Source organism: Arachis hypogaea, chromosome 9, assembly GCF_003086295.3.
Source record: "Arachis hypogaea cultivar Tifrunner chromosome 9, arahy.Tifrunner.gnm2.J5K5, whole genome shotgun sequence".
In the NCBI taxonomy this organism is placed as follows: domain Eukaryota; kingdom Viridiplantae; phylum Streptophyta; class Magnoliopsida; order Fabales; family Fabaceae; genus Arachis; species Arachis hypogaea.
Window position 1 is genome coordinate 21828047 of NC_092044.1, and position 72089 is coordinate 21900135.

The window sequence follows — 72089 nt, forward strand, 5'->3', positions numbered from 1 at the left end:
CTTGGTGAAACTTACAATAAGGCTTACCTTTTAAATCTTTTATCCAAAGCAGTGTCTTTCCTTCTGGCAAAACTAATTGTTTATCTTTAAGCAATACATCGAATATCTGTTCCGATTTTAAAATATCGAAACTATATTTTTTTACTCTTATATTTCACATCATTAGATTTCTCAATATTTGCAATTTTCTTAAGCAAAGAGCAAACATATGGTGGACCTTTCTTTAATTCAGCCAAATCAACTTCAGAAAACTCAAGATCGAACTCTTCACTTCAAGACCCCATTTTGACATACGAAAAAAAATTTTCTTTTCGAGCAATAAGTTTACTTTTGTACTTTTTCTCATTTTTAAAGTTTTTTTTCTCTTTGAAGAATTTCTACTTGCCAAACTATTTTAGCCAAATAAGATAAATCAGATATATGTATATTAAACAACTTTCAACGCATAGAAAAACCTAAACCTGTAGTTGCTATATTCACTACCTCACTTTCACGAAGTGAAACATAGCATCTACTTCTAGCATTCTTAAAACGGATCATAAAATCATCAATTGATTTTGCATCATTACGCTTTAAAGCCACTAGTCTGTAATTGTCACGTTCAATTCACCTCTATAAAATTGAGAATGAAAAGTACTTTCTAACTGTGCCTAAGTCACAAACGAATTGGGTCTTAAATTCGAAAATCAAGTAAAAGCATTTTTTGTCAACAAAGAAGGAAATAATTTCATTTTCAAATTCTCATCATTTTCCAAGTTACCTAATTCGACCATATATCGAGCAATATGCTCAGTAATCAATTCGCCTACTTCTCCTACAAACTTTGTTACTATCTTAAGGTTTTTTACACCTATCGGCACTTCTACCATCTGTACTATAGCAAGAAAAGTAGAAACAAAATATGGTTGATTCATAAATCCCACGTTGATTCCGACCTTATTAAGAATATCTTCCACTATTCTTGTAACTTGATAACATTCTCCACGTTGATTAACACACATCCTATCAAACCCTTCTGCATTCTGACAACATCGAACTACATGATTCATATCTCCACCAAGATTCATATTATCATCTCTATTCCTGAGATTATTCTCCAAATCTTCTAGATCTATTTCTTCATTTCGACGACCATCCTCATCATAATCAACCATTCGATCAATTCGTTCCACTTGTCTAGCTAAACGATCGAATTTTGTTTCATGGTCAACCATCTTGGGATTCAAAATAGTAGTCATCTATTGAGTCAATAAGTTGACCAAATCATGATGACTTTCTTTGACATATTGTCGAACTGCTACTATCGAACCCAGATTATTTGATGTTGACCCTATTTGATAATCACGAGAAAAATCAGAATGGTGTATTCGTGGTTGATGTTGACCACTTCTTGTGCATTTCCAAATCTAATTGGAGGCACATAACCATTCATGGGTGGAGTGTAATCAAGAGGAAGACCAAAAGGAGGCCAACCAGCGATTAGAGGCAGTTGTGTTTATATTTAAGAGGTTCGTGGCCGTGGATTACGCCCATTATTTGCCATGGGTGGATCATTTACCACCACATTTTTTTCAGGCCCAACTCCTGGGTTTTGAATGCTATTTTCTATATGTGATGCTAATTCTGCAGAAGTTTGAGCAACTACCACAGGATTCTGATCATTCGTAGATGATCCAACATTAGCATTAGAGATTTCATCTGCCATACGTACAATTTTCACTTCAAAATTGTATAAACTAAATCATTACCAAAATTTTGACAATCTTTCAAAACTGTCCCACCGGACATACCATTTTATTATGCAAATTTTTAACAAAATCTGAGTTGGTTTGATATCTAATAATTTAGGAGCGAGACCTATTCCTTTTTATGAGTATCATTTTTGAATTATGCACCAAAAGTTTTATTTTAGACTGATAAAAGAGACAAGAACTTGAAATAAAAAGGGAATAAAAAGAGGTATAGAAAAGAGCAAAAACTAAATGAAAACAGAAAATAAATAACTTGCAAATTGATTAAATGCCTTTGACATGATCAAAGGACTTTAAATACGAATACAATGCATAAACATAAAGGAAATAAAGAAAAGAAAGGCTTTGCAGAAAAGTAAAGTTGCAAGGAAAAATAAAAGAAAAGTAAAATAGTGGAAAGAATCCGACAGAAAAAGTAAACTCTGAGTAAGATCAGAAAATTTATGGGGATGTAAAATTGTAAGAGTATTTTTTTAAAAAATGAATTCCAACTTTTATTAATAATTGGCAAATGTAAATCCAACCAACTACTCAGAGAAAGAGAAAATCACAACATATATTCATTAATGAGAGAACATAGGCCAACTTTCATCACACAATTTTATAGCTCCTTTAGAATTGCTCTACTTTTTTTGTGGCCTTCTTGCCTTGTTTTGTTAGTTCTTTTTTATTTTTTTGAAGAAATAGTGTTTGAGCGGTTTTAAAAGATGACATTTTTATGAACAAAACTCATGAAATTGAGTAATTTAGGATTTGATGTGAATTGAAATGAAGTAGAGGTGATGGTATAAGTTATAAAAGACAGATATTTTAGACACAACTCACTTAGATTAGCAAAAAAGAAAATAAGAAAATGGAGGAAGAAAGAAAAAATTATATTCACAAACTATTTGTAATTCTTCACAATAATTGAAAAATATTTTGAAAAAAAAACTTTTACAGTATTAATAGATTCTCATTTATTATCTGACATCTCCAAGCATGATCTTTTGAATTTTAATTCTAATTTTTTTACTGTAGACAAATATCTGTTTAAAAGATTATATTTTTATGGTTGTTTACAAAATTTTTTAATCTGACAAGTTAAAAACTAAGGATGTGTTTGGGGTTTACGTTAGGGAATAGAAAAGCCTGTTTGAGCGTCTTGAATCCCTGACCAGAAGTTTTTTCACCTCTGAACGTACATGAAATTAAAAATTCTAACTTCTGCATTCACGTTGGGAAGGTTAGTTACCGTTGGAGGAATTAGGTAAGAAATTTATTCTATATCTACTAATTCTACCCTTCATTTCTTCTTTAAAAAAGATGCACATAACTACATAATTTCACAGTAGTTCTCTATATGTTCTTCGTTACAGATTTTTTTTCCATCAAACTCTTTCAGATTTGTTTCCATCACTGCCAAGGTAAAGATTTTAATTTTTTTTATTATTTTTAGTTCTTTCTTTCATATTTTGATTTTTATGTTTTTTATTGTATTTTTTATTTATATGATAAATATTTTTCATATTATTTTTTAATGTTCTAGTGTTCTGATGTTATTTTTTAGTTTTCTATTGTTATATTTTTATTATATTTTTTTATTTATATGACAATTATTATTGATATAAATTTTTATTTTTATTAATTTTTATGATATTTTTATTATTTTTTGTTTATATAAATGATTTTTTCTATCCTTTATTGTACTATATTTATGTTGTGTATAAAACTTTTTATTTTTTTATCTTTTAATAGTGTTCTTATGTACTAATTTTGTATAAAATATTATTTTTTATGTATTTTATTAGTGTTTTATCTTTTAATTTAATGTTTTATTAGTGTTTTTGTGTATTAAAATATATTTTGTCAAATTTTATATGTTACTTTAATTTAGTAAGTAAATATTAATTTTATTATAAAATAAATTAATAAGATCTATTCAAATATCTAAAGTAAAATAATAGAAAAATATAAAAAATTATTTTAATTGATGTCTCTTTTAGTAATTTTTTTTATCTAAAAGTGATTTTGAGTAGTATAATCTAAACAATATTTATTTTATTATAATTCATTTTGATATAAAGATGGTTAAACATAAATCACGTAATACACAAACTTACTTTTTTTTTTATCAAAATCAAGTTTTCAAAATCAATATTATGCAAACTCCTATTTGCAAATTGTAATCCAAATACACACTAATTTATTGCGTATTTGAGTTTTATTTAATGATATGTCGTTGGCCAATAAATTATGAGTGAATACCACATCCGGCCCCTGACAATTACTTTGAAAGGACAACGAGACCCCCAAGAAAAAAACACCAAATCCGGCCCCTGATATTTTTTTTGGGACTGATTAGTCCTTGTGCAAAAAAAAATAACTTGAATTTTTTTGGCATAGGGGTCTCGTTGTCCTTTCGAGGTAATTGTGAGGGGTCGGATTGAGTTTTTTTTTTTTGTTAAAAATCTCGTTGTCTTTCGAGGTAATTATCAAGGACTATTTTGGGTTTTATTCATAAATTATTGCCTAAAATTCAAATCTCTAACCTTTATTTAAATTGAAGAATAAGCTGACTCGATCAACCAAGTTGATTAATTGAAAGGTGATATTAAAAGGTTTAATTACTCTGTTGGTTTCTATAGTTTTATCAAATTTTTAATTAGGTCTCTATACTTTTTTTCCTTTCAATTGAGTTCTTACACTATTTTAATTTTGTAATTAAGTCCTTCCTAGTGTAAAAAATATTAAAGTTAACTGAGTATTTTTTCGTAAATTGAAGATATTTATAATTAAAAATTTAATTAAACTTTTGACTGCATGTGTTTTAATAAAAATATTATATTAATTTTAACATTTTTAATATTAAAAACGCGTAATTATAAAATTAAAAGTAGTATAAAAACCTAATTAAAAATTTAATAAAAATATAGAGGCTAATAGAATAATTAAACTATAATAAAATGCAAAGAAATTGTCTACTTTTTCACTTTCAAGTTAGATTGCTCTCTCTTGTAAATTTATTTGATGTTGAAGCTTCAAAATTCAAATCGGTAGATTGCTGAGAGTTGTTGATACTTGTGATATACCCCACAAAAGTACAAGTGAACGCAAAGGCCCACTAATCACGCACGATGCACGTGTCAAGAAATGATGCTTCAAGACCAAAATTTGTATTTGCCGCGCTCAGCGATTGTGGTCAACAAACCCAATGAAACATAGCTGTTGCCTCGGAATTTGTCATGTTTCCGAACCAGAGGTTAGGTAACTCCGAATCACTTTTTTGTTTTTAAATCGAATTAGACTAACTTATTTTATATTTTATATTTACACATGCAAATACACAAATAATTTTAAATGATTTTAGGATCTCTGTAAAATATTTGACATTAACATATAATAATACTTTTTTAAGCACGAGATAAGTGTTCAATATTAAACATATATTAAAAGAATCATATACGGTGAATTGGTGAAGATCGTTTTTAAATAAATGGTAAGGATTGTTCGTTTTATAATAAAAAACATAAAAAGATATTATATGTAATGTATATTTTAAAAAAAATTAGTTCCAATTTATATTTTTACTATACTTTTTACCAAAAACAATTTCATATTAAAAATATTACAATGTAACTTAATGAATGTACAAAAAGTATACTTATTAATTTTATTTTTTTATATTCATTGTTTTCACTTGTTTTTAATTTTTATTTATTATTTTTTATTAATTTAATAATATTATCATTAAAAGTTAATTAATATTAATCATATTTTTAAATAAATATTTATTTTTATATAAGCCATTTTCTATATTTTCATTATATCGTTCAATTAAAATAATGTCTCAGTGTTGTACTCTTATTTATTATTGCTTGATTAATTAAATGATTAATAGCTTTCCTACCTATTTTATATATAATAAAAATAATAACATCTGCACTAGTCAAAATTCTAATGCAAACTCCGTTGTGTATTATTCTATCTTTCTATATAAAATAACTATTTATTATAAAAACCCAATATCATACATAATAATTGTCTATTTTAAAAAATTAAACAAAAATAAATTAACACCTTTTTATTAATAAGATCGTTAAATATAGAAAAGAGAGAATAAATATAAAAATATAATAATTAATATATCTAATTGTGTGTTTTTAAGATAATTAACACTTTTTTACTGTAAAATTAAGATATATATTTGTATTTAGTTTTTAATTTATGTATATGTAAAAATTAGATAAATATTTTGAATCAAAATAAAAATAACATTTAATTTAATACTATCATCTCATTTATAAAATATTATTTATTCATTAAATATTAATTTAATTAAACAAAAGTGTATTTAAATACATAAATATTTAAGTAAAAACTCACATAAAATTGTCTTTATGTAAAATTGATAATTTAAAATTGTTAAATAATTTGATATATTTGACTAAATTATTATCTTAATGAAAATAACTGTACATAAATTTCTATCTAATTTTTAATGAATAAAATGGATAATTAATATAAAAAAGTTAGAGTAATAAAAACAATAAAGAAAAATAAAAATGGCCAACACAAAGGAGAAATTCCGAAGCTATGCAGTTCCGAAGCTAAGTTGATGCTTAACCAAGACAAGTCGCGTAAACCCAGCCAAGTAATAGCCAATACTTTACTCACTCACAGATAAGACAACAAAACCATTGTTTTTTCTTTTTTCTTTTAAACAAAAATTTAGTCCCTAATACTAAAAAACAATTGCTGAAATTGCGGCATCTGCGTTCTAGATTCCATTTACTCACACTTCCCATTCCATCTCTTTCCATCTCATAACTTTTCTTCTTCCTTTGGGTTTCACACAAAAACACCGAGCCAAAGCTTCAGTTTCAGTTTCAGCTTTGGCTGAAGGCTCCACCACTGGTACGTATCATCCTAACTCCTCTTCTTTAAATCTCTCTCTTAAGTTGACGATAGTTAATTGAATTTACTTATTTTTTATTCGAATTAATTTTGAAACTGCGAAAGACCAGAATCCATTAATTTCGATCATGTCCCTCATTTGACCCTCATTATTATCATTATTTATTATTATTTAATTGGACAATGACAGATAAGACCCGTCGGAGGGTCACGGCAATTCTTTCTCTGTTTCTCTCTCCTCTCAATTATCGTGGAGGTTGATGCCTACACCAATTCATGCCGTAAATTAAAAAATATGACCAATTTTTGTTGGAGTCTAATTTTTTTTTTTGACATAAACGAATATCTAGTATCTAGTTGTAGAAAAGAGAACTTTGAAATTCGAATACAGTAGCAACCTTTTCGTGAATCGGAAAATTAAGTTGAAGCCCTTTTTCTTTTTTAATCTTCGTTACCAGTATCTAATTGGTATATTCTATTTTATTTTATTACTACACCAATTCGAATTTGGTTCCAGTACTTTCTAACCCACTTTGTGTTTTCTATTGTTATTATCATTTTATTTTAATAAATTTGCTATTTCCATTTTGTTTTGTTGATTATATATTAATTGTACCAACTACCATGTTCATTTCACATGGCAGAGCGAATTAGGCATAGTAAATGTTTTCATACCATGGACCAGTAAAGTAAACTAAACTACTGATCTTTGGTCCATAAGATCTTATTTTTGTTCATAAACAATACAAAACACGATTTCATTACATCATATATGTAACATGTTATTGTTATTATTATTATTGTTATAGCAGAGACGTGCATAGTTGAAGAACCTCAAAAAAAATTGGTCATGTCAGCATCTCAGAAACCATCATCATCTTGTTCAGTGACGAGTACTGTAGCATTAGCAAGAGATATTGATCCACTATTGAAGGATTTGAACGAAAAGAAGCAGAGTTTCAAGCGCAACGTGGTGTCTTTGGCTGCAGAGTTGAAGGATGTTCGGAACCGACTTGCTTCACAGGAACAATCTTATGCCAAAGAAACCTTAACAAGAAAGGTACAAGGTTATGAACTTAAGATTCTTTTATTTTCAATTTTTGAGTTGCTACCTTCTGTGTCCTTTTTCTTACAATTTAAAAAAAAACCCAAAAAATTGGGTTTACTTTTTGGCCATACTTGGAGAAAATTTTTCAAATTTTGATATCAATCATTTCTACTTTTTGAGTTGTGGGGTCATGTTTTTTTTTAATGGAATTTTTCTTTAATCATGCAGGAAGCAGAGTCTAAAGCCAAGAGCATGGAGTTTGAAATTGGAAGATTGCAAAAGAAATTGGAAGAAAGGAACGAGCAGCTTCAGGCTTCAGCCTCTTCTGCTGAAAAGGTATCAATCAGCCTCTTCTTTTTAACTTTTTATGTTCAGACTATTATGATATACAAGATTGAAATCATTCTGACTATGTAAAGATTAATTTGCCGACAAAATTATTCATTAAAGAGTAATAATTCTCTTGTGATACCCAAAAGATCATAATGTTTTATTCTAATTTTGAGTAAATGCCCATTTTAGCTTTAAAAACAGAATTTAATTTTGATGCATTGACAGTGTAAAATGCTTAGACAGTTGTCTAATCACATCCATTCTTTTAGATGACCATTCACGCGAGGTAGTTATTTTTGTTGACGTGAAACGTGATGTTACGCAGTTGGATGTACTTGTAAAACTGTTTTACACTAACTATATATCAAAATTAAATTCTAAAAACATTTGTTTGCTAACAAAATTGATTCTAGTTTTGATTGGATTTGTTAAAACAGAACCACTGGTTTCTATAGCATGGATAATAGTTCTCAATTTTTAAAGGACCATTTTTTCTGCAAACTACACTTTGAACGGTTGAAGTGGTAGTTATGGAGCATATTACAATTGTATGCCTCTAGTAATTAAATTTAACATACATCTATTAATAGCCAAATAAAGCGAAGAAGTAGTTCCACAAAATGAGAAATTAGAACTTGTCCCTATATGTTTGTACCATACTTCCACGTAAATGCTTCCAGAGTTATAGTTTCTAAGTCCCCTAACCCTTACAACGGAAGTCACTTATTCCCTTTTTTTTAGTTCATCAAGAAAATTGTTTGTTAAAACCAATGCAAATTCAGCCATCAAATCAACCATTATGTATTTCTGTATAGATATATGTGTTGTTTAATTTATTTTTGTGTATTTTTGTATTCTAATGTATATTACATACAGATATCTGATTTGGGTGATTGATTTTTGATGTACACGTAACATGATTGTTTTATGCTTTAGTTATTCCGTTTGAGACCCTGTTGAGTCTTTTCTGGATACTATGATAATTTAATAATATTTCCATTTCCATAATTCCACTACGTTGGGTGTTGGGAGATTGATGAATTATTGAAAAAAAAAAGTGTCCAGAGCTTTGCTTTGAGTGGTGTAGTGATGTTACCTAATATACTATTTTATCTCCCTATGGTGATATATTAAAGTGAGATATAATGCATCTAGTTATTTACGGTGTGCTAGAAACTTTGCATGAAATTAAGGAAACTGTAATGTGGAATGAAATTATGTTTGTATAGTTTGCATAATAACTTCCCTGATCTGAGCAAAGCAATAATGTCACCATTTTTTTTATGGAAACTCGAACCTGTGACCTCTTAGGTGAGTACGGAAAGACAATGCCATTTGAGCTATAATTCATTGGCAATAATGTTAACAAATTTTATTGTAGAAGTTAAATGGTTTTGTATTAGTGGCGTATAGGAGTATTAGTAGTTTATAGAAGGAGGAGACACATAAATGATTATATTTCTAATACATTTTTCCATGCACGAGTCTCTTTTGGGTTTGCCTCAATTTTGCATAGTTTTTTTTTTTCTTTCTTGTAGTTTACTTAATACAAAAATTCTTTTCTTTTGGATCAACAAAGATCGAACTTTAGACCCTTAGTCATAGAAAAGAAAAATGAATATTTTGTTTCAACATACTAATTATCTGGGAAGTTACATGAGCTAGTATCATTTATGAATCACCGTTTTATATTTTTTGATCCAGTATCTGAAGGATTTGGATGATCTTAGAACACAGCTTGTAGTGACAAGAGCAACTGCGGATGCGAGTGCCGCATCGGCTCAATCGGCACAGCTCCAATGTCTAGAACTTCTAAAGGAACTTGATGAGAAAAACACTTCGCTAAGAGAGCACGAGGATCGAGTAACTAGGCTTGGCGAGCAACTTGACAACCTACAGAAGGATCTTCAGGCAAGGGAATCTTCACAGAAGCAATTGAAGGATGAAGTCATGAGAATTGAGCGCGATATTATGGAGGCTCTTGTGAAAGCGGGAGAGGACAAGGACTGTGAACTGCGGAAATTATTGGATGAAGTTTCTCCTAAGAATGTCGAAAAGATGAATAAGCTTCTGGTTGTTAAGGATGAGGAAATAGCAAGACTTAAGGATGACATTAAGATTATGTCTGCTCATTGGAAAATCAAGACTAAGGAATTAGAGTCACAGGTAAAGGAAGTTTATTTAATTGCTCTTTCCTTTCTCTTTTGTCTTTCAACTATCAGCTGTCGGCACATCTTTGGATTAAACTCTTTTGAGGTACAATTGATTCAAAGATGCATCGACAGCTGACAGATAAAACATAAGAGGGAACGGAGAAGTCTCATTTTCATTTATTTAGTGCTTGCATTTTGAGGTCCTTGGTTAATGTATTTAAAGGCATTATTGATATGTTTGAAAACAGTTGGAGAAACAGAGGCGCGTTGATCAGGAGCTGAAGAAGAGGGTCTTGAAGCTGGAGTTTTGTCTGCAGGAAGCTCGTTCTCAGACACGAAAACTTCAAAGGGTAAACCTAAGCTGTCTCTGTCACAACTCACAGAGTGTCAAATATTTTTCGTGAATTTCATGGATACCTCTAGAGTTTTTTCATTAATTGCCAATCTAGCATACTGCGTTTTACTCTCTTAACTTAGACGCATGATGATGTTTATGTCATCAGTTTATTATGGCTTGATTTGGTAAAATCTTAGTTTATCAAAATTAGTTTTTGAGAGATAACTTTTTGAAAGTTGTAATGTAAATGACTTTCAATAAGTGCAAGTAACAACAATTGTATTTGGTAAAATAGCTTTTAAAATTTATAAAAATTATAATAGATATAAATATAAGAATAAATTTAGATATTTATTAATATACGAGATTATATTAGATTTTTTTAATTTTAATAAGTACAAATTAACTTTAAAAAATTCTTCTTTAGGTGTTTTAAAAAGGACCCTTAATTTTTAGAAGTTACAAGCACAAATACATAATCTTTTTTATTTATCAAACACAATGAAATGCATCAAAAAATTTTATCAAACCGAGCTTGAATGTCATACTCAAAATCACATACTCCCACTATTTCATTTTATCTATTATTATGAAAATTTTAAGAAACTTTAGATATTGAATATATATTTTCAAAAAACTTTGGAAATTAAATTGACTCAATCTTTTGCACGCAAATTAAAAAGACTTCTATTTTTAAAATTGTGATTTTAGAAATTTTTTACATTTTTTTGTGAATAATAAAAGAATTTTTAAAGAAAATAATTTAAAAAGAAATTACCTTAATTTTTTGGATCTATCTTATAAATAATTATTCAAAAGTTTCTCAAAAAACTTCGATCAAATGCACAAACCTTTTTTCATATTCATAAGGCCTGTGCCATTTATAAAGAAAAGTGTTTTTTAATTATTTCTTTGAGATTTTAAACAAGTTAGATATTTACACAAATGTAACGGTGAGAGTATTTCATTGTACAGATGGGAGAAAGGAGGGACAAAGCAATTAAAGAACTGAGAGATCAATTAGCAGCAAAACAACAGAGAGCACCCGAGGATGCAGAAAAGCATCATCACCAACAGAATTTCTGGGACACATCTGGATTCAAATTAGTAGTCTCTATGTCCATGCTGGTCTTGGTAGTATTTTCAAAGCGGTGAACCGTTTCTGTGCCCCCTCTCCCCTTTTGTCCCATCTCTCTTGTATATATTAGGAATCTAGAACCTTTAGTTGATTTGAGTATTGTAGAGAATAGTTAAGACTAGTTGTAGAATCCGTACAAATGCTGTTTTAGAGATAATCTAGCTTTAGCTTCTGTATTTTATAAAACCCCATTATATTATATGTTTAAGCTTAGCCAATTTATCTCGTAAAATTTTGCTTACTAGAATTATGGACTAAGCTAATGGTTGTTCCGTAAATATTTCTTTTGGATTAGTTACTAGTTACTACATTCATTTTGTTTACTAAAATTGTATTTTCTACTCCAAAGATATCTGCTGGTTCAGAAATTTATCCCGTGGATTTTTCTTTGGTTTATTTATATCTTTATTCTCTTATATCTGAGTAATATTTAATAATTTTATTTTCCAGCTTTATTCTGTACACTTTATGCATCCTAAGTATAATGGAGTCACATAAGGAGGCAATGCCAATACGGAGTTGAATTTTCTACTTGGTTACTATTGGCCAATAGAGTTAATTTTAAAGATAAATTAAATATAATAGGTATTATTGAACACTGATAATATGTATGTGATATATAATAAGAATGTTAAACTGTATACTATTTGTTTATTGTTTGAGTTTTTTTAGTAGATGTGGTGTGCTTGGATTCTTGAGGTCGATAGTAGTTAGACCATTTCAGACATTATAAAGCAATATTTTAAAAGTTGAATGTGTTAATGAAAAATAAAAATTATTAATGAAAAATAAAAATTGTAAAAGGTGCTCGTGATTTAAAATATTTGGTTGGAATGAATAAAAATCTTTTAAAATAAATCATTAAAGTAGGTGTAGGAGAAATTATTACAAGATTTATTAAAATTTAAAAGTTACAAAGAGTAGAATAATGGTGGTTCTTCTAATTGTTGATGGCAATGTAAAAAAAATTTAAGATGTATCTTTAATTTTTTTTTAATTTCTTTTTGAAGATTTTATAGACCTTGTTGAGAAAGGACAATTAGAATTAAGACACTCTTTTTAAATTGAAGCACGTTACTGAATTAATAAGAGATTTTTTTATTTAGTCTCTTACAATTGCAGAAAAATAAAGAAGAAAGAGTAGAGAAAATAATACTAACATGTATTCTGTTTTAACTTTAAAGTGCAATGAAATCTATGTTCAGTCTCTACCGTAATAATGGTAGAATTTTACTATATCGATTTCAAGATTACAATCACAGTGCCAAAACTAAGACAGACAAACGAATCCGAATCGATTCAACACCAAGATAAACTAAGCAACAACTCCGTTCTTCACAAACAAACGCCAAGACCAAACCAAATCGCCAAGACCAAACAAAAATCCAAGACAAACTTGATCTAAAATTGTTTTAGGCTTTTCTTCCTAACTCATGTCTTTTCACTCATAGGATTTTTCAATATAATCTCTCACTGAATCATAAACATTTTTTTTGTATGCTATGAAGACTCAAAACAAAATCTAAATATATCAAATTGAGACCATATGAAGATAAATGATACTCTCACATGTAGTGTATAATTTCTAAATTTTCTCTTTGAATTTCTCTGAAGGCTTATCTCTTTTTTATAGCCGAATCTAAAACTTCACTAACTCACTAACCGCTGCTATCAAACTATTATCATAATTCTAATAATATTTTTCTTTTTTATTTAGCCATATCTATCAATTTTTTTCATATTCTCTTCACATCTTACTTTGATGGTTGATTTTTTTTAAAAATAATCAAATCAACATTAACACCATTAATAGTCCTAAAATTTTATAGCACATTCAATCAAATCACAAATTAAAATTTTTTCATACCTTGACCCAAAGTAAAGCTAAACCCAATAAGGATAAAAAGGCCTATCCTAAAAAATGACCTCCACCGTTTACCTGACCTCTTAAAGAAGTCAGACACGATACAAGAGACCAGTTCTACTTGTCCTGGATAAGTAACTGCCTCCTCAAATTTCTCCTACTATCTCTATCTCACCTTAAAGATAGATCTCAACAAATTCTCAAGATAAAGAAAAAGGTCGTCCACCTAAAAAGGTGGAACTACTCCAAAAAAGTTGGTTATTGATTCTACTATGATACATTAACACCCCTCAAGTATATTCAAGTTCTAATCTACTAAAACCTGCTAAAAGCCCTTGCTAACTTAAGTATCGGTGTCTCTTGCAGGTATCACCCTCCACCTCCTCACGAAGAACTCGGATGGCGGCACCTCAACACAAAAAAAATCGAACACTGTCTTAAAAGGAGTCTGGACCTCACGTTCAAATCTAGATCATCGTTTCAGGTAACCCTCAGAATAAAATCTATCTTCAATCAATCAACCAAATCAATCAACCAAATGTTTGTTATCACGGTAAATAATAAAATCTTTTTCAAAGTCAACACTTTTGTTTTTCCATATGGTGTGTCCACTTTGTTATGTTAAACTTTATTTGTTTTTTTTTTTAAAAAAAATTGTTAAACAAAAAAAATTTAGCGCGACAACGATCACAATGCATTATGATGGTTGTAGTATGTACAGTCCTAACAATCACAATTGCAACCAAATCTGCAAGTACAACCGATTTAAACCCTTTCACATAATTGCATTTCTTGTACTCGTGTGCAATGATTTCTAGCAATCCATGGTAACTCAACTACTCAAGGGAGACACCCACCTCCACCCTTTCTTTCTTTTGAGAGTATAAGATTGATGACTATGCTTTTAGCTTTGTATTTGTTACTGCCTCACATGTCAAAGTGAAACCAATAAATACACTACTTTTACTGTCACCTAATGATAAATCAAAATGGATTCTCTGCATAATATAATGAATTGAACTATTTTAGCGAACAACAACCCCAGCAAATCAATTTCCAAATCAAGTCTAATCGATTTACATACACTAAAGTTCATGCTCCATCATAAGAGTCCATAAATTAAACTACCAAAGCTCTCAAAATATATGTACAATACCACCATAGAAGAAATGCAATCCTCTTCTAACTATGGTACTCTACAAACTCTCATTCTGCACCTATATAATATAAGATACCTGTACAAAGTACAAACTCAATAGTACTATGATCCGCATGGTAAACTTGTTTGTTTCATTCTTTCTCTTAAAATTAAGGGAGCAAAATGAGTGTTGCAGTGACAAATGATATCAAAAGCTGAACCATGTATCCAACAATGGGTAATAGTGAGGAGGACGATGATGACGTGGTGGTGGTGCTTGCTTCAGGAGGAGTAGTTTGGGACCCAAAACCTGGCATTATACCTGATGTTGATGTTGTTGGGCTGCTTGAGTTCAACACTGAAGGTGGGGTACCATAGCTGCAAAAGAAATTTCATGTCATATAAAAACCACAATCGGCAATCTTCATGTCATGTATAGAGTAAACACCAAAATTCTTCCTCGACAAATTTTAAATCGGACATTTTTTTGTTCCTAACAAATTTTTATTTTTGAAAATTCTCAAAAATTAATTAATTTAATTTCATTAAAGAAAAATAAATTTTTATAGTAATATATTTTAGATCTAATTATTTTATAATAAAATTTTTAAGAATTTATTTCTCCAACATAAATATCAAAAGGTGGACTAAAAACGACAAAAGAGTCAATTTATCCGAGAAAAATCTAGAGAACTTTGAGCGAATAAAAATTTGTTAGAGGCCAAAATATTATATATAGAATTTTCTTAGAACTAATTTAAATATTTACCCTCCTATATTTTGTCATTGAAGTTCACTTACCCGGATGTGCCGGATCCTGTAGTAGATGACGACGAAGACGGTGTTGTTGGTGGCGCTGTAAGAGTTGAAGGTGTAGGTGGTGATTTTGGAGTTGATGGTGGATAAGTTGTGGTGCTTGGTGGAGTTGTTGTCATTGGTGGTGTAGTTGTTGTTGTTGTTGGGGGTGATTGCATAGGTGTTGTTGGTGATTGTGAATTTAATGATGACGACGATGATGGGAAAATGCAAGACCCGGAGCCTAATCACAATATGCAGAAGAACTCATTAACAAAAACGCTCACAAATGTTGTAAATCGTCATATAAAACATTAACAAGAGAAAAGAAAACAAAAGGTCTCACTATATGTATCTTGACTCTTGAGTATAGAAATTCAAATTGATCACAGTTCAAAAATTATAGATCCGTTTTTGGTTAACTAACAAATGCTTAAAGGGTAAAATACTATTATGATTTAACATTTAGAGTTTAACATTTAGATTTTAGTATAAAATATTTTCATTGACAAATGAAATAATAAATTTTATTAGACACATACTTGTATTAAAATTATCCTAAAAAAATAATGTTACTGACCAAATTAGTAATGCATAAACAAAAATTTTCCTGAGGTACCCAAAAAGATTTGATCTGTTAGACAAATCTACCCCAGAATTAGTAATTTTATCAGCCACATAATTTTCACGTGTAATTCATTTCAGGGATTTGAATCTTAATCCTTTTACATTGCACGCGTTATGGTTTCTTCTGGGTTAATTCTCCTTTGTTCCTTATAATTACTCACCTAAATCATTTTAATTTTCTCTAGTTTGTTACCTAAGATTTAAAATTTTCACTGGTACTTTTAGCACTTGAATCATGATAGGAATAAAAAAATCTAAAAGAAAACATACATAAGCTACTAAACTACTAAGATCTTACTTGGATTGGTGTTAACTAAGGTAGCAGTTCCTCCAAAGTCACAGCTTGTTGATCCAGGATGCTTCTGATAGTAACTATTGAAAGCAAAAGAAGCATGATTCTGCAGAGTAACTGGACTATAACAACTTCCACCTTGCTGTATTTGAGAACAATCAGCACCCCCATTCCACAAGCATAGTCCAATGCTGCTTGAAGCGCTGTTTCCGCCGCCCCATTCTTCGCCACACACCAGCTCTGTCCACCACCCTGTGTGGCCGGAGGCGGCAGGGCAGGTGCAGTGGGAGGCGGCTGCGCAAAAGATGTTCCAGGATTGGTTACCGGTGCTGGCGGTGGATTATTTGTTGTTAAAGGAACCGGTGTTGAAGAAGGAATTGTTACTGGCATTGTGGATGGATTGGTTGTTGTTGGTGAAATTGTGACAGGGTTCGTTGAAGGAACTGTGATTATGGTTGGTGTATCTGGTGGTGTGATTACTGAGTTTGTTGTTTCATCTAGAGCTCTTCTTTGGTTCGATTCCGGAAACGGATCCTCCTCCTCTGTCGTGTCTACTTCTTGTGCATACAATGCAACTATTCTTTCCATCATCTTGTTGCTTCTTGATTCCATGTGCTTTGACATTGATAGTTTCGCCGAAATTGGGATTACTTTACTTTTGATTGATAGAATCAGAGGAACGTCTTCCCAACCAAGAGTAGAAGCAGCAGTTGCGGCACGTTCTAGAATAAACTTAACATCCAAATATTTGTTCATGTTGTCCTCTATCATCACATAAGATTTTGTTTCCTTTATAAATGAAAGGATGTTACTTAGATCTCTCTCATGCGATGCGCTCTTCAAATTTTCTAACAATGACAAAGGAAATGCTACAGAGAGTTTTACTTTGTTAGTTAGAACTGAATGAACTGATCTAAGAGAAGATACCAGTGAAGGTATCTGATTCTTGGTGAAGCACTCACTTCCACAAGAAAAACTGATACTTTTGATGTTTTGTTTTGGAAGTAAGTTCAGTACGTGGGAATTTAGCCATGGAACTAGTGAACAGGGTTTTGAAGTGATGAAGTTTTGAGTTAGGCTTTTATTGAGGTAGAAATCAATCGAGAAATCGGAGATTGTTGGAGAGTTCAAGATCCTATGATCTGTGACTAAGATTCGATTACGCGATTGCAGCACGTTGATTGAAAATCCCACTAAATCTCCTGCACAAACAAAATAGAAGGGTGAAACAAGAAGATCAAGAATATGAAGAACATCAATTCTCACCACAAAAATAAAGATAAACAAGTTGAATAGAATCATTACTACCACTTTTTTTCTTTCAGAATTCAACTCTACTTACCAGAACACAATGAGGTAATGAAAAATGAGAGAAACAAGAAGCACAGAGAAGTTTCCTTAGCCATTAGGAGAGTGTGTTGAAATTTCAGTGTAATTCATGCAGAGGAAGTGCTTTAAAGACATAGCAAAGCATAGAAAGAATAAAAGCCGAGAGAGGCGGGGGAGTGTTGAAGATAAAGGTGAGAGGATAGTGGGAAAAAAAGTGTCAAAAAAGAGAGAGTCCGAGTTGTAATGATAAAAAGAAAAAAGATGTGTTTGATTTTGCTTTATGACTAAGGATTGGGTTGGAAAGGATAAAAAATCTAATGTTAATTGTTATTGTGTATGATAGACAGTATAGAGAATCAACCATGCTTTTTTGCTTTTTGGGTTCTATATCTTTGCCAAAGGTCCCTTTGATTCATGTGCATGGCAAAATAATGGGACGCTCATTACACATGGCCTCAAGTTTGATTGCACATGTATTTATGTGGTGTTGTTGCTTTAGTAAGCAGAGAAATTAAAAGGGGTTTTGAGAAGGAGAAATTACCGATGAATGGCCGTCTCATGCACACCTTTTTTTTATTATTGTTATTATTATAAATATGTTCCTTCTTTTTTCTTTGTTTTCTCTAGGTCTTCTTATTCTTCTACTTGGAATGTGACTTAGAGAGTGAGTGTGGAGGTTTTCTTTGTATTTTTTCATTGCAATGTTATGGGTAAATTGAGAAAGGGTCTATTAAGCTGAGTAGGACAAAAAAGTATATTTTGGTTCAGTTTGTGCTCCTATAGCAATGAGGTAAGCTGATACCTGACTCTTTTCCTTTCTTTTTTAATACTTAATTTAATTACGCAAAGATGAGGAGGCTTTATAAACGTAAAATATTTAGATATAGACAACATGGGTGAGACAAGTCACATGGAAAACAGTAGTCTTATTCGGCAGGGCATTCTTTCCCTTTTCAAATTTCAACTCAATCAAAATTCAAAAGTAATATCCGACTTGGTTTCCAGCCGAAAGCATGTTTGAATTAGTATAGGGAGAAACAGTTAACTGTGTATGTGGCACTGTGGCTGCACAGTCACAACTGATAAGGCTGATGCATTGTATATGCAAAAAGGATTACTTCTTAATTCTAATAACTTGATTTATTTTTCAGTTAAAAATTCTTAAGTGCAACTAAGTTCACATGCTTGATGCTTTTGTGCATATATTCTTCAGATTATTTTTCATTTTGGTCTGATGTAGAATGTTCTTCTTCTCTATTTTCTATTTTTTTTTTCATTTTTTGGGTTTTTTTGGTCAGCCCAATCCTAGGTACCACAGATTTTCTTTGGGTTATAAAGGGATAGAGCTACCGCATTGAAGTCTTATATTGGTTCAGATCCGTTTGTATTGAATTGCTATTTTGTTGGCCTTATATAAGTTCAATTTCGACATAAAAAGGCGTTGCGAAAAATGACAAAAAAAAAGCATTAAAAGCAAATTTGAGAATAATTTTTTTTCTTTTAAACAGTCTTGCTCTCTTAGTTAGGGGTGTTTGTTAGAGTATCAACTAAGTTAGTGAATGTATTTTCTATTCTATTATGATTAGTTAGAGGGTAGAGGAGTCTTTCTAACATAATTAGGGCTGACTTTTGCATATATATAACTTTACTCTTTAGAAAACAGAGTGTGATATCATTTTCTAATATTCAATTTATCAAGTTCACTTTCTTCTCTTTTTTTTGGACTATTTATCTACACTATCTTGTTATGCTACCTATTCAATCTTGCTACTCAATATTTTATTATGGTATCAAGAGCTTATATTCTTAATTTTTTTTCGTTTCATCATGGAAATCGAACTCAATGATTCAACCACCAAAAAATCCCTCACTGTTATAGCTGATATTTGAATGAAGACAACTATTTAACTTGGAGGTATCTCAGATTACTCACCATCCAAAGTCTCGATTTGGAAGATCACTTAAACCCAGCGAAGATTCCTCCTCAATTTGTTACAGATGTGGCAAAGAAAATCGCTACCGAATGGGAGGACTTTAAGAAATGGCATTTTCCAGACCTAACCGTCACTACTTAGATCGTGGCATCTATGACCACTAACTTCAAAAGTAAGGTCATACATCTCACCAGATTTCATCTGTTTTGGAAAAAGATTGATGATTACTTCACTGCTGCATCCTCAGCACGCATTCAGAGCCTCAAATCGCAGCTCAAGTCAATAAAGAAGACGGGCACCGTATCTGATTATCTTGCTCAAATTCAAAAATTGGTAGATTCTCTATTTGTAATTGGCTATTAAGTTCATAAAGATGACCACATTCAAACTATTTTTTATGGTCTCCCAGAAGAGTACACAGTCTATAGCACTTTAGTGATGTCAAAATTGGGTTCCTTCAAGGTTGGAGAGGCTCAATATTTTCTTTTGGAATTTGAAAATATGCTTGATAGATATAAGGATCCTAGAATAGCTATGCCGGTAGCCAACTTCACTCAACTCTTCAACTTTAACAGAAGAGGAGGAGAAAGAAGAGGTAGAAATGGAAGAGGCTTTCAAGGAGGTGGCAGGTTTGGATTCACGAATCAAATACCCTAATGTCAACTATGTGTTCGTAGCTAATTGAGTAGCTCTCGAAGCATGTGTACAGGCTCAGAATGAGGGTCGTGAAGAAATCGATCGATTTCTTCACGTTACAGAGGCAATTTTTCGCAAATAGTGAGTTAATTAAACTTTCTGTGATACAAATATGAAGTTCCTTTTTTATTTTTATTCAAGGGTAAATAAATAAAAAAATTAATTTAGTTTGAATAAAGGATATCACTCTTGGCAAAGAAAAAGTTGGTCCAGTTTTTTTTTTTAATTTACGCATCCTATTTTTCCTATTTGTTTTTTTTGAATGGGGAGGGGGTTGCTAACTCAATGATATAGTACTCGACTTTTAAGTGTGACTCCATTTTTTACACATTTTTATGAAACAATTGTTTCGTCCATTATCTTGGTAGGGTTTGTAAGACCACGACTGATCCAGAAAGGAATGAATGGAAAAAGCCGCATGTCGTATCATTAGAGAATTCTAAAAGAATCTCATTCTTATTGGATCGGACCATTTTTTTTGTTTGAATTCGTGAACAAAATTGGTTGGGTTTAAGTAATAAAGTGATAGAACTTGGTAACTCCAATTATAGAGAAACAAAAAATAACGAGCTTTTATTCTTTTTAGTCGAATGATTACCCCATCTAATTGGACGTTAAAAATATATTAGTGCTTGATACGAGAAAAGCATTTCCCATGAATGGACTATTTATTTTTGTTATGAGTCCTAATTATTAGCTATTCTCCATTAAGGGGTGGCGATCAATGTGTAGAAGAAAGAGTATATTGATAAAGATATTCTTTTTTTTTTTCCCAAAATCAAAAGAGCGATTAGGCTGATAAAATAAAGGATTTCTAACTAGCTTGTTATCCTAGAACAATTAGGTGAAAAAAGCAAGTGGAGGGAATCTGTTGATCATTTTTTGGTGTCTATTCATAATTTGTTTTAATTCAAATGTCTAGAAATACTCTGTTTTGATTGTATCACACTATGTATTGGATTTCCAATCCAATAAATCTTTGATCTCTTTGACAAAATTGAATTTGAAAAATGAATGAATATCAAAGATATTTAGAACTAGATAGATCTCATCAACAAAACTTTCTATACCCACGTATTTTTTGGGAGTATATTTATGGATTCGCCTCTAGTCATGTTTTAATAGAAATCAATATATTTTGTTGGAAAATGTGGATTATGATAAAAAATCTAGCTTACTAATTGTAAAACGGTTAATTACTCGAATATATCAACAGAATCATTTGATTCTTTTTGGTAACGATTCAAGTAAAAATCAATTTTGGGGTCTAACAAGAATTTGTATTCTCAAATAATATCAGAAGGTTCTTTCATTGTCATGGAAATTCTATTTTCCCAACAATTAAGTTTTTCTTTAGAGGAGGCAGAAATCATAAAATCTTTTAGGTATAATTACTCTGTTGGTCCCTATAGTTTCACGAAATTTTCAATTAGGTCCCTATATTTTTTTCCTTTTAATTGGGTCCCTGCACCTTTTTTTTAATTAGGTCCTTACCATGACCAAACAGTTAGATTTAACGAAATATTCCGTTCCTAAATTAAAGATTCTCTAACTTTTTTCTAAATCCCTAAATCTCTTTCACTCCTATTTTCTAAAATACCAAAATAACCCTCCCACACTTAGAAGAAAACTGTTCGTTCTCCCAAACTTAGAGAAAAATCTCATTCACGTTTCTCCCCTTATTCGTTCGTTGGTTGCACAGTCCGTCAGCTGTCGATATCAACTCTACTGGAATATTGCTGGAGGGTTTCACTTTTCCGATGTCACTGCCGTCGTCGTAGGCGTTGGTGCTGCTTCTAGGTAAGACAACTCTTAATCTTGTCAGTCGTTGAAAGGTTTTTCTTTTTATCTCCTGAAAAAATTTGCCACATTGTTTATTAGAGCTTCCTTTTATTTTTGAAAACGGTTGAAGAAGGATTTATGGTATTGTATTTTCTTATTTTTGGTAAGCAGTTATGGGTGATTCGGATTTTACTATTGAAGTCCACCATGGTGGGAAATTTGTTGACAGTAGACACCGATTAGAGTATTTAGGAGGAATGGTTGTGGAGGATTTACATTTTGACGTTGATAAATGGTCATTGCAAGAGATTGTCAATCAGCTAAAGCAACTAGGGTATAAGAGTTTTGCCAGGGTATGGTACAAGGAATCTGGGATGGATTTGAAGTTAGGTTTTAGAGAGATGAAGTCCGATGGGGATGTGATGAGAATGGCTAGGTCACTGGTGTCAAGTTCCTGCAAATATTGCGAGGTCTACGTTGTCGATGGAGCCAGAGAAGGTAATGGGATTAAAATCACTTCAAGTGATGCTGATTATGTGCCAGAGGAAGGTGAAGACAGTGGCTTTGACTCTGGGTTGATAGAGGTTGAAGTAGATGCTGAGTCAAAGCCTTCTACTGATGAAAAGGTATTTGATGACAGTGCTGATAATGGTGACCATGAGGATCACTTTGGGTTTGAGGTGGAGGATAATGATCCATAATCAAATGTATTTGGGGGATTTACTGGCCCACTAAATGATGAGAAAACTGCAGCAACTGGAACAGGTGAAGGTGATGAAGGTTTAAGGGAGGGTGATGAACTAGTTGGGGGCATATCTGATAGATATGAGACTGATGATATAGATAGTTATGAAGGGGACTCTGATGATATGATAAAAAAGAGGAGGTTTTCCAAATACAATGAGGCAGAGATGAACAGAGAATATGAATTTCAGGTGGGGCTGGAATTTAAATCACTAATTCAATTTAAAGATGCTATTAAGGAGCATGCCCTGTTGAATGGTAGGAACATTAGGTTTCAAAAAAATGATAAGGTGAGGTGTAGAGTTGTTTGCAAAGGAAGAAAGGGAAAGTGCAAGTGGGTTTGTTTTGCAAGTAAGGTTAGGGGTTTTGACTGTTTCAAGATCAAGACTTTGAATGGAAAGCATACTTGTGGAAGGAACTATAGCGGAAGACTTGCATCAAGTAGTTGGATCTCAAAGAAGATTGCCAACAACATCAGTAGAGGCGAGGAAATGAAGCTTGCGACAGTTATTCAGACCATCTAAGACAAATATATGGCCAATATCACTGTTGGTAAGGCTTACTGGGTAAGGAGGAAGGCAAGAGAAGAGGTACATGGGAGGAAAATCTAATAGTATGCTAAGCTAAAGGATTATTGTGCAGAGATACTTAGGGCAAATTCAAGATCTAGTCTGAGCATATTGGTAGATAGGCCTTCTCTTACACACCAGCCCCGATTTATGAGAATGTATTTGTGCCTTGATGCAGTCAAGAAAGGCTTCTTGGCGGGTTGTAGACCTATTATTGGCGTGGATGGTTGTCACTTGAAGGGCGACCATGGTCAGCAGCTGCTAGTTGCTGTTGGCAGAGATCCGAATGACAATTACTTTCCGATTGTCGTGGCTGCAGTAGAGGCAAAGACTAAGGAGATGGTGTTAAATGACATTGGAGAATAAAAAAGTGGGTTTTCATGAGTGACCAACAAAAGGTATAACAAATGGATTAATTAATTTGTTTGCACTTAATTTTTTTGCAATTAATTTGATTGGAATATAAATCTGCTATGTATATGATCATATATGCAATTGCTATGTTTCTGAATATAAATCTGCAATGTTTATGAATATAAATCTGTAATGTTTGTGAATATTAATCTGCTACATAAATTTGCTATGTTTGTGAACATTAATCTACTATGTTTAGATTCTATATTAATTTGTTACATGGGTATATTGTCTTCTGCACTCAAACTATAAATCAGGGGCTGATGCAAGTGTTTCAAGAGTTATTGCCAACACTGGAGCATAGACTTTGTTTGAGGCATTTATATGCCAACTGTAAAAAAGCATATGGGGTTGGTATTGTACTAAGGGACCTCATTCTATCTATTGCCAAAGCTACCTATGTGGAAGAATGGAAAAGAAGGATAAATCAACTAAAGGAGATCAACATAGACTGTTATGACAAGTTGTTTACTTTGGATCCAAAATTGTGGACAAAGAGTCACTTCACATTTCTGGCCAAGAGTGACATGCTGATTAACAACATCTCAGAGGTATTCAATGAAAGAATCCTAGAGGCAAGAGACAAGCCAATTCTTACTATGTTTGAATGGATTAAGTGCTACTTTATGACAAGGTTTGCAGAATAAAAGAAGAAGGCAGAGAGGTATGAGGGCTCTGTTTTGTCAAAACCCAAGAAACGACTACATGTCATTGCAGTTAGAGCTATGGAGTGCCAAGCTAAATGGGCAGGAGACCTCAAGTTTGAAGTCCACCATAAGAACAGGATGATCATGGAAAGGTTTGTGGTCGATTTGATGGCTAGAAGGTGTAGTTGTAAGTTTTGGGGCTTGTGTGGTATGCCTTGTCCACATGCTTGCTGTACTATTTTCTAGAAGGATGACAACCCGGAAGATTATTGTAGTAACTACTACAGCAAGGTATCATACCTTGCTACATATGGGCAGTCAATATCATCAATCAATGAAGAAAATATGTGGCCAAAGATACAATGTGATACCATCATCTCTCCAATTTTCAAAGTTAAAACAGGAAGGCCAAGGATGGTTAGGATAAGGGCCCGATGAAAATAGAACACAAACAAAATATAGAAGAACTAAAACTTCTGTTACCTGCAGTAATTGTGGCCAATATGGACACAATAGGAGACTCTGTCCAAACCCTATAGTGACAGGTATTGGTTGCTCCTTTATTTTGTTCATGTGTTGAGGAACTATTATTAATTGCTATTTCATGTTGTAGCTCCTGAAGGCACACAAGGATCTGATGCTGCTGCTGGAACTGGAGGAGGTGATGCTGCTGCTAATGAACCTAGTGCTGCTGTTGAAGCAAATGGATATGCAGCTGCTCCTACTGCTAGATCCATGATGGTTAGAGGGAGAGGCAGAGGAAGAGCAGCAGTAGGGATGGGCAGAGAAAAGGGTAGAGGGAGGGCTGCACCTATTACTGCACCACCATCAGGACCTTCAAACACCCCTACACCACCATCACAGCCTCCACAAACTCCTGCACCACCATCACAGCCTCTACACATCCCTTCCCCATCATCACAGCCTCCACACACCCCTACACCACTCTCACAGCCTCCACACACCCCTGCACCACCATCACAGTCGGCCACCTTACCTACACCAGCATCACTGCCCACTGCACCAGCATCTCAACCTTTACCCAAGACCAAAATCTTTGGTGTGAGAAGAAGTGGAAGACTCAAGATTGGAGTTAGGAAGGCAACAAGTCAGCCGCCTGAACATGTTGACCTCACACTTGATTGAGGCTGAAGACAGTTTAGGATTTCCTTTTGATATCTATTGTGTTATGTAGGATTTTTAGTGTTCACCTGTGACTCTGCTTTCTTTATGGTTTGGACCACTTTTATTATGTGCTGTGGACCATTTTTGTTATGTGGGTGAAAAACTGTTATGAGAGGGTGTCACATTTATGTTGTGGCTATCTAGGTGTCCTATATTATATAATGTAAAAAACAATGGTATCTGTTATAATTCAATGCATCTTTTGTTTTACCTACTTTTTTCTCTGTATCATACTTCTATGCATATTAAATAGCAAAGGAACAATTTTCATTTAGAGAAATTAAACAACATTTCATATATCTTCATTGCACTCAAAATAAACAGTATACTTTTGACTAATATAGACTATTACATTATCATAACAGCCATACTTTCTACATCTTTACATATAGCACTGCAACAATCAAAACACCAAATATCAAAATCAGCATAATTAGCATCTTGTTTTGCTTTTTCATACTATCTTTCATTTTAGCAAATTTCTCTTCCACTAAACTCAGCTCACCACATAACCTTTCTACACAGGCATCTATTTCTCTAACCTTTGCAATTAATCTCTCTAGATCCACATTTAATCTGTCTATCTTCCTTTCATGTGCCTCTAATTCTCTAACCCTTCCAAGTTCTTGCTGTGAACTATTTACTCCATCTTCCCCAGATAACTTTTTTTCTTTCCCATCAACCCACTCAAAAAACTTGCATCTCCTGTTAGGGTAAGAAATGAATCTTCAGTTTGGATTTTTTGACGTACTTGAACTCCAAAGAATTAGAGTGTCTCCACAAAAGCAACGAACCCTCCTTTCCTTTTGCTTCAACCATCCACTTTTCTCATCTTCTTCATCATCAATCCACTCGAAGAACTTGCATTTTGGCATTCTCCCACAATCAACATACCTTCTTCCATGGCTTGCTACTGCCGAAGAAGACATCACAGCAACTGCCTCACCACAAAAACAAAGATATCTCTTCTTGACGAGGATTCTGGAACTAGAGACTCCTGAAGATAACTGACTTTGATCCATAAGTATTGACAGAGTAAGAGAAGCAAACGGAGGAGGAGAAGTTCGAGGAAGAGGCGAAGAAAAGAGAGTGAGAACTTAGAACCCTATTGATTCTCGTTGATTTGTAAAGGGTAGACGAAGATTATAATGGTCAAATTACCCATTCTAAACGTTTTTGTAACGTTTACTATTAATAGGGATCTATTTGAAAAAAAATTGGTGCAAGGACTCAATTAAATTAAGGACCTCATTGAAAATTTCGTAAAACTATAGGGACCAACAGAGTAATTAAACCAATCTTTTAAAAATTTGCAATCAATTCATTCCATTTTTTCTTTTTTCGAGGATAAATTTACATATTTAAATTTTTTTATGTACGAATGTCCTATCCTATCCATCTGAAAATGTTAGTTCAAACTCTTCGATATTGGATGAAAGATCCACCCCTTTTTCATTTATTAAGATTGTTTCTTTATGAGTATTGTAATTAGAATAGTCTTATTACTAAAAAAAATCTTATTTTGACTTTTTCAAAAAGTAATCCAAAATTTTTCTTGTTTCTATATATTTTTTATGTAGGTGAACATGAATCCAACTTCCTTTTTTTACGTAAAAAATCCTCTTTTTTACGATTAAACTCTTTTAGCGTTCTTTTTTAACGAATCTATTTCTATACAAAAATAGAGCATTTTGTATAAGTCTTTTTTTCGAATAATTTTTCGTCTACTTTATCATTTTTCAAGGATCCTTTGATTCATTATGTTAGATATCAAGGAAAATCTATTCTGACTTCAAAGAATGCGCCTTTTTTATGAATAAATGGAGATACTATCTCATTTATTTCTGGCAACGTTATTTTGATATTTAGTCTCAACCCCGAATGAGCCATATAAATGAATTATTTGAGAATTCATTTCATGTTTTTTGGGAGGGCTATCTTTCAAATGTACGGCTAAACTTTTTAGTGGTACGGAGGCAAATTCTAGAAAATTCATTTCTAATAGAAATTGTTATGAAAAAACTTGATACAATAGTCCCAATTATTTCCTTAATTAGATCTTTAGCTAAAGCGAAATTTTGTAATATATTAGGACATCCCATTAGTAAGCCCGTTTGGGCCGATTCATCTGATTTTGATATAATTGACCGGTATTTGCGGATATGCAGAAATCTTTGTCATTATTATAATTGATCCTAAAAAAAAGTTCGTATCGAATAAAATATATAATTCGGCTTTCTTGTATTAAAACTTTGGCTCATAAACATAAGAGGACTTTATGCGCTTTTTTGAAAAGATTAGATTCAGAAGAATTAATAAAAGAATTTTTTTACAGAGGAAGAAGAGATTCTTTCTTTAATCTTTCCAAGATCTTCGTCTACTTTGCAGAGGTTATATAGAAGTCGGATTTAGTATTTGGATATTCTTTTCAGTAACGATCAAATCAATGTAAATTGATAAATCAAAATCTTTCTTACCTAAAATTTGGATAAAAAATGTATTTATTTTTTATTTTGAATAGTATTCTCTATAGGATTCTGAAATGTTTATATAATGTAGTAAGAGAGAGATTTGAGATTCATCAACACTAAGTATTTGACTTTTGGAGAGTATTGTTTTAGATAAGTAACTCAGGTTTAGATGTATACATAGGAAAAGCCATGTGCAATAAAAAAGGTAAGCACGACTTGGGGAGAGATTTTTTATTATTTTTCTTTTTAAAATCATTAACAAATCCAATTTCTACTCCAACATACATACATACATACACACACACACACACACATATATATATATATATATATATATATATATATATATATAATGATATCTATATTAATTTTAATTATAAAATCTATAAAAAAATGTCAAAGTTATATTTATATAATGGTATATATATATACCAAAGTGAATTCATAATCATTTTCATTCTTTGTTTGTTTTATTAGAGTGGGGGTAAAAAAGCCAATTTAGATCAATCTAGATAAATAAAAGTATTTTTAATAGATATATTGATATATATCTTGTTGGTTGACACCAATATATGCCTCGTGTTATATTGTTGAATAACAAGCCCTCAATTATCTAGTTAGAGAGAATTCATATGCTTGGGAGCCCCTGATAATTAAAAAAAACCAAGATTTTACCATGATTGTAATTTTAGAGAGACGCGAGAGCGAAAGCCTATGGGGTCGCTTCTGTAACTGGATAACTAGCATTGAAAACTGTCTTTACATTGGATGGTTTGGTGTTTTGATGATCCCTACTTTATTGACCGTAACTTCTATATTTGTTATCGCTTTCATTGATGCTCCACCAGTAGATATTGATGGTATTCATGAGCCTGTTTCTGGATCTCTACTTTATGAAAATAATATTATTTCGGGTGCCATTATTCCTACTTCGGTGGCTATAGGTTTGCACTTTTACCCGATAGCGGCATCTGTTGATGAATGGTTATACAATGGTGGTCCTTATGAACTAATTGTTCTACACTTCTTACTTGGTGTATCTTGTTACATAGGTCGTAAGTGGGAACTTAGTTTTTGTCTGGGTATGCGTCCTTGGATTGCTGTTGCATATTCAGCTCCTGTTGCAGCGGCTACTGCTGTTTTCTTGATCTATCCAATTGGTCAAGGAAGCTTTTCGGATGGTATGCAGCATTGTGCTTGCCGAAGATTTGCTCCGGCAAGTTCGGGGACACGTTTGTCAAATTTTAAAATCTTTTAGGGACCATTTTATCAATAGCAAAAGTCAAGTACTATTTTGTCAGCACTAGAATCTTTCGGGTACCGATTTGGTATTTACCTCTATTTTATTTTTATTATTTAAAAAACTTATATTTAATAATATTTTAAGAGAAAACGTCTTTAAAAGAGCGGAAAAAAGAATCTTATTGATATTTTTTAATAAAATAAGTATTTTAAAATATTTATATGTTTTGCAGATATATTAGAGATTCGATCCTATCTGCAAATGTGCAGATTGAATCGGATCAGATCCAAGTTAAAAAATCGCGGATATTGGATCCGATTCAATCCAATATTTTAGTGCGGATCGGATCAAGATTTTGGCCATATTCGATCCAATCCGATTCGCGTTCACCCCTCTTATTAGTTACAATTTTTTTTTGAGTTTTTTCCATTAATTGATATTTGAAAAAAAAAAAGTTAGTTTTCTAGTTAGCAATAAATATATTGTAATTCTTAGATCGGATAGCACCCCTTATTTCTTTATTTATGTACGAACTTTTAATTATGAATTTGTCTCTCTTTCATCCAAGTTGATAAGGAGAAAATAAAACATATTGTGGGCATTCTTGTCATGTGATAAAATTGGCAAAACCAAGTGCATTGATATTATATAGAAGATCAATTTTTCAATAAAAGTTAGGGTTCAACTTTGCAAAAAAATAAAGCAAATTAACAGATAAGATAGAAGACATGCAAATGTTGATGAACTGTGTAATCATAATTTAGGCAGCTTCTTTAGTGTAGAAAGGGATCTTGGTTCTACACATATAGAAAATAGGTGGCAAGATAATTTAGTGACAAGTGTCTATTTGAAGAGACAAAATCTGAGCAATGAAAAGGATTAGTGCAGGAAAGGCCATGATACGGTCACTGTTGATGCACGTGATTTCAAAACGTAACGGTATTAAATAGGTTGATTAGCTTGTATTACGATTCGTTATGATAGCTAATAATGGACCTCTCTGAAATGGTTTTTTTTTGTTCTAAGCTATTTGTAATTGCAGGAGAGAAAAATAGGTTTAGGTTGCTTCCATAAAAATACAAAGAGTATAACTTAGATAAGGAATTTAACCTACACAGAGTGAGATTGATCTCCCCTTACTTGGCACTTGAACGTGTCAACTAGCTGGCTTCATTAGAGAGTGCGCGGTTAGGCAGGTGGAACGGTGGAGCGGTGCAAAAAAGGTGGGCCGAAGCTTGTCAAGATTGTTGTCAATCGTAATCGAGCGGTAGAGTATGCATTGTGTATTTATTTAGTTGTTGTGAGTGTATGAAATCGATAAATTTGGAGATTTTATGGCAATGGTATTTGTCATAGTTTCAATCCTCATTATCCTGTGTATTTTCCTTTTGGAAAGTCCAAATTAAATTGTTATGTGATTAATATTTTTTTTCTCTCTAAAATGTGGGTATGAATTTGGTTGGGAGAAGATGTGATGTACTTGCTAAGAATAAGTTAGATTTTTTTATGCTACCTTGGTAGGATCAAACAACCATTCATAATTTCTAATGTGTATAATTTTGTCTCTAACCTTGCAAATTTTAATTACAGAAGCTAGTTTGCTCGTTTCCATGCTCTGCTTGAGAGGGAGAGAGCTTCCTGGCTGACCAACTTTTAAATTAGTTAAATATTGTGAAGTTTGATTTTTAGTTTTTTAACTCTTCGTTTTATTCTCTTAAATGGAGAAACTTGTAATGGCAGATTTGAGCTAAAATTGGATCTACCTAAACTTACAACAGATTTGTATGGACTGTTGAAGGTTATATTAGTTCATTTAACATATAGTAAGATCTCTGCTTAACAATAGTGAATGGTGTACACATTCAATTTATATTTATTGAATTATTATTTTAAAATAAAAGAATTAAAGAACTTTTCATGGTACTAAGTAAAATTTTAGTTAGTTAAAACGTGATAGGCATGATCATGCTGACATCATTTATTTAAAGTGTCTATACCCCTAAGTGTATGAGAGTAGTGTTAAGATTATATTTAATAATATAACATGACAACACAAGCTATATTTAAAAGCTTACTGCTATGAAGTTGAACATGTCAAAATCATTCTTCGCCTTAAAAGCTCAATTTACTCGCATCACAATTACAATAGTAAATAAAGAAACTCAAGATTATGACGGATATCTAAAAATGTATAATAAGATAGTACTAAAATGAAGTGTTAGGTCTAACTTGCATTTGTTGTGTGACAGTTTCATCTATCATTAATATTTTACTATTTTTTTGGATTAATTGTTTGATACGCATAAAGAAGACATGAATATCATACTGCATTTGCTCATATTCATGGGAAATGAGATTGGTTTAATTTTTCGTTTTGTATTTATATGGTTTAATATGGATGCAGTACCAGGACAAGATTCATTGAAAAGTCATTACTTTGTGAATTGGTTATGAGTTTTTCCTTTAGTTGTCAAGTTGTGTGGAGTGGTTGTAATAGTTGAGATTGTGATGTATCTATTCTTATTTCACAATTTAATTCATTTTTATCGTTACTTTTGTACCTTAAATTTTTTGGTTTATGATGCATGGTCATTTATTGTTTGTATAATACACCTGTATTGGATAATTGTTTTTGCGAATATACTTAAGTTATAATTTTCGTGTTATGAGTTGTATATGGTGGGTGTGGTAGTTGACTTTGTTACAAGTGTATTTTTCTTTCACATATGGGAATAAGCCGCTTAGTGGAGAGAGAGAGAGAGAGAGAGAGAGAGAGAGAGAGAGAGAGAGAGAGAGAGAGAGAGAGAGAGAGAGAGAGAGAGAGAGAGAGAGAGAGAGAGAGAGAGAGAGGGTTTGGTCCAAGTAAGTAATCAGCTGAGTCTGTTGAGTTTGAGATGATGAATGAAGTATTGATGCGTGAGCATCTTTTCTTTATTTTCTATTTATTTTAAGTTAGAATTTATTGAATTTACTTATATTTTAGTGTTAAAATCCTCTTTGGATGCTACTTTGAGTTGCTTTAGTGTTTTAATTATTTTAGGTGAAGTTTGGATCAGTTTGGTAGAGTTCGTGTGCAAGAAAAGAGAAGAAATTCAAATCTTCCAAGCTGGCGCTAAACGCGGACTTGGGCGTTTAGCGCCACCAAGCCAGCAATAACAAAGGGAGAGATTCTACCGGTTGGCGTTTAACGCCAATCCATGCGAACTAAAATTTACCCAAGGAGCATCTTTAATTGGATTTAGCTTTTAATTATTCTATTTTATTGTATTTTAGTTATTTTTAATTACAAATAAAATATTTTAGGGTTATAATTTATTATTTTATTTTAATTTCAAACCAAAAGAGTTAGATATAAAAGGGAAAAGATTCACCCTTCTAGGGATCTTCTCTCTTCCGCACTTTTCACATTTTCTGAACCCTAGTTTTTCTCTCTAAAGCATGAGCCACTAAACCTCTTTGGTTAAAATTAGGAGCTCTGTTTATTTCCATGGATTAAGACTATTATTGTTCTATTTTAATTTATGTATTGATTCAGTTTCAATAATTACTTTCGTTTTTCACTTTATGAATCTGGGTAGATCGGAAGAATAACTCTTATTCTATATGTGTTCTTGTGATTCTTGGAATAGTTATCTCACTTGAACACCAGTTTGAAAGTAAATTCCTCCTAAATTGCTAATTACTTGGACTTAACGGGATACATGACATATAATCCTCTCATATCTAGGTAATTAGGGTTTTTGTGGCCAATAAACTAGAAATGAACATGACGCTCTAATCAAACTTAAGTGACCAAAGACATTGGCGATTAACTAGGTTTGAGGAGACTAAATCACTAAGATATTAGGGTTTAGTCAATTATGGATTGCCATAAAATGAATCTTTCATGATTAAAATAGTTAGTAAGAAAACTTAATCCAGACGAATAAATAACTCTGAAACCTTAACTACTTTCTCTCATATATTCTTCACACAAATCTCATTGTTTGCGTCCCTTGCTCTCTGAATTACAATTTAATGCGTTTGAACACCCAAACATCACTTTCTACTTGCCTGACTAAGTGAGTCCTTTGACCATTGTTGCTCAATCCATCAATTCTCGAGGGATCGACCCTCACTCACCTGAGGTATTAATTGGTTCGACTCGATGCACTTGCCGATTAGTTTGTGGATCTAGAAATTTCGCACAAAATTTTTGGCGTCATTGTCGGAGATTGACTGTGATTGACAACTAACTGTTGTCTGATTGCTTAGATTAGGTGTTTTTATTTGTTTTTGTTCTCTACATTTTTGAAAATATAAGCCTTATTTAATTAAAATTTTTCTCTTCAATTTCTGAATTTAAGTTTGGTGTTCCCTTAGTATTTTTATTTTATTATTCCTAATTTTTTATTCTTACTTAATTTCAAATTTGGTGTTTTATTTTCTTGTTGATTTTCGAAATTTTTGTGTTATTTGTTTAGTTTATTTTATTTTATTTATTTTACGCAATATACTTCACTCAGAATTCTTTGTACTCTAACATAGAGATTCACACATTTTCTTTATTTTCTGTTGTTTATGAGTAGGAACAAGAATAAATAACCTCTCCTAAATTTTGATTCTGAAATTGAAAGGACCTTAAGAAGGCACTTACAATAAGCAAGAGCTTATAAAGCCGGTAAAAATCTCAGAGAAAATTTTGATAAGGAAGTTGAAGAGTCTATTATGGAGCTCAACAACAATAACAACAATGCAGTAAATGCTAATGTTGTTAATCAGAATGCAAATGGGCAATCTAGGAGGACTCTTGGCTCTTATACTGCTCCTAGCCCAGATTTCTTTGAGAATATCATTATTGTACCCCCATAGGAAGTCTTAGTTGATCTCTCTGGTGCAGCAAAACTGCCAGTTTCATAGACTCCCATAGGAAGATCACAATTTGAGGACGGATGTTAAAACCTTCAGACAGAGAGAGGGAGAATCTCTCTATGAAGCTTGTCAATGGTATAAGCAGATGCTCAGGAAGTGTCCTAATGATATGTTCTCAAACTGAATTCGGTGGAGACATTCTAAATGAAGTCTCTGAAACTTCCAGGATGTCTCTAGATAATTCTACAGGAGTATCACTCCACATGAAAAAGACCCCTGATGAGGCCATGGATCTGATTGAAATAGTTGCTAACAACTTATACATATACTCTTCTGAGAGGACCTCTATGAAAAAGAGAGTTATGGAGTTGGATACATTGGATGCTATTCTTGTCCAGAATAAGGCTATGTCTCAGCAAATCAGTACTATTACACAATACTTGAATGGAATACATGTTTCAGCTGTCAGTGCTCAAGACACTTTCTATGATATGAATGGTGCCTTTCCTCAAGGTGACACTTATGACTATGGCTAGTTTACAACTAAGCAGGTTAATTTCGTGGGCAACTCCTCTAGAAATCCCAAAAATGATCCCTATTCGAAGACATTTAATTAAGGGTGGAGGAATCATCCTAACTTTGGGTGGAGATATCAATCTCAAAGGCAACCAAACTTCAACAATTCTCTGGGTGATTTTTATCAGAATAATTTCAACAAACGTTAATTTCAAGTCTCTTAGCCACAGTAGGCATCCATTCAGTCCCAGAGTACTTCTGACTTAGCCTCTATAGTTGCATAACTCTCCAAGAATAATCACAGTTTTATGCAGAAGACCAGAGCTTCACTTCGGAACTTGGAGATACAGGTGGGTCAATTGAGTAAGTAAATACCTGAAAGACCTCTTAATATTCTTCCTAGTGATATAGTACCTAATCCAAGAGAAGAGTGCAAAGCCATCACGTTAGTGAATGAACCAGTGGCAGAGGAGGAAGTATAGGTTGGTGAAGGATCAGAGAAAATAGAAGCTCTAGAAAAGACTGAAGACACCAAAATACACACCTAGAAGCTCAAAAAGGAGACCAAGGACGAGCAATTCTCACAGTTCTTGGAAGTTTTTAGAAAATTGCAAATTAATATTTCTTTTGCTAAGGTTCTGAAGCAAATGACTCCCTATGTTAAGTTCATGAAAAGCCTACTTTCTAAGAAGAAGACCTTAAAAAGGAGATGAGACAGTGGTCCTAACTAAGGAATGTAGTGCAATAATTCATAGCAAAGTAGGTTTCACAGCTCAAACCTCCTTTGGTCCTAACTAGGGAATGGAGTGACCTCTCTAATCCAAGTCTCCAAGGATCTCTGACTAAAGTAAAGTAGGTTTCACAGCTCAAACCTCTTTTGGTGGGAACTACTCCAATCCCCCTGATATAAAACCTAATTTTGGTGTTAGGTATGCATCATCCACCAAGGAGGGAGGTCCTAAGAAGAAGGTACGTAGGGGTTGGAGGAACAAGAAGATCTCCACTGATGATTTCTTACCAGGAATGAAGGTGGTATTTATTAAAAGTCCATTCCAACCTCAAACAGTGAACATGATCCTCTCTCTTATGCATGTAGAGTTAATTCACGAGAGCACAAAAAATAGATTCACAGTGAGATGTGAGGAGCTAAGGGCCTATGACCAACCCTCTCTTTAGCAGAGCTGACCGTCAAGCTAGTGACGGTAAAGAAGCGCTTGTTGGGAGGCAACCCAACCCTGAGTATCCTTTGATTTTTATTTTAGTTTGATTTTCAATTATTATTTCTAATGTTTATTCATAGTTTTCCTGGGTTTTATGATGTCTGTGGTCATGCAAGATGTTTAGAACAGGAACAGAGGACTCTGGAGGAAAAATAGAACACCTTGAAGCACAATCAACTCGAGTGCTCTAGCGCTAAATGCCAGGCTGAGTGCTCAACGCCAGAAAGCACATATTTTCATGAGTGTTACGTCGTTTGGGGCGCTAGACACCAAGCTAGGCATTTTGCGCCTGGGTTAACAAATAGAAGCTGGCGTTAAACGCCAGGGAAGGCATATAACGCCACGAGGGGGCACAATTCTCAAGGCAACCCATGCCTCATAGGAAAAAAGATCCAATTCCGGCGTTAAATGCCAGGGGTGGCGTTTAATGCCCAAAATGGCATGTGTTACATAATGCTGTAGCGCTAAACACTGGGTCTGGTGTTTAGCGCCAGCAAGGCGACATTGAGTTGGAAGAAAGAGATTTGAAAGTTGAGAATGGTCAAATCAATGGGTCCCACCCCTTTTGACCGTTTCAATCACCCCTCCATTCCCTCTCTCCCCTCTACCCACCTTTCCATCCCTATTCAATCCCCCTTTCACCAACTACACCTCCCATCACCCTATCATATTCCATTAATTTCACCAAATCTCACTTCCCAATACCTCAACCATTGTTCCCCTTTCCCATTTAATTAAATTTCCATTTTTTTGCTTACCCCATCCCCCCTTCTAACCGAGTTTCCCCCCTTTTTCCCTATATATACCATCTTCTTTTCACTTTTACCATAACATCAACCACACCCTCCCCATTTCACACTTCCATCTTTCATTATTCACTTCCACCTTCCATTCATCTCCTTTTTTTAACCCTTCTTAACCGCAGCCAACCCCCTCTCTCTCTTTACACACATTTTTATTTTACCACTCACCACCCCTCCCTTCTTTAACCGTGCATCCTTCCTCTCTCTATCTCCATCACTTTTACACTATCCCCTCCTCTTTCTTTTCTCTTCATACGTCCACTTTTTTTCTACATTTTTACTCCTTCTTTCCACCCATTATTTCACATTTCTCTTTGCTCGGAGACGAGCAAATACTTTAAGTTTGGTTTTAGGGCACTTTGCTTCTCTCTTTTCTCATATTCTACATGGCACCAAAAACTGGTGAATCATCTTCAAGGAAAAGAAAGGAGGAGGCTCATGCTGAGGGTCTATATGATTTTACCCGATTATTTTTTAAGACCCACGAGGATCACTATAATGAAGTTGTGAGCAAAAAGAAAGTGATCCCATAGGTCCATTTTGATCTACAGTTGGATGAGTGTTCGGAGATCCGGAAACAAATTCTGAAGAAAGGTTGGCAAGTTCTATGCAACCCCGTGACTGATGTGGGTGTGCTGATGGTTAGGAAATTCTACGCTAATGCTTAGGTGACTTACAAGCATGTCAAGGGTGTGAACTCGGACTCAAAGAACTGGCGCACTATGGTCTGGGGGAGGATCTTGGAGTTCAGTGCAGAGAGGGTGACGGAGATACTGCAGTTGTCACCATCTAGAGATGACCCTCACTCTAACACTCAAAGCGTCAATACTGACTAGAGACTGGACGAGATTCTCACTACCATATACCTCTCGAGAGCACAGTAGAGGAGGGATGCTAGAGGTCAACCAAGTCCACGTTAATGGAGATACCCCTATTGATGTGGAGAGACTGATTGCTATGAGGGTATGGAGTATGCCAAGGAGATTGGGTGAGCACCACCTCAGGAGCCAGTTCCCCCTCCTCAGCAAGAGCAGCCTAAGATGCCTCAGGAATATTACTTTTTCCAGCGCGATTACTTGGATCAGCTGACAGCATCCATTGGACAGCTGGCATCTTCTGTCAACCAGCTGAGGCTAGAGCATCAGGACCACTCTGTCCTTCTTCATCAGTTTGTGGAGGAACAATATAGTCAAAGGTGAGACTTGGATGAGCTGAAGCGCCAGAGAGGATTTTCAGGAGGGAGCATCAGTCACTAAGACTAAGATGGTTGAGTTTCATTATCCTCTGCTTATTTTATTTTCTGTTTTCAGTATTTTATTTTGTTTTCTGTTTTCTGTTTAAAGCTTTTCATGATCATTAGTAGTATTTTATTGCCTTCTAGTTTGAAATTTATTTTGATATCTTATGTTTAGTTTGAAAATATATCATGTATTGCTCACTGAGCTTGAAAAAATTCAAAAGAAAAGAAGTAATAAAATGCATGAGACTTGGGTTATATATTATGAGTTATTCTGGTTATTTTGATGTGTTGGTATTATCTATGATTTTGAATGTATGAAGTAAACAATTCATAATTGATATTGGAGTTAAGACTGTTGATTCCTGAGGTACAGGAACTTAGACAAATATTATGGATTCTTGATGAGCGGATAATTTGTACGCTTTTTGGCATTGTTTTTAGTATGTTTCTAGTATGTTTTAGTTAGTTTTTAGTATATTTTTATTAGTTTTTAGTTAAAATTCACTTTTCTGGACTTTACTATGAGTTTGTGTGTTTTTCTGTGATTTCAGGTATTTTCTGGCTGAAATTGAGGGACCTGAGCAAAAATCTGATTCAGAGACTAAAAAGGACTGCAGATGCTGTTGGATTCTGACCTCCCTGCACTCAAAGTGGATTTTCTGGAGCTACAAAAGCCCAATTGGCGCGCTCTCAATGGCGTTGGAAAGTAGACATCCTGGGCTTTCCAGAAATATATGATAGTCCATACTTTGCCCAAGATTTGATGGCCCAAACTGGCGTTCAAAGTCACCATCAGAATTCCCAGCGTTAAACGCCGAAACTGGCACAAGAATGGGAGTTAAACGCCCAAACTGGCATAAAAGCTGGCGTTTAACTCCAAGAAGAGTCTCTACACGAAAATGCTTCAATGCTCAACCCAAGCACACACCAAGTGGGCCCGGAAGTGGATTTTTACGTCATTTACTCATCTCTGTAAACCCTAGGCTACTAGTTCTCTATAAGTAGGACCTTTTACTATTGTATTTTCATCTTGGTAGCTATCTTTGTTCTTATGCTATCTTAGATCATTGGGAGGCTGGCCTCACGGCCATGCCTAGACCTTGTTCTTATGTATTTTCAACGGTGGAGTTTCTACACACCATAGATTAAGGTGTGGAGCTCTGCTGTACCTCGAGTATTAATGCAATTACTATTGTTCTTCCATTCAATTCCGCTTGTTCTTGTTCTAAGATATCACTTGTTCTTCAACTTGATGAATGTGATGATCCGTGACACTCATCATCATTCTCACCTATGAACGCGTGCCTGACAACCACCTCCGTTCTACCTTAGATTGGGTGGATATCTCTTGGATTCTTTAACCGGAATCTTTGTGGTATAAGCTAGAACTGATGGCGGCATTCAAGAGAATTCGGAAGGTCTAAACCTTGTCTGTGGTATTCTGAGTAGGATTCAATGATTGAATGACTGTGACGAGCTTCAAACTCCTGAAGGCTGGGCGTTAGTGATAGACGCAAAAGAATCACTGGATTCTATTCTGACCTGATTGAGAACCGACAGATGAATAGCCGTGCCGTGACAGGGTGCGTTGAACATTTTCACTGAGAGGATGGGAGGTAGCCACTGACAACGGTGAAACCCTTGCATACAGCTTGCCATGGAAAGGAGTAAGAAGGATTGGATGAAGATAGTAGGAAAGCAGAGAGACGGAAGGGACCAAGCATCTTCATACGCTTATCTGAAATTCCTACCAATGAATTACATAAGTATCTCTATCTTTATCTTTATGTTTTATTCATCATCCATAACCATTTGAGTTTGTCTGACTAAGATTTACAAGGTGACCATAGCTTGCTTCATACCAACAATCTCTGTGGGATCGACCCTTACTCGCGTAAGGTTTATTACTTGGACGACCCAGTACACTTGCTGGTTAGTTGTGCGAAGTTGTGTTTATGCCATGGTATTGAACACCAAGTCTTTGGATTCATTACCGGGGATTATTTGAGTTGTAGTGATCACAATTTCGTCCACCAAGTTTTTGGCGCCGTTGCCAGGGATTGTTGAGTTTGGACAACTGACGGTTCATCTTGTTGCTTAGATTAGGTATTTTTCTTCAGAGTTCTTAAGAATGAATTCTAGTGTTTCAAGGTGATGTTCTTATCATCATCAAAGCTGATTGATTTTCATCAATTTAGCTCTTGAATGCAATGTTCTGCTGAAGCTTGTTCAGCCATGTCTAATTTCTTTAGATTGAAGCTTTAGACTAACATTGCATGATTCCTGGAATTCTCATTAAGAATTTTGATACCTTTATTTTCTTTTTCCACTTAATTTTCGAAAAATCCAAAAATATTACAAAATCATAAAAACCAAAAATATTTTGTGTTTCTTGTTGAGTCTAGAGTCTCATGTTAAGTTTGGTGTCAATTGCATGTTTCTGTTCTTCTTGCATTCATGCATGTGTCTTCATTAATCTTCAAGTTGTTCTTGATGGTTTCATTGCTCTGATTTTTAAATTCTCTTGACTTGAGTGTTTGTGTTTCTCATATGCATTCTCATTTTGTTAGTGTCAGTAGTATACAAACTGCTAAGTTTGGTGTCTTGCATGCATTGTTATTTGATTTTAGTTGCATTTTAATTATTCCTCATCATTAAAAATCCAAAAATATTTTTAATTTGTGTCTTTTCAAGTCAATAATACAGAGGATTGAAGATTCAGAACATTCAGTAGAGGAATTGCACAAAAAAAGCTGGGCGTTCAAAACGCCTAGTAAGGAAGGCAAACTGGCATTTAAACGCCAGCCAGGGTGCCTGGCTGGGCGTTTAACGCCCAAAAGGGTAGTAGTTTGGGCGTTAAACGCCAGGATGGCACAAGAGGGAAGATTTTGTTTTCAAATCAAATTTTTTTAGTTTTCAAAATCTTTTCAAAATCAAATCTTTTACAAAATCAATTTCTTTCCATTTTCAAAAATACTTGCTATCAATTAATGATTTGATTCAACACTTCAAGTATGTTGCCTTTTCTGTTGAGAAAGGTTTAATGTTTGAATCATATCTTTTCTTGTTAGCCAAGTTATTAATTTTAAAATCAAATCTTTTTAAAATGTTTTTCAAATCATTTTTTCTCAATCACATCTTTTTAAAACCATAACTTTTCAATCATATCTTTTTTATCACATCTTTTTCAAAATAGTTTTCAAATCATATCTTTTTAATTTCTAACTTCAAAATCTTTTGATTTCTTTTCCACTCTTGGTTTTCGAAAATCAATTAGTGTTTTGCAAAATGTTTTCAAAATCTTTTACTTAATTTTCGAAAATTTCTTCCCCTCTTCTCACATCCTTCTATTTATGGACTAACACTATTCCTTAATGCACAATTCGAACTCCATCTTTCTTGATAAGTTCGAATTTTCTACTTCTGCCTTCTATTTTTCTTTTCCTCTGACACTTCAAGGAATCTCTATACTGTGACGTAGAGGATTCCATATTTTCTTGTTCTCTTCTCTTTCATATGAGTAGGAGCAAAGACAAAAGCATTCTTGTTGAGGATGATCCTGAACCTGAAAGGAACTTGAAGCGAAAGCTAAGAGAAGCTAAGGCACAATTCTCTGTAGAGGACCTAACAGAAATCTTCAAAGAAGAAGAACCCATGGCAGCCGAAAACAACAACAATGCCAACAATGCAAGGAAGGTGCTGGGTGACTTTACTGCACCTACTCCCGACTTCTATGGGAGAAGCATCTCTATCCCTGCCATTGGCGCAAACAACTTTGAGCTTAAGCCTCAATTAGTTTCTCTAATGCAACAGAATTGCAAGTTTCGTGGACTTCCATTGGAAGATCCTCATCAGTTTTTAGCTAAATTCTTGCAAATCTGTGACACTGTCAAGACTAATGGGGTTGACCCTGAGGTCTACAGACTTATGCTATTCCCTTTTGCTGTAAGAGACAGAGCTAGGATATGGTTGGATTCACAACCTAAAGAAAGCCTGAACTCTTGGAAAAAGCTAGTCAATGCCTTTTTGGCAAAGTTCTTTCCACCTCAAAAATTGAGTAAGCTTAGAGTGGAAGTCCAAACCTTCAGACAGAAGGAAGGAGAATCCCTCTATGAAGCTTGGGAAAGATACAAACAATTAATCAGAAAGTGTCCCTCTGACATGCTTTCTGAATGGAGCATCATAGGAATTCGCTATGATGGTCTCTCTGAACTATCCAAGATGTCTTTGGATAGCTCTGCTGGAGGATCTCTTCATCTGAAGAAGATGCCTATAGAAGCTCAAGAACTAATTGAAATGGTTGCCAATAACCAATTCATGTACACTTCTGAAAGGAATCCTGTGAACAATGGGACTAGTCAGAAGAAAGGAGTTCTTGAGATTGATACTCTGAATGCCATATTGGCTCAGAACAAGATATTGACTCAGCAAGTCAATTTGATTTCTCAAAGTCTGTCTGGAATGCAAAATGCACCAGGTAGTACTAAGGAAGCTTCATCTGAAGAAGAAGCTTATGGTCCTGAGAACCCTTCAATGGAAGAGGTGAATTACATGGGAGAACCCTATGGAAACACCTATAATCCTTCATGGAGAAATCATCCAAATCTCTCATGGAAGGATCAACAGAGACCTCAACAAGGTTTCAACAATAATAATAGTGGAAGAAACAAGTTTAGCAATGGCAAGCCTTTTCCATCATCTTCTCAGCAACAGACAGAGAGTTCTAAGCAGAACACCCCTGACTTAGCAACCATGGTCTCTGATCTAATCAAAACCACTCAAAGTTTCATGACTGAAACAAGGTCCTCCATTAGAAATTTGGAGGCACAAGTGGGTCAGCTGAGTAAGAAAATTACTGAACACCCTCCTAGTACTCTTCCAAGCAATATAGAAGAAAATCCAAAAGGAGAGTGCAAGGCCATCAACATGGCCGAATTTGGAGAGGAGGGAGAGGCAGTGAACGCCACTGAGAAGGACCTCAATGGACGTCCACTGACCTCCAATGAGTTCCCTAATGAGGAACCATGGGAATCTGAGGCTACCACTGAGACCATAGAGATCCCATTGGATTTACTTCTGCCATTCATGAGCTCTGATGAGTATTCTTCCTCTGAAGAGGATGAGTATGTCACTGAAGAGCAAGTTGCTAAATACCTTGGAGCAATCATGAAGCTCAATGACAAGTTATTTGGTAATGAGACTTGGGAGGATGAACCCCCTTTGCTCACCAAAGAACTGGATGATTTGTCTAGGCAGAAATTACCTCAAAAGAAACAAGATCCTGGAAAGTTCTCAATACCTTGTGCCATAGGCACCAAGACCTTCAAGAAGGCCTTGTGTGACCTAGGGTCAAGTGTAAACCTCATGCCTCTCTCTATAATGGAGAAGCTAGGGATCTTTGAGGTGCAAGCTGCAAAAATCTCACTAGAGATGGCAGACAACTCAAGAAAACAAGCTTATGGACTTGTAGAGGATGTTCTAGTAAAAGTTGAAGACCATTACATCCCTGCTGATTTCATAGTCCTAGAGACTGGGAAGTGCATGTATGAATCCATCATCCTTGGCAGACCCTTCCTAGCCACAGCAAAGGCTGTGATTGATGTTGATAGAAGAGAATTGATCATTCAAGTGAATGAAGAATCCTTTGTGTTTAAGACTCAAGGATATCCCTCTGTCACCATGGAGAGGAAGCATGAAGAACTTCTCTCAAAACAGAGCCAGACAGAGCCCCCACAGTCAAACTCTAAGTTTGGTGTTGGGAGGCCACAACCAAATTCTAAGTTTGGTGTTGAACCCCCACATTCAAACTCTAAGTTTGGTGTTGGGAGGTCCCAACATTGCTTTGAGCATCTCTGAGGCTCCGTGAGAGCCCACTGTCAAGCTACTGACATTAAAGAAGCGCTTGTTGGGAGGCAACCCAATGTTATGTTTTATCTATTTTTTTGTTATTTTATGTTTTCTGTAGGTTGATGATCATAAGAAGTTACAAAATCAATTGAAAAAGCAAAAACAGAAAGAAAAACAGAAAGAAAAACAGCACACCCTGGAGGAGAACTTGCTGGCGTTTAAACGCCAGTAAGGCTAGCAGATGGGCGTTTAACGCCCAGTCTGGCACCATTCTGGGCGTTTAACGCCAGAAGGGGGCACCAGACTGGCGTTAAACGCCAGTAAAGGGCAAGAACTTGGCGTTAAACGCCAGAAATGGGCACCAGCCTGGCGTTTAACGCCAGAATTGGCACAAAGGGCAATTTTGCTCGCCACTTGGTGCAAGGATGACTTTTCCTTGACACCTCAGGATCTGTGGACCCCACAGGATCCCCACCTACCCCACCACTCTCTCTCTTCTTCACCCACTCACCAATCAACTCAACACCTCTTCCCCAAAAACACTTCACCTATCAAATCCCATCTTTCTCTTCACCACTCACATCCATCCTTCATAAAACCCCACCTACCTCACCATTCAAATTCAAAACACTTTCCCTCCCAAACCCACCCTCCCATAACCGAACCCTACCCCTCTCTCCACTCCTATATAAACCCATCTTCACTCCTTCATTTTCATACAACCTAAACACTACTTCTCCCCCTTTGGCCGAACCACAAAGCCATCTCCATCTCCTTCATTTCTTCTTCTTCTACTCTCTTCTTTCTTCTTTTGCTCGAGGACGAGTAAACCTTTTAAGTTTGGTGTGGTAAAAGCATTGCTTTTTGTTTTTTCATAACCATTTATGGCATCCAAGGCCGGAGAAACCTCTAGAAAGAGGAAAGGGAAGGCAAAAGCTTCCACCTCCGAGTCATGGGAGATGGAGAGATTCATCTCAAGGGTGCATCAAGACCACTTCTATGAAGTTGTGGCCTTGAAGAAGGTGATCCCCGAGGTCCCTTTCAAACTCAAAAAGAGTGAATATCCGGAGATCCGACATGAGATTCGAAGAAGAGGTTGGGAAGTTCTTACCAACCCCATTCAACAAGTCGGAATCTTAATGGTTCAAGAGTTCTATGCCAATGCATGGATCACCAAGAACCATGATCAAAGTGTGAACCCGGACCCAAAGAATTGGCTTACTATGGTTCGGGGGAAATACTTGGATTTTAGTCCAGAAAATGTAAGGTTGGCATTCAACTTGCCCATGATGCAAGGAGATGAACACCCTTACACTAGAAGGGTCAACTTTGATCAAATGTTGGACCAAGTCCTCACAGTCATTTGTGAAGAGGGCGCCCAATGGAAGAGAGATTCAAGAGGGAAGCCGGTTCAACTAAGAAGGCATGACCTCAAGCCCGTGGCTAGGGGATGGTTGGAGTTCATCCAACGCTCAATCATTCCCACTAGCAATCGGTCCGAAGTTACTATAGACCGGGCTATCATGATTCATAGCATCATGATTGGAGAAGAAATGGAAGTTCATGAGGTTATATCCCAAGAACTTTATAAGTTGGCGGACAAGTCCTCTACCTTGGCAAGGTTAGCCTTTCCTCATCTCATTTGTCACCTCTGTTATTCAGTTGGAGTTGACATAGAGGGAGACATCCCCATTGATGAGGACAAGCCCATCACTAAGAAGAGGATGGAACAAACAAGAGACCCCTCTCATCATCAAATCCCTGAGATGCCTCAAGGGATGCACTCTCCTCCACAAAACTATTGGGAGCAACTAAACACCTCCCTAGGAGAATTGAGTTCCAACATGGGACAACTAAGGGTGGAGCACCAAGAACACTCCATTCTCCTCCATGAAATTAGAGAAGATCAAAGAATCATGAGAGAGGAGCAACAAAGGCAAGGAAGAGACATTGAGGAGCTCAAGCACTCCATAGGATCTTCAAGAGGAAGAACAAGCCGCCATCACTAAGGTGGACCCGTTCTTTAATTTCCTTGTTCTTTATTTTCCTGTTTTTCAAATTTTAGTGCTTATGTTTATCTATGTTTGTGTCTTGTGATCATTAGTGTCTTAGTGTCTATGCCTTAAAGTTATGAATGTCCTATGAATCCATCACCTTTCTTGAATGAAAAATGTTCTTAATTAAAAAAGAAAAGAATTGCATGAATTTTGAATTTTATAACAGATTAATTATTTTGATGTGGTGGCAATACTTTTGTTTTCTGAATGTATGCTTAAACAGTGCATATGTATCTTGAATTTGTGGTTCATGAATGTTGGCTCTTGAAAGAATGATGAAAAAGGAGACATGTTACTGAGGATCTGAAAAATCATAAAAATGATTCTTGAAGCAAGAAAAAGCAGTGAATACAAAAAAAAAGAGAAGGAGAAAAACGAAAAAAAAAGGGAGAAAAGAAAACGAAAAAAAAGGAAAAAAAAAGAGAAAAAAAAAGAAAGAAATAAAGTTGTGATCCAAGGCAAAAAGAGTGTGCTTAAGAACCCTGGACATCTCTAATTGGGGACTCTAGCAAAGCTGAGTCAGAATCTGAAAAGGTTCACCCAATTATGTGTCTGTGGCATGTATGTATCCGGTGGTAATACTGGAAGACAGAGTGCTTTGGGCCACGGCCAAGACTCATAAAGTAGCTGTGTTCAAGAATCATCATACTTAACTAGGAGAATCAATAACACTATCCGGATTCTGAGTTCCTAAAGAAGCCAATCATTCTGAATTTCAAAGGATAGAGTGAGATGCCAAAACTGTTCAGAGGCAAAAAGCTAAAAGCCCCGCTCATCTAATTAATACTGATCTTCATAGATATTTTTGGAATTCATTGCATATTCTCTTCTTTTTATCTTATTTGATTTTCAGTTGCTTGGGACAAGCAACAATTTAAGTTTGGTGTTGTGATGCGCGGATAATTTGTACGCTTTTTGGCATTGTTTTTAGTATGTTTCTAGTATGTTTTAGTTAGTTTTTAGTATATTTTTATTAGTTTTTAGTTAAAATTCACTTTTCTGGACTTTACTATGAGTTTGTGTGTTTTTCTGTGATTTCAGGTATTTTCTGGCTGAAATTGAGGGACCTGAGCAAAAATCTGATTCAGAGACTAAAAAGGACTGCAGATGCTGTTGGATTCTGACCTCCCTGCACTCGAAGTGGATTTTCTGGAGCTACAGATACCCAATTGGCGCGCTCTCAATGGCGTTGGAAAGTAGACATCCTGGGCTTTCTAGCAATATATGATAGTCCATACTTTGCCCAAGATTTGATGGCCCAAACCGGCGTTCAAAGTCACCATCAGAATTCCCAGCGTTAAACGCCGGAACTGGCACAAGAATGGGAGTTAAACGCCCAAACTGGCATAAAAGCTGGCGTTTAACTCCAAGAAGAGTCTCTACACGAAAATGCTTCAATGCTCAACCCAAGCACACACCAAGTGGGCCCGGAAGTGGATTTTTTTGTCATTTACTCATCTCTGTAAACCCTAGGCTACTAGTTCTCTATAAGTAGGACCTTTTACTATTGTATTTTCATCTTGGTAGCTATCTTTGTTCTTATGCTATCTTAGATCATTGGGAGGCTGGCCTCACGGCCATGCCTAGACCTTGTTCTTATGTATTTTCAACGGTGGAGTTTCTACACACCATAGATTAAGGTGTGGAGCTCTGCTGTACCTCGAGTATTAATGCAATTACTATTGTTCTTCCATTCAATTCCGCTTGTTCTTGTTCTAAGATATCACTTGTTCTTCAACTTGATGAATGTGATGATCCGTGACACTCATCATCATTCTCACCTATGAACGCGTGCCTGACAACCACCTCCGTTCTACCTTAGATTGGGTGGATATCTCTTGGATTCTTTAACCGGAATCTTCGTGGTATAAGCTAGAACTGATTGCGGCATTCAAGAGAATCCGGAAGGTCTAAACCTTGTCTGTGGTATTCTGAGTAGGATTTAATGATTGAATGACTGTGACGAGCTTCAAACTCCTGAAGGCTGGGCGTTAGTGACAGACGCAAAAGAATCACTGGATTCTATTCTGACCTGATTGAGAACCGACAGATGAATAGCCGTGCCGTGACAGGGTGCGTTGAACATTTTCACTGAGAGGATGAGAGGTAGCCACTGACAACAGTGAAACCCTTGCATACAGCTTGCCATGGAAAGGAGTAAGAAGGATTGGATGAAGACAGTAGGAAAGCAGAGAGACAGAAGGGACCAAGCATCTTCATACGCTTATCTGAAATTCCTACCAATGAATTACATAAGTATCTCTATCTTTATCTTTATGTTTTATTCATCATCCATAACCATTTGAGTTTACCTGACTAAGATTTACAAGGTGACCATAGCTTGCTTCATACCAACAATCTCTGTGGGATCGACCCTTACTCACGTAAGGTTTATTACTTGGACGACCCAGTACACTTGCTGGTTAGTTGTGCGAAGTTGTGTTTATGCCATGGTATTGAACACCAAGTCTTTGGATTCATTACCGGGGATTATTTGAGTTGTAGTGATCACAATTTCGTCCACCAATTCTCTGAAGTGGGTAAGAAATTGGTCCTTGAAGCAAAACATACAGCAAAAAGAAAAATAAAAATCAAGGTCCAAGGTTCTGAGCATCAATGGTTAGGAAGGTCAAACATAATTAAAAGCTCAAAGAGTTGCTTTCCTAACCATATGCTTGTGGTATGAATGTGTCAAATAACCCTTAAGATAGAGCATTTTACAGAGTATGCCAAAGGCTTTGAGCACCATTGACTGGGAGAAACTAAAAGAAAAATTAGACTTCAAAGAGCCCCCTCAATTAAGTGCTTGTGGTATTTTTGGTGTCAAGCTATGTTTGAGACAAAGCACTTAGAGTCACAGCTAGGCTCAAGGTGCAAAGCACCAAAGAAAAGAAAAGAAAAAGTTGTGTTCAAGAATCAATAAGAGCTTAAGAAGGAAGAGAATCCATAATATCATTCGAGTTCTAGTTCTGAAGAATATCAACATTTCTGAGCTTCAAAGCATAATGAGATGCCAAACCTATTTAGAATCACAGTGTCATCAACCCTACTCAGTAATTGGACAAGAGCTTAAATGAATACTCAAGTCTTAGGCTTTTTCTCTTCTCAATCCTATACTATTTTTAGTTGCTTGAGGACAAGCAACAATTCAAGTTTGGTATTGTGATGCGTGAGCATCTTTCCCTTATTTTCTGTTTATTTTAAGTTAGAATTTATTGAGTTTAATTATATTTTAGTTCTTAAAATCCTCTTTGGATGCTACTTTGAGTTGCTTTGGTGTTTTAATTATTTCAAGTGAAGTTTGGATCAATTTGGCAAAGTTTCTGTACAAGAAAAGAGAAGAAATTCAAATCTGCCAAGCTAGCGCTAAAGCAGACCTAACATTTAGTGCCAGCAAGCCAGCAACAAAGGGAGAGATTCCGCCTGCTAGGGTGTTAAATGCCAGGAGTGCCAAGCCATGCAAAATGAACTTTACCCAAGGAGCATCTTTAGTTGGATTTAGCTTTTAATTATTCTATTTTATTGTATTTTAGTTATTTCTAATTACAAACAAAATCCTTTAGGTTTAGAATTTATTATTTTATTTTAATTTCAAATCAAAAGAGGTTAGGTATAAAAGGCAAAAGATTCACCATTTTGGGGATCTTTTTTCTTCCGTACTTTTCACATTTTCTGAACCCTAGTTTTTCTCTCTGAAGCATGAGCCACTAAACCTCTTTGGTTAAGGTTAGGAGCTCTGTTTATTTCTACGGATTAAGACTATTATTGTTCTATTTTAATTTATGTATTGATTCAGTTTCAAGGATTACTTTCGTTTTTCAATTTACGATCTAGGTAGATCAGAAGAATAACTCTTATTCTATATGCGTTCTTGTGATTCTTGGAATAGTTATCTCACTTGAACACCAGTTTGAAAGTAAATTCCTCCTAAATTGCTAATTACTTGAACTTAACGGGATACATGGCATATAATCCTCTCATATCTGAGTAATTAGGGTTTTTGTGACCAATAAACTAGAAATGAACCTGACCCTCTAATCGAACATAAGTGACTAAGACATTGGTGGTTAGCTAGGTTAGAGAAGATTGAATCGCTAAGACATTAGGATTTTGTCAATTACGGTTTGCCATGAAATGAATCTTGCATGATTAAAATAGTTGGTAAGAAAACTTAATCCGGATGAATAAATAACTCCAAAACCTTAACTGCTTTCTTTCATATATTCTTCACACAAATCTCACTGTTTGCGTCCCTTACTCTCTGAATTACTGTTTGATGTGTTTGAACACCCAAACATCACTTTCTACTTGCCTGACTAAGTGAGTCATTCAACCATTGTTGCTCAGTCCATCAATCCTCATAGGATCGACCTTCACTCACTTGAGGTATTACTTGGTTCAACCCGGTGCACTTGATGGTTAGTTTGATAAGGAAGTTGAAGAGTCCACTATGGAGCTCAACAACAACAACAATAATGTAGTCAATGCCAATGTTGTTAATCATAATGCAAATGGACAACCTAGGAGGACTCTTGGTTCTTATACTGCTCCTAGCCCACATTTCTATGGGAATAGCATTGTTGCGCCCCCTGATGCTGCAAACAACTTTGAGCTGAAGTCTCAGTTGATCTCTCTGGTACAGCAAAACTGCCAGTTTAACAGACTCCCACAAGAAGAACCAATTTGTTCATCTCTAATTTCTTGCAGTTTTCTGACACTGTGAAGACTAAAGGAGTGAACCCTGATGTCTACAAGCTACTTCTCTTTCCATTTGCTGTGAGGGATAGAGCAAAGCAGTGGCTTGATACTCAGCCTAAGGAGAGCTTGGACACTGGGGATAAGGTGGTCAACAGGTTTTTTGACCAAGTTCTTTCCTCCTCAGAAGCTGATTAAGTTGAGGATGGATGTTCAAACCTTCAGACAGAGAGAGGGAGAATCTCTCTATGAAGCCTGGGAATGGTATAAGCAGATGCTCAGGAAGTGATCTACTGATATGTTCTCAAACTGAATTCAAGTGGAGATATTCTATAATGGAGTCTGATGAGAGGATATTTTATACGCTTTTGGGGGTAATTTCATGTAGATTTTAGTGTGTTTTAGTTAGTTTTTAGTATATTTTTATTAGTTTTTAGGCAAAATTCATATTTTTGGACTTTACTATGAGTTACTGTAATTTTCTATGATTTCAGGAATTTTCTGGCTAAAATTGAGGGAGCTGAGCAAAAAGCTGATTTAGGCTGAAAAAGGACTGCTGATACTGTTGGATTCTGATCTCCCTGCACTCGAAATGGATTTTTTGGAGTTATAGAAGTCAAATTGGCGCGCTCTCAATTGGGTTAAAAAGTAGACATCCAGGGCTTTCCAGAAATATATAATAGTCCATACTTTGCGCAAAGATAAATGACGTAAACTGGTGTTTAACGCCAGTTTCATGTTGCATTCTGGCGTTCAGCGCCAGAAACAGGTTGCAAGCTGGAGTTCAGCGCCAGAAACAGGTTACAACCTGGCGTTTGACTCCAGAAACAGCCCAGGCACATGAGAAGCTTAAGTCTCAGCCCCAGCACACACCAAGTGGGCCCCAGAAGTGGATTTCTGCACTATCCATCTTAGTCTACTTATTTTCTGTAAACCTAGGTTACTAGTTTAGTATTTTAACAACTTTTAGAGACATATTTTATATCTCATGACATTTTAGATCTGAATTTTGTACTTTTTGATGACATGAGTCTCTAAACTCCATTGTTGGGGGTGAGGAGCTCTGCAGCATCTCGATGAATTAATGCAATGATTTTTGTTTTCCATTCAAACACGCTTGTTCCTATCTAAGATGTTCATTCGCGCTTCACTATGAAGAAGGTGATGATCCGTGACACTCATCACCTTCCTCAATCCATGAACGTGTGCCTGACAACCACCTCCGTTCTACATTAGATTGAATGAGTATCTCTTAGATTCTTTAATCAGAATCTTCGTGGTATAAGCTAGAATCCATTGGTAGCATCCTTGAGAATCCAGAAAGTCTAAACCTTGTCTGTGGTATTCCGAGTAGGATTCTAGGATTGGATGACTATAACGAGCTTAAAACTCGCGAGTGTTGGGCGTAGTGACAAACGCAAAAGGATCAATGGATCTTATTCCGACATGATCGAGAACCGACAGATGATTAGCCGTGCTGTGACAGAGCATTTAGACTATTTTCACTGAGAGGATGGGAAGTAGCCATTGACAACAGCGATGTCCTACATACAGTTTGCCATGGAAGGATCCTTGCATTTATGAAAGTGAGAAAGCATTACGTTGCAGGAATTCAGAGGACAAAGCATCTCCAAGACTCCAACATATTCTCCACTACTGCATAAAAAGTATTTATTTCATGCTCTTTTACTTCTTACAATTAAAACTAAAAATTATTATTGATATTATATCCTGACTAAGAATAATAAGATAACCATAGCTTGCTTCAAGCCAGCAATCTCCGTGGGATTCGACCCTTACTCACGTAAGGTATTACTTGGACGACCCAGTGCACTTGCTGATTAGTTGTGCGGATTGCAAAAGTGTGATTGCAATTTCGTGCACCAAGTTTTTGGTACCGTTGCCGGGGATTGTTTGAGTTTGAACAACTGACGGTGAATCTTGTTGCTTATATTAGGAAAAATTTATCTTTTTGGTTTAGAGTCACTAGAATTACATTTTCTATTATTCCTTTTTAAAATTTTTTCTTCAAAAAAATTTTAATTTTCTTTATTAATTGTTAGTTTTTCATGAGTTTAGTGTCTTGTTGTAAGTTTGGTGTCAATTGCATGCTTGTCTTTGTCTTTTAATTTTCGAATTGCATGCTCTTTATTTTTCCTTGATCTTCAAATTGTTCTTGTCAATTGTTCTTGTTTATTCTTTGGTTTTTCCTATTCTCTGTGTTTTTCGTGTTTTCCTTGTGCATTTTCAAAATATTTATTTTTAGTTTTTAAAAATACCTCTTTAAAACACGTTACATTTATAGCTCAATTGGCTAGAGCGTTGGTCTATGTTCTTGGTAATTGGGCATCTTCTTTTTAAAATCTTTTTCAAAAATAATTTTTCTTTCATTGGATCTTGTGCCAAAATTTAAGTTTGGTGTTCTTTCTTGTTAATTTTCTTTAATTTTCGAAAATTTAATTTGGTTTTCAAAAAAATTTTAAGTTTGGTGTTCTTTCTTTTGTTCTTGTTGTTCTTGTGAATCTTCAAAGTGTTCTTGAGTCTTCTTTGTATTTTGATCTTAAAATTTTTAAGTTTGGTGTCCCTTGGTGTTTTCCCTCCAAAATTTTTGAAAGAAAGGAACATTAGATCTAAAAATTTTAAGTCTTGTGTCTTTTGTGTGTTTTTCTCTTTCATCATAAAATTTTAAAATCAAAAAATTATCTTCTCTAACTATTTTCAAGCAAAATTTTTGAAATTTTCTATAAAATTTCAAATTTCAATTTCAAAAAATTTCAAAATCTTATCCTTTTAAGATTTAAAAAAAATCACATCTTTTTCAAAAATATCCTAACAACTTTTTCTCTCCTCATTTTTTCGAAAATTTTTAAAATATTTTTTAAATTTTATTTTTTTATTTTAGTTTTTATTTTATTTTATTTTATTATTTCGAAAATTAATTTTTTATAATAAAATAAATAAAATAAATCCACATCATCTCCCTTTCTCCATCATGGACCTAAGTGGAAATGAACAGTCCAGAAAGACTCTGGGATCATATGCCAACCCCACTACTGCTTCATATGGGAGCAGTATCTGTATACCCTTCATCGGAGTTAGTAGCTTTGAGTTGAATCCTCAGCTCATTATCATGGTGCAGCAAAGTTGCCAGAATTCCAGTCTTCCACAGGAAGAACCTACAAAGTTTCTGGCACAGATTTTACAAATTACTGACACAGTACATGATAAGGAAATAGATCAGGATGTCTACAGATTATTATTGTTTCCATTTGTTGTAAAAGACCAAGCTAAGAGGTGGTTAAATAACCAACCTAAGGATAGCATAAAGACATGGAAACAACTGTAAAAAAAATCCTAAATCAATATTTTCCTCTAAAACGGATGACACAGCTAAGGCTGAGCATCCAAGGCTTCAAACAAGGAGATAATGAATTCCTTTATGATGCTTGGGAGAGATACCGAGAGATGCCAAGAAAATGCCCCTCTGAAATGTTTTAAGAGTGGGTGCAGTTAGACATCTTTTATTATGGGCTTACAAAGAAAGCTCAGATTTCTCTAGACCACTCATCTGGTGGATCTATACACATGAGAAAGATAATTGAAGAAGCTCAAGAGCTCATTGATACATTTGTCAGAAATCAACATATGTATCTAAGCAATGAACCTTCAATGAAAGAAGAGGCTAAACAGTAACTGCTGAACTAAGTCCTGCAGAACAAGTTACTGAATTCAATCAGCAATTAGATTTTCTAACAAAACAGCTAGCCGAATTCAAGGAGATATTGCAAGAAACAAGAATGGCTAATATGAATATGGAAGTGCAGTTGAAGCAAACAGAACAGCAATTGTCAAAACAAATAACAGAAGAGTACCAAGCAGTTCAATTAATAAGTGGAAAAACATTAAATACCTCACTTCAAGGCAGCAGAAAGCCAAGAAATGAACAAACTACTACTCAAAATCCCTCTGAGGACAGTCAGAGCCCAGAGAGGAATAATTCTGGCGCCCAAACGCCAGAAAATGGGTGGAAAGCTGGTGTTGAACGCCCAACCCATGCTCAGCCCTGGCGTTCAGCGCCAAAAACAAGCAAGGAATTGGCATTGAATGCCCAAAGGAAGCACAGTTCTGGCGTTCAGATGCCAGAAACAGGTAAGGAGTTGGCGTCTAACGCCACGCAAGCTTCCACCCCTGGCATTCAAACGCCAGTGGGAGATCAGACACATACAAGTGCTAATAGCAACCCATCTAAAAAGGCTTCTCAACCCACATCTGTAGGCAATAAACCTACAGCAACTAAGGTTGAGGAATACAAAGCCAAAATACCTTATCCTTAGAAACTCCGCCAAGCGGAACAGGATAAGCAATTTGCCCGCTTTGAAGACTACCTCAGGACTCTTGAAATAAAGATTCTATTTGCAGAGGCACTTGAGCAAATACCCTCTTATGCTAAGTTCATGAAAGAGATCTTAAGTCATAAGAAGGATTGGAAGGAAACTGAAAAAGTTTACCTCACTGAAGAATGCAGTGCAGTCATTCTGAAAAGCTTACCTGAGAAGCTTAAAGATCCCGAAAGCTTTACGATACCATGCACATTAGAGGGTACTTGTACCAAGCAAGCTTTATGTGATCTTGGGGCAAGTATCAACCTAATACCTGCATCTACTATCAGAAAGCTTGGTTTGACTGAAGAAGTCAAACCAACCCGGATATGTCTCCAACTTGCTGATGACTCCATTAAATACCCATCAGGTGTGATTGAAGACATGATTGTCAAGGTTGGGCCATTCGCCTTTTCCACTAACTTTGTGGTGCTGGAAATGGAGGAGCACAAGAGTGCAACTCTCATTCTAGGAAGACCTTTCCTAGCAACTGGACGAACCCTCATTGACGTCCAAAAAGGGGAAGTAACCCTGAGAGTCAATGAGGATGAGTTTAAGTTGAATGTTGTCAAAGCTATGCAACATCCAGACACCCAAAATGACTGTATGAGCATTAATATTATTGACTCTCTGGTAAAAGAGGTCAATATGACTGAGAGTCTCGAATCAGAGCTAGAGGATATCTTTAAAGATGCTCAGCCTGATCTGGAAGAACCAAAGAGAATAATAGAACCTCTAAAAATCCCTCAGGAAGAGGAGAAACCTCCCAAACTCGAGCTCAAACCATTACCACCATCCCTGAAATATGCATTTCTGGGAGCAGGTGATACCATTCCTATAATCATAAGCTCTACCTTAGAGCCACAGGAAGAGGAAGCACTAATTCAAGTGCTAAGGACACACAAGATAGCTCTTGGGTGGTCCATCAGTGATCTTAAGGGCATTAGCCCAGCCAGATGCATGCACAAGATCCTATTAGAGGGTGACGCTAAGTGGTGCACGAAATTGTGATCATCAATGGCGCCATCAACATGGTACGCACAATTGTAATCTCAACTCTTTATCACAACTTCGCACAACTAACCAGCAAGTGTACTGGGTCGTCAAACTAATAAACCTTACGCGAGTAAGGGTCGATCCCACAGAGATTGTTGGTATGAAGCAAGCTATGGTCACCTTGTAAATCTTAGTCAGGCAAACTCAAATGGTTATGGATGATGTATGAATAAAACATAAAGATAAAGATAGAGATACTTATGTAATTCATTGGTGAGAATTTCAGATAAGCATATGGAGATGCTTTGTCCCTTCTGTCTCTTTGCTTTCCTACTATTTTCATCCAATCCTTCTTACTCCTTTCCATGGCAAGCTGTATGTAGGGTTTCACTGTTGTCAGTGGCTACCTCCCATCCTCTCAGTGAAAATGTTCAACGCACCCTGTCACGGCACGGCTAATCATCTGTCGGTTCTCAATCAGGTTGGAATAGAATCCATTGATTCTTTTGCGTCTGTCACTAACGCCCAGCCTTCAGGAGTTTGAAGTTCGTCACAATTATTCAATCATTGAATCCTACTCAGAATACCACAGACAAGGTTTAGACCTTCCAGATTCTCTTGAATGCCGCCATCAATTCTAGCTTATACCACGAAGATTCCGATCAAGGGATCCAAGAGATAAACATTCAAGCCTTGTTTGCTTGTAGAACAGAAGTGGTTGTCAGGCATGCCGTTCATAAGTGAGAATGATGATGAGTGTCACATAATCATCACATTCATCATGTTCTTGGGTGCAAATGAATATCTTAGAACAAGAATAAGCTGATTTGAATAGAAGAACAATAGTAATTGCATTAATACTCGAGGTACAGCAGAGCTCCACACCTTAATCTATGGTGTGTAGAAACTCCACCATTGAAAATACATAAGAACAAGGTCTAGGCATGGCCGAGAGGCCAGCCCCCAAAATGTGATCAGAAGATTCAGAGATCTAAAGATGAAAATACAATAGCAAAAGGTCCTACTTATAGAGAACTAGTAGCTTAGGGTTTACAAATATGAGTAAATGACATAAAAATCCACTTCTGGGCCCACTTGGTGTGTGCTTGGGCTGAGCATTGAAGCATTTTCGTGTAGAGACTTCTCTTGGAGTTAAACGCCAGCTTTTGTGCCAGTTTGGGCGTTTAACTCCCATTCTTGTGCTAGTTCCGGAGTTTAACGCTGGGCAGTTTTGAGCTGATTTAGAACGCCAGTTTGGGCCATCAAATCTTGGAAAAAGCATGGACTATTATATATTGCTGGAAAGCCCATGATGTCTACTTTTCAACACCGTTGAGAGCGCGCCAATTGGGCTTCTGTAGCTCCAGAAAATCTACTTCGAGTGCAGGGAGGTCAGAATCCAACAGCATCTGCAGTCCTTTTCAGCCTCTGAATCAGATTTTTGCTCAAGTCCCTCAATTTCAACCAGAAAATACCTGAAATCACAGAAAAACACACAAACTCATAGTAAAGTCCAGAAAAGTGAATTTTAACTAAAAAACTAATAAAAATATACTAAAAACTAACTAAAACATACTAAAAACATACTAAAAATAATGCCAAAAAGCGTATAAATTATCCGCTCATCACAACACCAAACTTAAATTGTTGCTTGTCCCCAAGCAACTGAAAATAAAATAAGATAAAAAGAAGAGAATATGCAATGAACTCCAAAAACATCTATGAAGATCAATATTAATTAGATGAGCGGGGCTTTAGCTTTTTGCCTCTGAATAGTTTTGGCATCTCACTGTATCCTTTGAAATTCAGAATGATTGGCTTCTTTAGGAACTTAGAATCCAGATAGTGTTATTAATTCTCCTAGTTAAGTATGATGATTCTTGAACATAGCTACTTTATGAGTCTTGGCCGTGGCCCAAAGCACTCTGTCTTCCAGTATTACCACCGGATACATACATGCCACAGACACATAACTGGGTGAACCTTTTCAGATTGTGATTCAGCTTTGCTAGAGTCCCTAATTAGAGGTGTCCAGGGTTCTTAAGCACACTCTTTTTCCTTTGGATCACAACTTTATTTTTTTCTTTTTTCTCTCTTTCTTTTCTTTTCTTTCTTTCTTTCTTTCTTTCTCTTTCTCTTTTTTTTTCGAAATTTTTTTTTGTATTCACTGCTTTTCTTGCTTCAAGAATCATTTTTTATGATTTTTCAGATCCTCAGTAACATGTCTCCTTTTTCATCATTCTTTCAAGAGCCAACATTCATGAACAACAAATTCAAAAGACATATGCACTGTTTAAGCATACATTCAGAAACCAAAATATTGCCACCACATCAAAATAATTAATCTGTTATAAATTTTAAAATTCATGCAATTCTTCTCTTTTTCAATTAGGAACATTTTTCATTCAAGAAAGGTGATGGATTCATAGGACATTCATAACTTTAAGGCATAGACACTAAGACACTAATGATCAAAAGACACAAACATAGATAAACATAAGCATGATTTTTCGAAAAATAGAAAAATAAAGAACAAGGAGATTAAAGAACGGGTCCACCTTAGTGATGGCGGCTTGTTCTTCCTCTTGAAGATCTTATGGAGTGCTTGAGCTCCTCAATGTCTCTTCCTTGTCTTTGTTGCTCCTCTCTCATGATTCTTTGATCTTCTCTAATTTCATGGAGGAGGATGGAATGTTCTTGGTGCTCCACCCTTAGTTGTCCCATGTTGGAACTCAATTCTCCTAGGGAGGTGTTGATTTGCTCCCAATAGTTTTGTGGAGGAAAGTGCATCCCTTGAGGCATCTCAGGGATTTCATGATGAGAGGGGTCTCTTGTTTGCTCCATCCTTTTCTTGGTGATGGGCTTGTCCTCATCAATGGGGGTGTCTCCCTCTATGTCAACTCCAACTGAATAACAGAGGTGACAAATGAGATGAGGAAAGGCTAACCTTGCCAAGGTAGAGGACTTGTCTGCCACCTTATAAAGTTCTTGGGCTATAACCTCATGAACTTCTATTTCCTCTCCATCATGATGCTATGAATCATGATGGCCCGGTCTATAGTAACTTCGGACCGGTTGCTAGTGGAAATGATTGAGCGTTGGATAAACTCCAACCATCCTCTAGCCACGGGCTTGAGGTCATGCCTTCTCAATTGAACCGGCTTTCTTCTTGAATCTCTCTTCCATTGAGCGCCCTCTTCACAAATGACTGTGAGGACTTGGTCCAACCTTTGATCAAAGTTGACCCTTCTAGTGTATGGGTGTTCATCTCCTTGCATCATGGGCAAGTTGAATGCCAACCTTATATTTTCCGGACTAAAATCTAAGTATTTCCCCCGAACCATTGTAAGCCAATTCTTTGGGTCCGGGTTCACACTTTGATCATGGTTCTTGGTGATCCATGCATTGGCATAGAACTCTTGAACCATTAAGATTCCGACTTGTTGAATGGGGTTGGTAAGAACTTCCCAACCTCTTCTTCGAATCTCATGTCGGATCTCCGGATATTCACTCTTTTTGAGTTTAAAAGGGACCTCGGGGATCACCTTCTTCAAGGCCACAACTTCATAGAAGTGGTCTTGATGCACCCTTGAGATGAATCTCTCCATCTCCCATGACTCGGAGGTGAAAGCTTTTGCCTTCCCTTTCCTCTTTCTAGAGGTTTCTCCGGCCTTGGATGCCATAAATGGTTATGGAAAAACAAAAAGTAATGCTTTTACCACACCAAACTTAAAAGGTTTGCTCATCCTCGAGCAAAAAAAGAAAGAAGAGAGTAGAAGAAGAAGAAATGAAGGAGATGGAGATGGCTTTGTGGTTCGGCCAAAGGAGGGTGGGTTTGGGAGGGAAAGTGGTTTGAATTTGAATGGTGAGGTAGGTGGGGTTTTATGAAGGATGGATGTGAGTGGTGAAGAGAAAGATAGGGTTTGATAGGTGAAGGGTTTTTGGGGAAGAGGTGTTGAGATGATTGGTGAATGGGTGAAGAAGAGAGAGAGTGGTGGTGTAGGTGGGGATCCTGTGGCGTCCACAGATCCTGAGGTGTCAAGGAAAAGTCATCCCTGCACCAAGTGGCGAGCAAAAATGCTCTTTATGCTAATTCTGGCGTTAAACGCCGGGCTGGTGCCCATTTCTGGTGTTTAACGCCAACTTCTTGCCCTTTCCTGGCGTTTAACGCCAGTCTGGTGCCCCTTTCTGGCGTTAAACGCCCAGAATGGTGCCAGACTGGGCGTTAAACGCCCATTTGCTACCCTTACTGGCGTTTAAACGCTAGCAAGGTCTTCCTCCAGGGTGTGCTGTTTTTCTTTCTATTTTTCATTCTGTTTTTGCTTTTTTAACTGATTTTGTGACTTCTCATGATCATCAACCTACAGAAAACATAAAATAACAAAGGAAAATAGATGAAATAAAAAATTGGGTTGCCTCCCAACAAGCGCTTCTTTAATGTCAGTAGCTTGACAGTGGGCTCTCATGGAGCCTCAAAGATACTCAGAGCAATGTTGGAACCTCCCAACACCAAACTTAGAGTTTGAATGTAGGGGTTCAACACCAAACTTAGAATTTGGTTGTGGCCTCCCAACACCAAACTTAGAGTTTGACTGTGGGGGCTCTATTTGGCTCTGTTTTGAGAGAAGCTCTTCATGCTTCCTCTCCATGGTTACAGAGGGATATCCTTGAGCCTTAAACACAAGGGATTCTTCATTCACTTGAATGATCAATTCTCCTCTGTCCACATCAATCACAACCTTTGCTGTGGCTAGGAAGGGTCTGCCAAGGATGATGGATTCATCCATGCACTTCCCAGTCTCTAGGACTATGAAATCAGCAGGGATGTAATGGTCTTTAATCTTTACCAGAACATCCTTTACAAGCCCATAAGCTTGTTTTCTTGAATTGTCTGCCATCTCTAGTGAGATTCTTGCAGCTTGTACCTCAAAGATCCCTAGTTTCTCCATTACAGAGAGAGGCATGAGGTTTACACTTGACCCTAGGTCACACAAGGCCTTCTTGAAGGTCATGGTGCCTATGGCACAAGGTATTGAGAACTTCCCAGGATCTTGTCTCTTTTGAGGTAGTTTCTGCCTAGACAAGTCATCCAATTCTTTGGTGAGCAAAGGGGGTTCATCCTCCCAAGTCTCATTACCAAATAACTTGTCATTTAACTTCATGATTACTCCAAGGTATTTAGCAACTTGCTCTTCGGTGACATACTCATCCTCTTCAGAGGAAGAATACTCATCAGAGCTCATGAATGGCAGAAGTAAGTCCAATGGAATCTCTATGGTCTCATTATGAGCCTCAGATTCCCATGGTTCCTCATTAGAGGCCAGTGGACGTCCATTGAGGTCTTCCTCAATGGCGTTCACTGCCTCTCCCTCCTCTCCAAATTCGGCCATGTTGATGGCCTTGCACTCTCCTTTTGAATTTTCTTCTGTATTGCTTGGAAGAGTACTAGGAGGGAGTTCAGTAATTTTCTTACTCAGCTGACCCACTTGTGCCTCCAAGTTTCTAATGGAGGACCTTGTTTCAGTCATGAAACTTTGAGTGGTTTTGATTAGATCAGAGACCATGGTTGCTAATTCAGAGTTACTCTGCTTAGAATTCTCTGTCTGTTGCTGAGAAGATGATGGAAAAGGCTTGCCATTACTAAACCTGTTTCTTCCACCATTATTATTGTTGAAACCTTATTGAGGTCTCTGTTGATCCTTCCATGAAAGATTTGGGTGATTCCTCCATGAAGAATTATAGGTGTTTCCATAGGGTTCTCCCATGTAATTCACCTCTTCCATTGAAGGGTTCTCAGGATCATAGGCTTCTTCTTCAGATGAAGCATCCTTAGTACTGCCTGGTGCAGCTTGCATTTCATACAAACTTTGAGAAATCATATTGACTTGCTGAGTCAATATTTTGTTCTGAGCCAATATGGCATTCAGAGTATCAATCTCAAGAACTCCTTTCTTCTGATTCGTCCCATTGTTCACAGGATTCCTTTCAGAAGTGTACATGAATTGGTTATTTGCAACCATTTCAATCAGTTCTTTAGCTTCTGCAAGTGTCTTCTTCAGATGAAGAGAGTCTCCAGCAGAACTATCCAATGACATCTTGGACAGTTCAGACAGACCATCATAGAAGATACCTATGATGCTCCATTCAGAAAGCATGTCAGAAGGACACTTTCTGATCAATTGTTTGTATCTTTCCCAAGCTTCATAGAGGGATTCTCCTTCCTTCTGTCTGAAGGTTTGGACTTCCACTCTAAGCTTACTTAATTTTTGAGGTGGAAAGAACTTTGCCAAGAAGGCATTGACTAGCTTTTCCCAAGAGTTCAGGCTTTCTTTAGGTTGTGAGTCCAACCATGTCCTAGCTCTGTCTCTTACAGCAAAAGGGAATAGCATAAGTCTGTAGACCTCAGGGTCAACCCCATTAGTCTTGACAGTGTCACAGATTTGCAAGAACTCAGCTAAAAACTGATGAGGATCTTCCAATGGAAGTCCATGGAACATGTAATTCTGTTGCATTAGAGAAACCAATTGAGGCTTAAGCTCAAAGTTGTTTGCTCCAATGGCAGGGATAGAGATGCTTCTCCCATAGAAGTCGGGAGTAGGTGCAGTAAATTCACCCAGCACATTCCTTGCATTGTTGGCATTGTTTTTGTTTTCGGTTGCCATGTCTTCTTCTTGTTTGAAGATTTCTGTTAGGTCCTCTACAGAGAGTTGTGCCTTAACTTCTCTTAGATTTCGCTTCAAGGTCCTTTCAAGTTCAGGGTCAGCCTCAACAAGAATGCTTTTGTCTTTGCTCCTGCTCATATGAAAGAGAAGAAAACAAGAAAATATGGAATCCTCTATGTCACAGTATGGAGATTCCTTGATGTGTCAGAGGAAACGAAAAATAGAAGGAAGAGGTAGAGGAATTCGAACTTATCAAGAAAGATGGAGTTCGAATTGTGCATTAAGGAGGAGTGTTAGTCCATAAATGGAAGGATCTGAAAAGAGGGGAAGAAATTTTTGAAAATAAATTAAAAAGATTTTAAAAACATTTTGAAAAACTCCAATTGATTTTCGAAAACTAAGAGTAGAAAAGAAATCAAGTGATTTTTGAAAAAGATTTTGAAATTAGAAAGTAAAAAGATATGATTGAAAACTATTTTGAAAAAGATGTGATTAAAAAGATATAATTGAAAAGTTATGGTTTTTTTAAAAAGATGTGATTGAGAAGATATGATTTGAAAAACAATTTAAAAAGATTTGATTTTGAAAATTAATGACTTGGCTAACAAGAAAAGATATGATTCAGACATTAAACCTTTCTCAACAGAAAAGGCAACATACTTGAAATGTTGAATCAAATCATTAATTGTTAGCATGTATTTTTGAAAATGGAAAGAAATTGATTTTGAAAATATATGATTGAAAAGATTTGATTTGAAAAAGATTTGATTTTGAAAAATTTTGAAAACCTGAAAAAAATTTGAATTGAAAACAGAATCTTCCTTCTTGTGCCATCCTGGCGTTAAACGCCCAGAATGGTGCACATTCTGGCGTTTAACGCCCAAAGCACTACCCTTTTGGGCGTTAAACGCCCAGCCAGGCACCCTGGCTGGCGTTAAACGCCAGTTTTTCTTCCTCACTGGGCATTTTGAATGCCCAGCTTTTTCTTTGTAATTCCTCTGCTGTATGTTCTGAATCTTCAATTCTCTGTATTATTGACTTGAAAAGACACAAATTAAAATATTTTTTTTGGATTTTTAATAATGAGGAATAATCAAAATGCAACTGAAATCAAATAACAATGCATGCAGGACACCAAACTTAGAAGTTTGTATACTACTGACACTAACAAGTTGAGAATGCATATGAGAAACAACAAAACACTCAAGATAAGATAATTTAAAGATTAGAGCAAGTAAATCATCAAGAAAAACTTGAAGATTAATAAAGACACATGAATGAATGCAAGAAGAACAAAAACATGCAATTGACACCAAACTTAACATGAGACTCTAGACTCAAACAAGAAACATTTTTGATTTTTATGATTTTGTAATTTTTTGGATTTTTTCGAAAATTAAGTGGAAAAGAAAATAAAGATATCAAAATTCTTAATGAGAATCCCAGGAATCATTGCAATGCTAGTCTAAGACTCTGGTCCAGGAATTAGACATGGCTTCATAGCCAGCCAAGCTTTCAAAGAAAGCTCCGGTCCAAAACACTAGACATGGCCAATGGCCAGCCAAGCCTTAGCAGATCATTGCTCCAACAGCAAGATTGATAGAAATCAACAAGCTCTTGTGATGATAAGTTGAAAACTCGGTCCAATAAAATTAGACATGGCTTCACAGCCAGCCAGACTTCAACAGATCATCATGAAACTCTAGAATTCATTCTTAAGAATTCTGAAAAATACCTAATCTAAGCAACAAGATGAACCGTCAGTTGTCCAAACTCAACAATCCCCGGCAACGGCGCCAAAAACTTGGTGCACGAAATTGTGATCATCAATGGCGCCATTAACATGGTATGCACAATTGTAATCTCAACTCTTTATCACAAATTCGCACAACTAACCAGCAAGTGTACTGGGTCGTCCAAGTAATAAACCTTACGCGAGTAAGGGTCGATCCCACAGAGATTGTTGGTATGAAGCAAGCTATGGTCACCTTGTAAATCTTAGTCAGGCAAACTCAAATGGTTATGGATGATGTATGAATAAAACATAAAGATAAAGATAGAGATACTTATGTAATTCATTGGTGAGAATTTCAGATAAGCGTATGGAGATGCTTTGTCCCTTCCATCTCTCTGCTTTCCTACTGTCTTCATCCAATCCTTCTTACTCCTTTCCATGGCAAGCTGTATGTAGGGTTTCACCGTTGTCAGTGGCTACCTCCCATCCTCTCAGTGAAAATGTTCAACGCACCCTGTCACGGCACGGCTAATCATCTGTCGGTTCTCAATCAGGTTGGAATAGAATCCATTGATTCTTTTGCGTCTGTCACTAACGCCCAGCCTTCAGGAGTTTGAAGTTCGTCACAGTCATTCAATCATTGAATCCTACTCAGAATACCAGAGACAAGGTTTAGACCTTCCGGATTCTCTTGAATGCCGCCATCAATTCTAGCTTATACCACGAAGATTCTGATCAAGGGATCCAAGAGATAAACATTCAAGCCTTGTTTGCTTGTAGAACAGAAGTGGTTGTTAGGCACGCCGTTCATAAGTGAGAATGATGATGAGTGTCACATAATCATCACATTCATCATGTTCTTGGGTGCAAATGAATATCTTAGAACAAGAATAAGCTGAATTGAATAGAAGAACAATAGTAATTGCATTAATACTCGAGGTACAGCAGAGCTCCACACCTTAATCTATGGTGTGTAGAAACTCCACCGTTGAAAATACATAAGAACAAGGTCTAGGCATGACCAAGAGGCCAGCCCCCAAAACGTGATCAGAAGATTCAGAGATCTAAAGATGAAAATACAATAGCAAAAGGTCCTACTTATAGAGAACTAGTAGCTTAGGGTTTACAAATATGAGTAAATGACATAAAAATCCACTTTCGGGCCCACTTGGTGTGTGCTTGGGCTGAGCATTGAAGCATTTTCGTGTAGAGACTTCTCTTGGAGTTAAACGCCAGCTTTTGTGCCAGTTTGGGCGTTTAACTCCCATTCTTGTGCCAGTTTCGGCGTTTAACGCTGGGCAGTTTTGAGCTGATTTAGAACGCCAGTTTGGGCCATCAAATATTGGAAAAAGCATGGACTATTATATATTGCTGGAAAGCCCAGGATGTCTACTTTTCAACACCGTTGAGAGCGCGCCAATTGGGCTTCTGTAGCTCCAGAAAATCTACTTCGAGTGCAGGGAGGTCAGAATCCAACAGCATCTGCAGTCCTTTTCAGCCTCTGAATCAGATTTTTGCTCAAGTCCCTCAATTTCAGCCAGAAAATACCTGAAATCACAGAAAAACACACAAACTCATAGTAAAGTCCAGAAAAGTGAATTTTAACTAAAAACTAATAAAAATATACTAAAAACTAACTAAAACATACTAAAAACATACTAAAAACAATGCCAAAAAGCGTATAAATTATCTGCTCATCACTAAGCCAATGGTTCAACCACAAGGGACGCTGAATCCAGCCATGAAGGAGGTGATATAGAAGGAGGTCACTAAATTACTAGAGGCTGGGATTATTTATCCTATTTCTGATAGCCCTTGGGTTAGCCCTGTCCAAGTCGTCCCTAAGAAGGGTGGCATGACAGTGGTTCATAATGAAAAAAATGAACTGGTTCCTACAAGAACAGTTACAGGGTGGCGTATGTGTATTGATTATAGAAGGCTCAATACAGCTACCAGAAAGGATCATTTTCCTTTACCATTCATAGACCAGATGCTAGAAAGACTAGCAGGTCATGAATACTACTGCTTTCTGGATGGATATTCAGGTTATAATCAAATTGCAGTAGATCCCCAAGATCAAGAAAAAACGGCATTCACATGCCCATCTGGAGTATTTGCATACAGAAGGATGCCATTTGGTCTGTGCAATGCACCTGCAACCTTTCAGAGATGCATGCTCTCTATTTTCTCTGATATGGTGGAAAAATTTCTGGAAGTCTTCATGGATGACTTTTCAGTATTTGGAGACTCATTCAGCTCCTGTCTTGACCATTTAGCACTTGTTCTAAAAAGGTTCCAAGAGACTAACCTGGTTTTAAACTGGGAAAAATGTCACTTTATGGTGACTGAAGGAATTGTCCTTGGGCACAAAATTTCGAACAAGGAAATAGAGGTGGATCAAGCTAAGGTGGAGGTAATTGAAAAATTACCACCACCTGCCACTGTTAAGGCAATCAGAAGCTTTCTGGGGCATGCAGGATTCTATAGGAGATTTATAAAAGATTTTTCAAAAGTCACCAAACCTCTGAGTAATCTGCTAGCTGCTGACATGCCATTTATCTTTGATAAGGAGTGTCTGCAGGCGTTTGAGACTCTGAAAGCTAAACTGGTCACAGCACCAGTCATCTCTGCACCAGACTGGACATTACCATTTGAACTGATGTGTGATGCCAGTGACCATGCCATTGGTGTAATGTTGGGACAAAGGCATGACAAGCTTCTGCACGTCATTTACTATGCTAGCCATGTTTTAAATGACGCACAGAAGAACTACACAACCACAAAAAAAGAGTTACTTGCAGTGGTTTATGCCATTGACAAGTTCAGATCTTATTTAGTAGGATCAAAAGTGATTATGTACATTGACCATGCTGCTCTTAAATATTTACTCACAAAGCAGGATTCAAAACCCAGACTCATCAGATGGGTATTGCTTCTGCAGGAGTTTGATATAGAAATAAGAGACAAAAAAGGGATAGAGAACTAAGTAGCAGATCACCTGTCCCGAATAGAACCAGTAGAAGGGGCGTCCCTCTCTCTTACAGAGATCTCTGAAAACTTTCCGGATGAGCAACTCTTTGCCATCCAGGAAGTGCCATGGTTTGCAGACATTGCAAACTACAAGGCAGTGCGATTCATTTCCAAAGAGTACAGTAGGCAGCAATCCATGAAATTGATCATGGGTGCAAAGTACTATCTTTGGGATGAACCATATCTCTTCAAGAGATGTGCAGACGGAGTAATCTGTAGATGTGTGCCTAAAGAAGAAGCACAGAAGATCCTCTGGCACTGCCATGGATCACAATTTGGAGGATATTTTGGAAGTGAGCGAACAGCCATAAGAGTCCTCCAATGTGGCTTCTACTGGCCTACTCTCTATAAAGACTCCCGAGTGTTTGTACTTAATTGTGACAGTTGCCAAAGATCTGGCAATTTGCCTCACAGTTATGCCATACTTCAACAAGAGATATTGGAGATTGAATTGTTTGATGTATGGGGCATTGACTTCATGGGGCCTTTCCCACTATCATACTCAAACACTTATATTCTGGTGGCAGTGGATTATGTATCCAAATGGGTAGAAGCTATTGCAACACCAACTAATGATACTAAGACAGTGCTGAAATTCCTCCAGAAACACATCTTCAGCAGATTTGGTATCCTTAGAGTACTAATCAGTGATGGGGCACTCATTTCTGCAATAAACAGCTTTACTCTGCTTTGGTTCGATATGGAGTTAGCCACAGGGTGGCCACTCCATATCATCTACAGACAAATGGGCAAGCTGAAGTCTCTAATAGAGAACTTAAAAAAATCCTGGAACGGACTGTGATTAACCGTAGAAGGGATTGGGCAAGAAGCTTGCATGATGCTCTGTGGGCATACAGAACAGCATTCAAGACTCCTATAGAAACCTCTCCATACCAGCTTGTGTATGGAAAAGCCTGTCACTTGCCAGTAGAACTGGAACATAAGGCCTTCTGGGCAACCAGATTCCTAAACCTTGATGCCAAATTAGCTGGAGAAAAACGATTACTCCAGTTAAATGAGCTAGAGGAATTCAAACTCAATGCTTTCGAAAATGCAAAAATTTACAAAGAAAAAGCAAAAAGATGGCATGACAAGAAGCTGTCATCCAGAGTCTTCGAGCCAGGGTAGAAGTTCTGCTGTTTAATTCTAGGCTCAGATTATTCCCGGGAAATTGAAATCCCGGTGGAGAGGACCATATGTGATTACAAGTGTGTCACTATATGGTTACGTAGAGCTTCAGGATAATGATTCTAACAAAAAGTTCATTGTTAATGGACAGAGAGTCAAACATTATCTTGAAAGCAATTTTGAGCAAGAATGCTCAAGATTGAGACTTGATTAAAAGCTCAGTAATAGTCCAGCTAAAGACAATAAAGAAGCGCTTGCTAGGAGGCAACCCAGCCATTAACAAAGCTTATTTTTCAATTATTTGATTTTTATAGGTTTATGTCAATTATCTTCAAACGTAAAATAGCAATTTCTTGAGTTCACAGAGTTACAGAAGGATTCTGAGGATAAAACAGCAAAAAGGAAGCTCACTGGTGCAAAAAAGTCAGTAAGAGCTGTTTTGGGTGTTGAACGCCCAAAAGAAGCATCTACTGGGCGTTCAACGCCAGTAGAGATAGCCATCTGGGCGTTAAACGCCAGAAAGAAGCACCTTCTGGGCGTTGAATGACAGATTTACAGCGTCTTGGGCGTTTAGAAAAACGCCCAGTGACAAAGGAATTCCTGGCATTTAACGCCAGCCAGAAGCAACAGCTGGGCGTTAAACGCCCAGGAGAAGCTACAGATGGGCGTTAAATGCCCAAAACATGCAGCGTTTGGGCGTTTAACGCCAGGATTATGGGGAGGAGGTGAATTCGTTTTCAACTCAAATTTCTTTCATTTTTCATGTTTCAATTCATGATTTCTTGCATAAACATGTTACAAATTCTCAACTTTCAACTTCAAAATGCAAAAAAATTCTTAATCCTAAAAATATTTCTTCATTTTTCTTCAATCTCTTTTCAAATCTTTTTCAAAACTCATCTATCTTTTTGAATTCTTGTCAAATCTTTTTAATTTTTTCTCAAATCTTTTTCAAAATCTCATCATATCTTTTGAACTTTTGAAATTTCCTCTCCTTCTATTCCTCTCATTTCCTTTCTTTTGCTTGAGGACAAGCAAACCTTTAAGTTTGGTGTATTTTTCCGTGATCACTGAGCTAAAACTCATCAAGATCATGGCACCTAAGGGAAAACAAACCACTTCAAGAGGCAAGAAAGAGAATATTCCAAAACTACTTTGGAATCAAGAGAAGTTCTTAACCAAAGAACATGTAGACCATTACCACAAAATAATGGGTCTGAGATCAGTGATCCCGGAAGTTAAATTCGATCTGAAAGAAGACAAATATCTGGAGATACAAAAGCTGAAGCGGCAGAAGCTGTCTCTTGAAGGACCAGACACCCCACAGGTTGAAGAAACACCCATCATCTTCCAAACTAAAGGTTATTGAGTTCTAATCTTAGCCTTAATTCTATGATAATTGTTCTTATTAGGAATTTACCTTAGAAGTTATATATGAGTAATAGTAATTAGTATATCTATTTTGATTTTATCTCCAATTAAGCTATAATTTATTTTACTCATCATCATCAAACATGAATAAAATAGTAGATTTTTAGAATAATGAGGCAATTTTTTTTCGAGATCTTAATAAGGAAAATTCTAATTATTTATATGTGGTGACAATACTTTTTGTCTTCTGAATGAATGCTTGAATAGTGCATATTTTTTATATTGAATTTTATGAATGTTAAAATTGTTGGCTCCTGAAAGAATGATGAACAAGAGAAATATTATTGCTGATCTGAAAAATCATAAAATTGATTCTTGAAGCAAGAAAAAGCAGTGAAAGAAAGAAGAAAAAAAAGCAAAAGAGGTAGAAAAAGCCAATAGCCCTTTAAACCAAAAGGTAAGGGTGAAAAGGATCCAAGGCTTTGAGCATCAATGGATAGGAGGGCCCAAGGAAATAAATTCAGGCCTAAGCGGCTAAATCAAGTTGTCCCTAACCATGTGCTTGTCGCATGCAGGTCCAAGTGAAAAGCTTGAGACTGAGTGGTTAAAGTCGTGATCCAAAGTAAAAGAGTGTGCTTAAGAACTCTGGACACCTCTAATTGGGGACTCTAGCAAAGCTAAGTCACAATCTGAAAAGGTTCACCCAGTTATGTGTCTGTGGCATTTATGTATCCGGTGGTAATACCGAAAAACAAAGTGCTTAGGGCCACGGCCAAGACTCATAAAGTAACTGTGTTCAAGAATCAACATACTAAACTAGGAGAATCAATAATACTATCTGAACTTTGAGTTCCTATGGATGCCAATCATTCTGAATTTCAAAGGATAAAGTGAGATGCCAAAACTGTTCAGAAGTAAAAAGCTACTAGTCCCGCTCATCTAATTGGAATCTGAGCTTCACTTAAAACTCTAAGATATTATTGCTTCTTAATTTCTTTTTATCCTATTTTATTTATCTAGTTGCTTGGGGACAAGCAACAGTTTAAGTTTGGTGTTGTGATGAGCGGATATTTTATACGCTTTTTGGGGGTAATTTCATGTAGATTTTAGTGTTTTAGTTAGTTTTTAGTATATTTTTATTAGTTTTTAGGCAAAATTCATATTTCTTGACTTTACTATGAGTTTGTGTGTTTTTCTATGATTTCAGGTATTTTCTGGCTGAAATTGAGGGAACTGAGCAAAAATCTGATTTAGGCTGAAAAAGGACTGCTGATGTTGTTGGATTCTGACCTCCCTGCACTTGGAATGGATTTTTTGGAGCTATAGGAATCCAATTGGCGCGCTCTCAATTGGGTTAGAAAATAGACATCCAGGGCTTTCCAGAAATATATAATAATCCATACTTTGCGCAAAGATAGACGACGTAAAGTGGCATTTAACGCCAGTTCCATGTTGCATTCTGGCGTTCAGCGCCAGAAACATGTTGCAAGCTAGAGTTCAGCGCCAGAAATAGGTTACAACCTGGCGTTCAACTCCAGAAATAGCCCAGACACGTGAGAAGCTTAAGTCTCAGCCTTAGCACACACCAAGTGGGCCCCAGAAATAGATTTCTGCACTATCCATCTTAGTCTACTCATTTTCTGTAAACCTAGGTTACTAGTTTAGTATTTAAACAACTTTTAGAGACTTATTTTGTATCTCATGACATTTTAGATCTAAATTTTGTAATTTTTGATGGTATGAGTCTCTAAACTCTATTGTTGGGGGTGAGGAGTGGTGGACGAAATTGTGATCAACAATTTTAGCTCTTTGGTATGTGCACAAAAACATTAACTCAGCACTTTCTTTTCACAACTCCGTTCAACTAACCAGCAAGTGTACTGGGTCGTCCAAGTAATAAACCTTACGCGAGTAAGGGTCGATCCCACAGAGACTGTGGTATGAAGCAAGCTATGGTCACCTTGTAAATCTCAGTTAGGCAGATTAAAATTGGTTTATGGATTTTCGAATAAATAATAATAAATAGAAAATAAAAAGGGATAGAAATACTTATGTAAATCAATAGTGGAAATTTCAGATAGGCGTATGGAGGTGCTGTGCTCCTCTTGCAACTCTACTTCACTACTCACTCTTTCTTCAATCCTTCTTACTCCTTTCCATGGCAAGCTGTATG

General features: G+C 35.9%; 1 protein-coding gene, 1 long non-coding RNA gene and 1 pseudogene across 5 annotated transcripts; 2 read left to right on the forward strand and 1 right to left on the reverse strand.

The window, feature by feature from the left end:
• Positions 1–6415: 6415 nt before the first annotated feature.
• Positions 6416–12072, forward strand: LOC112710683 (nuclear envelope-associated protein 2). Of its 4 annotated transcripts, none has more exons than XM_025763029.3 (6): positions 6416–6647; positions 7460–7707; positions 7924–8031; positions 9733–10194; positions 10430–10531; positions 11494–12072. In XM_025763029.3, exons 2-6 carry the CDS (start codon positions 7498–7500, stop codon positions 11671–11673), a joined length of 1062 nt encoding a protein of 353 aa, XP_025618814.1. In that variant the 5' UTR covers positions 6416–6647; positions 7460–7497; the 3' UTR covers positions 11674–12072. The 4 variants fall into 4 exon arrangements, with proteins under 4 accessions (XP_025618814.1, XP_025618815.1, XP_072058851.1 ...); XM_025763030.3 differs by having other exon boundaries at positions 6442–6647; positions 7457–7707; XM_072202750.1 differs by lacking the exon at positions 6416–6647 and adding an exon at positions 6931–7115 and having other exon boundaries at positions 7457–7707.
• Positions 12073–14543: 2471 nt separating this feature from the next.
• On the reverse strand, positions 14544–17915 carry LOC112710684 (uncharacterized; annotated as a pseudogene).
• A 12242-nt stretch (positions 17916–30157) lies between these two features.
• Positions 30158–32933, forward strand: LOC112710685 (uncharacterized). Its single transcript, XR_011865108.1, has 2 exons — positions 30158–30653; positions 30977–32933. It is a non-coding gene; the product is annotated as an uncharacterized lncRNA (long non-coding RNA).
• The last annotated feature ends 39156 nt before the right edge of the window (positions 32934–72089 follow it).

Coding starts and splice junctions, on each gene's coding strand:
- LOC112710683 (XM_025763029.3), top strand. CDS start 7,498: ATGTCAGCATCTCAGAAACCATCATCATCTTGTTCAGTGACGAGTACT. Junction 7,708..7,923: donor AAGAAACCTTAACAAGAAAG/GTACAAGGTTAT, acceptor TTAATCATGCAG/GAAGCAGAGTCTAAAGCCAA. Junction 8,032..9,732: donor CAGCCTCTTCTGCTGAAAAG/GTATCAATCAGC, acceptor TTTTTGATCCAG/TATCTGAAGGATTTGGATGA.